This window comes from Danio rerio, chromosome 5, assembly GCF_052040795.2.
Source record: "Danio rerio strain M-AB ecotype USA chromosome 5, GRCz13ab, whole genome shotgun sequence".
Lineage (NCBI taxonomy): Eukaryota > Metazoa > Chordata > Actinopteri > Cypriniformes > Danionidae > Danio > Danio rerio.
The window spans coordinates 18,576,215-18,648,303 of NC_141025.1; the positions used below are offsets into that span (position 1 = coordinate 18,576,215).

General features: G+C 35.4%; 3 protein-coding genes across 59 annotated transcripts in view; 2 read left to right on the forward strand and 1 right to left on the reverse strand.

The window, feature by feature from the left end:
- Window positions 1-6,446, forward strand: part of fbrsl1 (fibrosin-like 1) — a 571,252-nt gene extending 564,806 nt beyond the window's left edge. For 15 of the 50 annotated variants that reach the window (NM_001443006.1, XM_087252049.1, NM_001443002.1 and 12 more), the window contains 4 exon segments: window positions 858-941; window positions 3,016-3,099; window positions 3,658-3,919; window positions 4,004-6,446. In NM_001443006.1, the coding sequence (NP_001429935.1) occupies window positions 858-941; window positions 3,016-3,099; window positions 3,658-3,919; window positions 4,004-5,297 (1,724 nt within the window). In that variant the 3' untranslated portion in view covers window positions 5,298-6,446. 50 annotated transcript variants of the gene reach the window in all.
- Window positions 6,447-32,520: 26,074 nt separating this feature from the next.
- On the forward strand, window positions 32,521-58,627 carry chfr (checkpoint with forkhead and ring finger domains, E3 ubiquitin protein ligase). 8 transcript variants are annotated; one of them, XM_087252413.1, is made up of 19 exons: window positions 32,568-32,646; window positions 34,275-34,407; window positions 38,129-38,228; window positions 40,770-40,879; window positions 40,976-41,035; window positions 42,261-42,428; window positions 43,092-43,250; window positions 46,026-46,182; window positions 46,315-46,469; window positions 48,207-48,369; window positions 49,640-49,782; window positions 50,250-50,369; window positions 50,449-50,532; window positions 53,750-53,820; window positions 54,586-54,673; window positions 55,124-55,231; window positions 55,775-55,847; window positions 57,901-57,978; window positions 58,514-58,627. In XM_087252413.1, exons 2-18 carry the CDS (start codon window positions 34,296-34,298, stop codon window positions 57,941-57,943), a joined length of 1,914 nt encoding a protein of 637 aa, XP_087108539.1. In that variant the 5' UTR covers window positions 32,568-32,646; window positions 34,275-34,295; the 3' UTR covers window positions 57,944-57,978; window positions 58,514-58,627.
- Window positions 58,628-65,904: 7,277 nt separating this feature from the next.
- Window positions 65,905-72,089, reverse strand: part of si:dkey-112e17.1 — a 68,680-nt gene continuing 62,495 nt past the window's right edge. The window contains exons 6-7 of the mRNA XM_087253358.1: window positions 69,132-69,371; window positions 65,905-67,305 (exon numbers count right to left, since the gene is read on the reverse strand). Coding sequence (XP_087109484.1) covers window positions 66,769-67,305; window positions 69,132-69,371 — 777 coding nt within the window. The 3' untranslated portion in view covers window positions 65,905-66,768. The remainder of the gene's footprint in view (window positions 67,306-69,131; window positions 69,372-72,089) is intronic.

Below are 72,089 nucleotides of genomic sequence, written 5' to 3' on the forward strand. Positions count from 1 at the left end.
AATCAGATCACTCTCTTTTACTGACAGCCTGATTTTACATGCTGAAAAATAAAAACTCCCTTCAACATTAGCCCGATGATAGATGATGTGTAGAAACCACCAAACAAACTAGCCTGATCGATTCTCACTGATAACTAGGCCCACGCGGAATCTGCACTCGCAGAATTCAGCAGATTTTCTGCAGATTTTCCACAGATTTCCTCAGATTTTTAGCCCCTCGTTAATTCTGTTTATTTACTTGAGTAAATGTGTGTAAATCTATATTCAGTATTTTTTATTAATTACAGTAATATTGTTGATTAATATGAAAATGTTCATCTGATTTTTGACTTGCTTTGTTTACCAAATAAAGTGAATCTAATTGGATTCGCATTTTAACCATCAAATAAAAGTTAAAAAGGCATTACTTTTTATTTCACATATTATAACTTTAGTTATGATACTCCCAAAATAATTTTTACTAAAATTCTTCTCAGAAATAGCAAAAAACCTTCGCAGATTCCGTCTGGCCCTACTGATAACCCAACACTACCGAATGCCTGACCGTTGGCTTGGTGTGTCCCAGCCTCAAGCAAACTGATTAAAGCCAGTTTCAACCACCTGTAAAAGTGGTTAAATACATTTCAGACTTGGATACCAATGGATAGACTTGGATAGACTTGGACTTATACCTATATCTGCCACCCTCCAGGTGCATCTTAATAGCTGCTGTAAATAGGGCCTCACAGCCAAACTGATCACCCCAAAACTTCTGCATGTACAGTAGGCCTATATAGAGGCGTCTAGTGGTTTGGTTATGATTTAAAACTTTGTCTACAATCACTTTAACTATATGATGATTTTGTCATTTTTAATAGGATCAGGACATCCAGCTGCTTCACCCTACGGACCATCTCCTCACCATGCTGGCTTCCTGCCTCCTAGCCATTTGGCAGGTAAGTGTAAGTAAAGCACCATTTTAAATAGTTCTTGTGTATGTCTGTTTGTACTTTAAGTTTAGTATACATCTAGTTTTTATTTGAGGCACAGAATGGCACAAATATGATGTTCCTTAGTTGGTAGTTCTGCACACCTACGTGGCACTTCTTTCCACATTTCAAAGTAATTAATATTAGACAACCTAGTTTGGAAATTAAGTTGACAAATGGAAAATACTGCACTTCTATCTCTTGTAAAATAAAATTCTGTTCTTGTCGAATATATCTTATTTATGTTAAATCAGTTATTAGTCAGCTCAAAAGTGTCTCCCAAGTGTCTCACATTTTAAGCTTTTCAACCTGTATTCCAGAAAATAATAATGATTAAATTTGCTTGAAAAACATTAAATGGTTTTGTCTATTTTAAACTAGTATGTTTTGTTATTTTTTAATTCAAATAATTTAAAAGCTTAGAACTAGATTTAACATAATTAACAAGGACACTTTTTATTATTATTATTATTATTATTATCATCATTCAACAATATACATTGAAATATTAGCCCCTCTGTTTATTTTTATCTGTTTGAGGGAGAGATTTATTCAACACATTTCTAAACATAATAGTTTTAATAACTCAATTCTAATAACGGATTTATTTTATCTTCGCCATGATTACAATAAATAATATTTGACTAGTTTTTTTTTTCAAGACACTTCTATTAAGCTTAAAGTGACATTTGAAGGCTTACCTAGGTTAATTAGGTAAACTAGGCAGGTTAGGGTAAGTTACAAGTTATTGTATAATGATGGTTTGTTTTGGAGACTATCGAAAAAAAAAATTAGCTTAAAGGCGCTAATACTTTTGACCTTTAAAAGGTTTTTAAAAAAATAAAAACTGCTTTTATTCTTGCTGAAATATAACAAAAAATACTTTCTCCAGAAGAAAAAAAATTATCAGACATGCTGTGAAAATTTCCTTGCACTGTTAAACATCATTTGGGAAATATTTAAAAAAGAAAAAAATATATGTATATAATTTATTATTTATTATTATGTATTATTAAATAGCTAAATATTTCCCTTCATTTTTGGGTGAGACCATTCTGGCCAAAATTTAATCTTTGTTTCCAACAAGAAAACACAATAAAACTATATTTTACTGTCAGTTCCTTTCTACTGAGCTCTGCCTCATTCAGATAGTTCCCCCACAGTTTCTATCAGATATGTTATTTGAGTTCAATGCTGAATGGTGATTTCACACAGTGAGCTTTCAAGTCAATCCAATTTGAGTTCATAAACACCTGGGGCCCGAAGGAAATGGAAAGAAAATGGGTAAAATGCTGAATTGGGTGCGGTGTTGCGAAGTGGTTAAAGCTCAGGTCTCAGGTTATCTTGTTTCTAAGTCAAGAACTTATCGCTACTGTGCCTGTGAGCAAAGCACTTAACTCCGGGTGGCTCCAAGGGGGGATTGCTCATGTAAATTAGTAAATTGTAAATGTCTGTGGATAAAAGCATTTGCTTAATGCTTGCTTGCTTAAGTACACTGTGGATTAGTCATAAACCCATTTCCAGAGTTCAGGAATGTAAATTCATGTTCCACATTGAAAACAAAGATTTTTTCGTGGGCCACATGTTGTTTGTATTGTATTTAATTTAATTAAAAATATACATAAATGCATGAATTATTTAGGCTCCTTCAGTCCCTAGCACGGTAAGTTAAGACGTAGCATATTTCCAGGGGTGAGAAGATCGAAGATTTTTAGTAGACTGACAGAAATTGCTAGAAGAAATGGGAGACACATGAGTTGTTCTAGCTTTCTTTTAATCACTTTCCACAATGGACATTTCAAAAATGTCCCTAGCAATCATACTTCAATCAGGTAGTTCTCTTTATGCCAGCACCTCTCGAAGCCTAATCCACAGCCAGTGAACACTCTCCAACAGTCTTACAGGGAGAAATAAACAACCCTTAGGGAGTTAGAATAGCAGCAGTAACAGTGACGCAAAAACAAAGCTGGCTTGTAAGAGAAAAGCCGGTTGGAATGGTCGGGCACCTCCGGCCCCGCGTCGCTAATCCCTGTTTGGCATTTTGCAGATCCATTCAGTCGCTCCAGTACCTTTGGCGGCCTCAGCAACCTTTCAAGCAGTGCCTTCGGTGGATTAGGCAACCCAGCCCTCGGTAAGCCCTGGCCCCCGGCCTCTAGCTCGACTCAGTGCAGCACAGCTTAGCTCTAGACCACAGAGAGTGCAGAGGGAATAAAAAGAAGGTGGGAACGAAAGAAAGGCACTTAGCTTTGCAGCAAATGCCAAAAGAGAGTTTAGGGAAACAGGAGGAGGCAGGCACTACCACAGACAAGCTTTGCCAAATTTACACCCCAAATTAAACTCACATCCCAACTGGTTTTACATTGTTCTTGCAATCATTAGTTGTTTGCAAAGTAGGATGGAGGGCTCGCCATATCACATTTCCTCCCCCTTCTTCCTTCACTGGCTGAACGGGACGTCTTTTAGTCAAGTTGATTGGACTAAAATAGAATTTTCTCTATGGAACACTTTCCTTTTCATAGCTCTCTACCTAACTGGGTAATTGGTTTGTTCTCTGTTGAGAAGTCTTCAAAAGAAGTTTACTTGTAGAAGAAATGAGTACACCCCATTAACCTTTCAATTTATGTGTACAAAACCCAATAGAACTGGACTGTGATCTGATAAACTGATGTTATGTTTCTTGATATTTCAGGGGCCAACAGTGTGTTTGGACCAAAAGAGGGTCCAGGACTGCCGGGACTCAGCAGTCCTCATCATGACACCTGGAATCGGCTGCACCGGACACCACCATCCTTCCCGACCCCTCCACAGTGGCCCAAATCTGTAGATGCAGAGAGAAGCAGCTCAGCAAACAGCCACGACAGAGAGAGGGACCGGGAGCGGGAGAAAGAAAAAGAACGGGAGAGAGAAAAAAGGGACTCTTCAGTTGGGAAAGAAGAGAAGGATAAAGACAGGTTTGTTTTGCTAGATCCATCATCTTTTTTTTTTTTTTTTTCAAGCATTCTAATAAACTAATAATGGGTTCTTTTCTGTTGCAGAGACTCTTTAGATCGTAATAGGCATTCAAACCGCTCCTCTCCTGCTTCTGCTCCGGTTAGCTACCAGATCAGCAGCCTGATCCGCTCAAACAGCCAGAACTCAACAGACTCCGGGAGACATCGCAGTGGCAGTGCTGACCGCAACCGCGAACCTGAAAAAGAACTGTTGGATCGCCAGCGAGATGCAGTCATTTTAGGAGATGTTAAAGTGAAGGAAAGTCGTTCTCCAGGGAAAGAGATAACAGACAGACGTTCCTCAGATGACTCTCTCAAATCCATTCACAGGTCTCCCTCTCCGTACTCGAAAAACATCCTTAGCGATACAGGAATCAAGATGGGTATTCCACAACCGCTACCGATTAAAGAAAATGAGAGAGATAGGAAGGAAACCAGCTCAGGAGATCTGCTTCACAAGGTGAAGAATGACATGAAGATCAAGGAGGAACACAAGGAAGACCAGGATGTTATGGTGGTTGGATCCGAAGCTGCCCCTAAGCCTCAAATCTCTCTACCTTCTCATCAAACCACCCCGATTGTTCATCCCCATCCTGCACTATCCCATCAGCCTCCTCCACCATCTCCTCGCTGCAGTGACCCTCCGTCAATTCATGGAGTCCCCATGCCCCACTCTCTGCCGCTCACACTGAGTGCCATGCATCAAATGGGAAGTCTGAATGCACTTGAACGCACCCGCATGGCACCTTTCATGGGAGTCAGTCCTCTTGCAGCAGGTCGAGACCGCCTTCCTCACCCAGCATTCTCCTGGGATCCTCTTCGGGAAGCTTACAGAAACCTTGACCTGCAGAGGCGCATGGACTTCCAGCTTCGCTCTGAGCCTGGACATCGCTTTCCTGGTGTCTATGATCCAGAACGGCCCTATCGGGATCGAGAGCCACATGAGTACTCTCACCACGAACATCTGCTGGAAGTTCGACGAGAACAAGAAAGACTGAGGCAACAAGCTGAAGAAAGGGAACGGTTGCATTTACGAGAAGAACTTGATCGGGCCAGGCTTCACCAACTTCATCAATCACCCATCGAAGGACACTTACCCCACATGCCACCATTTATGTCACACCTCGGTGGGATGCCTTACCCAAGGCTTAGCCCTTCAACAGGACATAATGGACTTCTTAACCGAACACCACCAACAGCAGCACTAAGTGCCCCTCCACCTCTGGTACCCTCTGGTGCTGCCAGACCGGCATCTCCAAGACGGACTACGCCAATCACCACCCAGGACCCTCGGGAATACTCACCATCACGCAACCCCAAGGAAGTGGAGGCACGGTAACACACTAGGAAGGAAAATGCCTCACTTAAGTTGGACACAGGCAACATGCACTTATTTTCACACAAAGTAGAGTAAATGATATGTCATGTGTAATTTGTACAAAGATTTGTACCTTGAAACAAGCACATCAACTGGCTTTTTTAATTGATTGGATTAGGAGCAAAAAGGAGTTGGTAGCTTCAGCTCTTGCTAGCTCCAAACATAAAACAAAATACCAACCAGAAATTTGATATTAATATATTAATCTAATGCCTTTTCAGTTTTTCATGTGAAAAGACATTCAAAAATTTGTTTGTACATTTCCTATCCTTCATGTACAGACATGTTTTTTTTATGTATTTGCGTTAAGTTTCATTCGTTCCTTGCCTTGTATTTATCCTAGTGAGCTGCTGGATATGGATGTCTACAGTACATATCTGAATTGGTATGATCTCACTGTTTGACAGCTGATTTGCTCTATGGTACCTGGAAATATTCAGTGCTGACCATGTACAAAGTTACATTTTGAGTTTTTTTTTTTTTTTTTGCTTGATTTATTTTGAGATATGCAGACAAATATGTATTACAATGTTCTTGTTTGTTTTATGTAAAGTTTAAAGATATTGTAAATATCTTGTTGATATTACTTGGAGCGAAATGACATTGTACATTTGTTAGGCTTTTTAAATGTTTCTAAAAAACATTGAAATGAAACAGAACCACTTCCAGGTTGAAAACCATGGTGACGGAACTGTCCAATCAGAGGAGAAGACTCAGTTGGGGGTGTGGTCATGGTGATGCAATCTATGCAAAGAGGATTAAGAGAGTTCTGAATGGATGGTTATCAAAATGGAGTTCTAAAAGGAGAACCTGGATAACTGTTATTCATTTGTCCAATGAAGAGCCAATGAAACAAACCGCTATTAACTTCGGGGTCATAAAGGAACTGCTTTAGCAGTAAACAGTTCTCCAGCCACAAAAACCTGGACATCTGACAAACGTATTGGAATGGTTTGGGTGGCAATAGACTCTTTCTGTCGACCTTGTGGTGTTGTGCAGTTGTTTTTCTTAGACTCTTGTATACAAAACGAGTAGAGCTTTAGGCGTGAAAAAAATGAACATTCATGGTTTAAAAAATGTATGGAATAAAGGTTGGACCTTATATCTGCATACCTGTTTGCTGCTTAATTCTGGTCTACAGTATTGACTTACTGAACAGTGTAAGAATGGGTGATTCTCACCAAGAAATGTGAGCGAAAAAGAAACAAATATTGCATACATTTTTGTAACATGATGGCACATTGTTGGAAAATAATTTTTATTCTCATTACTAGAAAACAGTAACAGATATAATGCTGTCTGGACACAATGAATTATTTTTAAATAAATTCTATTATTCATTTTATTGTTAACTAATACTTGGGAGGCACATCAGATCTCGTGCTACGAGATCTCGCCACACGAGATTTGACTGGTCCTGTGAGAACGCCATAGTCTCTGGCGATAACCTCGACATTAGTACCAAATCGGTTATTTTCTTTTGACACCCAAATCACTGGCTTTGAACCAGGAAAAGTGTTTCTTAAGTAGCAGCAAAACATTGCTGGGTTAGAACTGCTTGTGTCAAGGGCTGAGGGCAGGGTTACCTTGTCCAACAAGATGAGCAGAAGCTATTTTGAGTGTCATTTTTGAGATAGCATCAGAACATAATGCTGTGCGAACATTTCCCTTATATTCCCCTTTTTATAAAATGTACAGTGCTCTGCATGAATATATTATTAATTCATATTAATGATAAATATTATTAGTGAGAAAAGGGGTTTTATTGCCCATTTCCACTGAGTGGTACGCTACGCTTTTATGGTCGTTTCCACTGTCAAAAGGTACATAAAAGCGAGCTGCACTGTACCCTTTCTAAATGATAACAAATGGCGGAGCCAGATGTGCAGCTGAACACGATTGGTTTACAGAGATGAGTCACTTGCTCATGCAAAAGAAAGTAGAATAAAAACAAAGGAATCGCTATTTTTAAAGACACAGCCGAGACATTACACTGTAATAATATATACATATAAAAATGAGCCTTGGATGACCCGAGCTTAAACAAACCTTGTTGTCATCTTGATAAACAGGAACAAAGCCAAGGAGAACAGCAGAATCTACCTTGTGCCCCAAAGTTGTTAACAAGGCCGTTTAATGCGTGAGCAGTTTCACTTTTTCAAGAGAGCTCTTGTGCGCGTCTATATTTGAAATAACAAACATCTTGAGCTGATAACGTGCGCATGATTATGGAAGTGCTTCTGACATTCGATCCTTTCAGAAACAGACGAAAGCAAGAGTGACAGGTAAAAAAATCACATTTTGGACTATTATAAACTCTGAATGAGAGAATTACTTTCTAATAAGAGGTTACTTGTGCTTGTAAAGATTAAAGATGCAGATGAGGAGTTTGCACTGACTATAGGCTATATGCTGTGTGTTGTTTTTCAACTCAAATAAGGACTAATCTATGCTGTGTGCAGTTTTTGTAGTATGGAGCTAACTTGTTAAACAAAGTTCGACAGCGGAACCACACCTCACTTTGTCTTCTTAACCAATCACCTACTACCTGAATAATTATTTAAGGCAGACCAGCCTTCTAGCACTTTTCTTCTCTTTCTCTCAAACCCACCCTCCCTCCCTCTATTTCCTTGCTTCCCATTAACAATCCTATAACCCTCTCTTTACTCCAAGGTTGATTAGGGGGGGTCAAACACTCTACCAAAATATTACAGAGATGGTACCCCCACTGTGAGTCTCTGGGCAACATCGTAATATGCCCGATCAACATACCTACCTGCTCACTGTTCATCCTCTTACTTCCCTTCCCCTTCATCCCACTGTTCCCTTACCATCCCTTTCATCCCTAAAGCAGGTCGCACACCAGAAGCGGCGCTCGGCGCCGCGACACGGCGCGTACATGACAGATTAAAGTATCGCACACCAGACGCACACATTCGTATGATATTTAACATTAAACTAATCAGATGGCGCTCTGTGGCGCGGCTGAAAAATGAACTGCGTCCTGAGCCGTCGCCGACAGCCGCCGACTTACGGCGCCGGTGTGTGTATCCTTATAGAAACCTATGTTTAGAATTCTAAAATACATGGCGCTGCGCTGCGCGCGGCCGAGCGGTGCTTCTGGTGTGCGACCTGCTTAAGTCTCTAAAACAGTCAAGCACACAAGTCTAGCTCAAAGTGTGGCATGGTCCATGCTGGTAGCGCATATATATATATATATATATATATATATATATATATATATATATATATATATATATATATATATATATATATATATATATATTTATACAACAGTTCGGTCTGGTTCTCAAATCTGATTGGCTGATAGCCGTGCGATATTCTGCAATATCAGAACTCCTACAGCCTCTTTAACCTTTGTGTATTACTCCGCCCACCTACAGCCAGCAAAAAGCAGACACTACAGATCTAAATTTTAAAAGATGCTTGCTCAACTGTTTAACTGCCGGCTTATGATTTGAATCCGGAAGAAAGTAGTTCCTCGTACAAAAGGGTTTTTGAGACTCTCCATGTTTGATTTTGATTTATATACACAATTATGGCGTCAAACTGTTGTATAAACACAATATCACACTCGTAGCAGTGCAATATGGCTGTTTATCGGCACTGGTGGGGGCACTAACGCACGCCTCCCACCAGTGCCGATATACAGCCATATCGCACTGTTACTCGTGTGATATTGCTCATATATATATATATATATATATTATTGCAGACGTTACAGTAGGCTATTTTGCACATTCATTGATCTGCAGTTATAATCAAATCATGATCATAGAAAGGTTAGTAATAAACATTTATACGCAATTATTTATGTGTATAAAGCATCTGTTTTGTGAGAAGGGCTTCTCATATGACATGCGAATGACCCAAACAGCTTTACATTGACATGTTCTCGATCAAGAATGAAAATGACAGAAACTTTCTGTCGGGTTGCGTATCAAACTTAAGCCTGATAAAGGTGGCTCGGACCGACCCGTACCGTACCATACTGTACCACTCAGTGGACTCTTTAAGTTAAAAGTCCCAAATTGCTTTTTACAACAACCTAAAAAGAAAGTAAATAATTAATTATTGGGAGTTGATTTGTTGTCAACCGATGGAGACAAGATAGGACATGCAAATGATGTTGTCACTGCATTAACAGGCTGAACTCATTCTCCACAGCCACTATTTCCGATATTTTCACATTAGAGAATGTTTATGTCAGCTGTGCTGTACAGAGTAGGCTGAGAGCGGTGATGGGACAAGTCTGCAACACTGTATTGATTTTCTGCAAGTGCAGCTTTTGAGTGTTTGTGTTGCAGGTAACTGGTATTGACTCTGAGGCTAGTGCCGTATTGACCTGCGGTCTGGACTCATTAATGGGAGTGACGCCTGCTAATGAGGCATGGATCAAGAAGGCAAGGAAGAAGTAAACGAAAGTGAAAAAGCGGAGACCACAGGTTGTCTGTCCAGCAAATAAGATGACCTGAGCTTTACTGTCCCTCTAGTATTGACCAAGTCCCTCTATCTGTGTCTGTCTTTGTGACTTGTGATTTCATTCTCCTGCTCTCTCTGTCTTTCTTCTCCCCAACTGACAAACAATTCATCCTCATAACCATCCTTAACTGGCTCCATCTGGCATGCCACGCTCGGCCTGCCCTCGGTCCCAGCCCTCACCTCAAGTAATGGCAGCGTGCGTCAGGCAGTGTGCAGTCATTAGTGATGTTATTGAGAATCGATGGTCTCCCCGCTGCGTCTGGCAGCCTATCTGGACATGCTGCTTCAGAGAGCTCCGTCGCTGGAGAGAGAGAGAGAGATAGACGGACTGGGAAAGCTGCCGTGAGGTGTATTGGAAAGAGAGTTAAATCGGGATCCGTTTCAATTTGGCCATGCTGTAATTGAGAGGGTTATTCCATAGACACTGAGCATCTGTGCCTCCCTGGCCCTCTGCTGTCTCCCTCTAATCAGCTAGTTAGCACTAACCAGACCCAGACCTTACACAGAAACTACATGTCAAATCTTCACGTCTACATTTTACTACCAATTTTTTTTCCTGTCTTTTCAATTTGTGTCTGTCTATCTATCTATCTATCTATCTATCTATCTATCTATCTATCTATCTATCTATCTATCTGTCTGTCTGTCTGTCTGTCTGTCTGTCTGTCTGTCTGTCTGTCTGTCTGTCTGTCTATTAGTCTACCTATCTATATATCTATCAATCTGTCTGTCTATCTATTTGTCCATCCGTCTTTGTCCATCTATCAGTCTGTATACCTATCAGTCTGCCTATCTATCGGTTGGTCTGTCTGTCTGTCTATCTATTAGTCTACCTACAATATCTATATATTTATCAATCTGTCTGTCTATCTATCTGTCCATCCATCCATCCGTCTTTGTCCATCTATCAGTCTTTATACCTATCAGTCTGCCTATCTGTCTGTCTGTCTGTCAGTCAGTCAGTCAGTCAGTCAGTCAGTCAGTCAGTCAGTCTGTCTGTCTATCTATCTGTCTGTCTGTATATCTATCTATCTATTAGTCTACCTATCTATATATCTATCAATCTGTCTGTCTATCTATCTATCTACCTTCCTATCTATCTGTCTGTCCATCCGTCTGTCTTTGTCCAACTATCAGTCTGTATACCTATCAGTCTGCCTGTCTATCTATCTATCTATCTATCTATCTATCTATCTATCTATCTATCTATCTATCTATCTGTCTGTCTGTCTGTCTGTCTGTCTGTCTGTCTGTCTGTCTGTCTGTCTGTCTGTCTGTCTGTCTGTCTGTCTGTCTGTATATCTATCTATCTATTAGTCTACCTATCTATATATCTATCAATCTGTCTGTCTATCTATCTGCCTACCTATCTATCTGTCCGTCCATCCGTCCGTCTTTGTCCATCTATCAGTCTGTATACCTATCAGTCTGCCTATCTATATATCTATCTGTCTATCTATCTATCAGTCTGCCTATCTGTCTATCTGTCTGTCTATCCATCCATCCGTCTATCCGTCTGTCTGGCAACTGGTCATCTGGCTGTAAAGCAGCCTGATTTTAAAAATAGCTCCTTATTCAAACATTATTCGTTAGCACCATTGCGGAGTTAATGGTCAGTTCTCTCCATGAATGTTTTTATTTGGAAAGTAGTCATTATTTTGGCAGCCTGTGTAGTGGAGCAGAAATTACACACTTGACTTATCTTTCATACCGGCATGGTGGCCAATTATCTGAGTATAAAATAAAGCAGGCCGCATTTAACATTTAACATTCTCAGCCTATAATTTTCAAATATTATCATGTCATGCAGCCCTTTTTATTAATTATTTCTAATCTAAAAATATATGAAATTATATTATATTATTCGCTGTTCTTACAGTTGGCGATTTCTTGTACATATATAATTTTGTTCCCCCTAAGTAGTTATTTTTTAAGATTAAGAAATGCAGCCCAAATACAGGTTTGGCAAAATTAATTACTTAAATAAATGATGTGACTCTGGATGGCAAAAAACGTCATACACTTACCGGCCACTTTATTACGTACACCTGTCCAACTGCTCGTTAGCACAATCTTTTTAATTAGCCAATCACATGGCAGCAACTCAATGCATTAAGGTATGTAGACATGGTCAAGACGATCTGCTGCAGTTCAAACCGAGCATCAGAATGGAGAAGAAAGCTGATGGTGAGTGGTTGTTGGTGCCAGACGGGCTGGTCTGAGTATTTCAGAAACTGCTGATCTGCTGGAGTTTTTATGCACAATCATCTCTAAGGTTTACAGAGAATGGTCTGAAAAAGAGAAAATATCCAGTGTGCGACAGTTCTGTGCGCACAAATGCCTTACTGATGCCAGAGGTCAAAGGAAAATGGCCAGACTGGTTCGAGCTGATAGAAAGGCAACAGTAAGTCAAGTAATTACTCATTCCAACTGAGGTATGCAGAAGAGAATCTCTGAATGTACAATACTGCAAACCTTGAGGCAGATGAGCTACAGCAGCAGAAGACCACACCGGGCGCCACTCCTGTCAGCTAAGAACAGGAAACTGAGGCTACAATTTGCACAGGCTCACCAAAATTGGACAATAGAACATTAGAAAAGCATTGCCTGGACTGAGGAGTCACAATTTCTGCTACAATATTCGGATGTTAGGGTCAGAATCTGACAACCATCCTGTCTTGTGTCAACAGTTCAGGCTGGTGATGGTGGTGTAATGGCGTAGGAGATATTTTCTTGGCACACTTTGTCCCTATTAGTACCAATTGAGCATTGTGTCAATGCCACAGCCTACCTGAGTATTGTTGCTGACCATGTCCATCCCTTTATGATCACAGTGTACCCTTCTTCTGATGGATACTTCCAGCAGACTAACCCAGCATGTCAAAAAGCGTGAATCACCTCAGACTGGTTTCTTGAACATGAAAATGAGTTCAATGCACTTACATGGCCTCCACAGTCACCGGAACTCAACCCAATACAGCACCTTTGGGATGTGGTGAAAAAGGAGATGTGCAGCCCACAAATCTACAGCAATGGCACAAGGCAATCATGTCAATATGGACCAATATCTCTGAGGAATATTTCCAGGACCTTGTTGAATGCCACAAAGGATGAAGGCAGTTCTGAGAGCAAAGGAGGGTCCAACTCAGTACTAGTAAGTGTGCCTAATAAAGTGGCCGGTGAGTCTACATTTTAATTATTTGAAAATTGACAGTTATACATCTATCCGAATAACAATTTATACAAGTTTTATACAATCAAATATGAATAAATAACTTTGCATTGATGCATTGACACACACACACAAATATATATATATATATATATATATATATATATATATATATATATATATATATATATATATATATATATATATATATATATATATATATATATATATATATATATATATATATAAACTGTGCACAGTCAAGCCCGAAGTCAAGCACAGTGGTATGAATAATTTTGGTCTTGGCTATATTCATCTACACCTTAAAACATTCCCATATATTAGTATTACTAGATGATAATATTATTGTAGCAAGACAATATATATAATTTACTCACAACCACACTACTGTATATTGACTAAACCCATTCCAGACCATATAAAATAGTGAAGCCCTGACCTCAGACCAAGTAAATTTCAGACTGAAGTGACAGAATAACATCTAAGTCTCTCCACACCTCCACAGCTTCTGCACTCCAGAAATGCCGTCTGAGAGCTGCTGGAAAGAGCGCATCCACTGCAAACAAGAACATACGCAATGGAAACAAATAATCGCTCATTCTAAAAACAAGCAAGCTGCTGAGATATGATGACACGGAAGGATAAAATGAGAAATAGTGGGTGTAAAGATGTAAAGTAGACTGAGAATAGAGAAAAGCGGAGAGAGAGAGAGAGAGCGAAGGAGAATTCCAGACAGACCAACTGAGCCCCAGCAGCCAAAATCATTTTTCCACTTTCATTCATTTTTGAAACGATTTTTTTTTTCCTCTTTCTTCATGCCTCAGTGAAAGCTCGCTGCCTGACTCCTCACACTCCCATACACAGGCATCATTGTGTATACAAACCGTAAAAGCCTATGAGAATTTATGCAGCTGGGTTCATCTGGCAGAGATGGAGGTTATAGTGGAGAGAAGCTGGCATGATATTCAGACGACCTGCAATCTGCGCTGCCAGTGCAGGGTGGAGGCAAAGACTAGATTGGTGGAGACAGATGCAAGGCTCAATAGAGGCTTTTTCATACACTGACATTACTATTTGTTCAGATGTAATGTCAGGCTTTTTAAAAATGTGTCTGCTCTGTGGGGGTAAAGGTTTGACTATTTAGCACGCCCCTGTTAGCCCCTGTTGGTAGATGATGTAACTCCACGCTCCGTAGATCAAACTCATCTTTCTCTATTGAATGTGTTTATCATTCATTTCACTCATTTTCCTTCGGCTTAGTCTCTATTTCAGAGGTCACCACAGCAGAATGAACCGCCAACTATTCCGGCATGTTTTACACCCTTCCAGCTGTAACCCAGTACATGTAAACTCCACACAGAAATGCCAACTTGCCCAGCCTGGACTTGAACCAGTGATCTTCTTGCTGAGAGGCGACAGTGCTAACCACTGAAGCTTAATTTTTACACTTCCGCTGACTGCGCGCACACCTCACGAAATGGACGAGGTTTCTATATTTGCCGCGTTCAAGGTTGTGATATTCTTTAGAACAACAGGGGGCAGTCAAAAGAAACTGACCTTAAAGTCAGACAGATATACAGAGAAGTAGAAAGTTTCCGGAACTACATAATATCATTATTATCATTTAAGATTTCTAAACTAATTATTTTTTATAAATTATTTTAATGATTATAAAGACTTTTATAACCGTTCAAGATTTTTTTTTAATCAAACTTTGATGCATCACTTGCATATGTTCATACTTGGACAGTTTTACCTTTTAAAGTTTATAAAAATTATAATGACAACAGAACATAAAGATTTTTTATAATTATGGCAAGAATAAAAGCAAAAAAAAAAAAAATAACTTACTAAAAAAAATAAAGATTTTATTTTATTTTGTTTTTAGATTTAGCCCGCTCTACAATTTACACATACAGTCTGGATAGTTTCTGTCCTATACTTCAACATTCCTGACCATAATCACAAATAAAGCCTAGAGAAACTGGGCATCAGTATACTGTAAACCAATAGGTTCAAATATTCCTTTTAAGTTATCAAAGAAATTATTTGTTCCTTAATTACAGTTTTGTAACTTTTTTTAAATTAATAATTGTAACATATACATCAGTGTAAATATCTATGAAACAAAAAACATTTTCAGTAATTGTGTACCTGGGTCTCCACTTTTGCCATGGCCTCTTTTGGCGTTAACAAACTTATCCCTTAGGTTTTTCCAAGCTTTTTAACAAAAACTTTCCTCCTGTTGCAATTTCTAGCCAGAAATTATCGATAATCTGGTTATCTCTATGATCACGGATCATAAAGGTGTCTGTACAGTGGTACTGTTTTTCATACAAAATCTCTTCAAAGTGTTTCATATTCAACTCAAATCAAACACACCACCATGCGGACTATTCAAAAAAATCATGCACTCCGCCAGCCGAAATCATGTCGCACGCACTCAAAGTGAACCTCCGCAAACACATCGATGATGTCACATTCACCACGCACTTAAACGAACTAGCAGACACGTTGAGTATAAACCAGGCTTGAGCCACCGTGCTGCCTTGAATGTGTTTTTATGCTAAGAAAAATGTTGGATTTCACACAATTCCTTCAAGTTGTCTCAACACAAATAGATTAAGTTAATTTAATAGTTTTACAAATTTAAGTGAATTGAACGTAAAACAAATAAGTTGTTTCAAAACAAACTCCAGAATCATGTTGCTTCAGTCTCTTTTAAATAAGAAGTTTAAAGCAGCAGCAATAATTTCTTTTAGTGTATAAGTAGCTGTGCATTCGGATAAACTGCACTGCAAATAAGGGAAAATTAAATACTTCAAGTTCCTACAACTAAAGCCCAGTTCAGATTGCACGATTTTTATTGGTCAGCTACGGCAGTCGCTGTGTCAGATTTTGTGATTTTTGTGGTCTAGATACAATCTTGATGTATCGTGGCTATGAAATAGCCCAAACTACACTTTGCGATCAGTCATAACTTGACATCTACGACGTGTGTTCTGTCATCAAGAAGCAGCACACAGTAAAACCTAACAGTGAAAATCACTAAATAAAAAAGTTTAACTTACAATTTAAACAAAGTTACTTTAACGTAATAAAACAAGAGTTTTTGTGACTCATAAACTAATTATATTAGGCAGAACTCAAACCTCATGAGTTATGTATGAAATTATAATATTTTTTTGTGTTAACTCTAATGCTATTACCAAACTATTTGAGTAGCTATATAGTTTTTTGGACTGAGCGCTAAAAACTGAACCTAAAATTTTTAAGTTACTAATACTCTAAATGTCTGACGATATCAACACAAATAATATATGTATGAATATATACACTTACTGGCCACTATAATAGTTAAAACTATACTAGTTGTGTTCACTCTATTGAACACAAAAGAAGATACTTTGAAGAATGTTTAAAACTGGTAAATAATGATGTCCCTAATATTTTGTTTTCCTACTATGGCAGTAAATGGGTTCTAGCAACCAGAAGTCTTCAAAATATCTATTACAGAAGAAAGAAATTCATAAAGGTTTAAAACCAGAAGAGGGAGTATAACTTATCTTCTTGTTTTTTGGCTGAACTATCCTTTGAATTCTTTGAGGTGTGACAAGTTTTGTTTTTTAAAAAAGGCTGATCCAATGGTTCCTATAAATGGTTGAAGATTGTTTGGCCTCTCCATTGAGGAGCGTGACTTCTCACATCAAACAGTGAAACTTTGATTTATTCCTTCAAGCAGCATGTGAAAGCCATAAACACTGACCTGTTTGAACAAATATATGGATGTCTGCTTGGCCATGGCATATTAGACGGCCTTCACATGGATTGGGTCATTCTAGGTCAGCAGTCACATTCCGTGAATTATAATAATTCTATGATCCAAAGAAAGAAATCTCAAGCTCTAGATCATCATTAACATGCTCAGGATCCTTTGTAAAGCTGTAGATTAAAGTTAACTGTTTTTTCTACTATGGAAATCAATGTTTACAGGCTTTTAGCTCGCTTCAAAATATCTTCTTTTGTGTTCTACAGAAAAAAGAAATGCATACAGGTTTTGAAACACTTGAAGGGGAGTAAATAGAGAGTCCATTTTCATTTCTTTGTGAAGTATTCCTTTAATAATGTTTGGTTTCATGCAGAATGATTGTTTGGCTTCATGAAACCTCCATGTATTGTCAGGAGCCAAAGCCACAGATATTAGTATTGTTATGCATCTACGCTCACCCGTCACTTTTTTAGGTACACATGTCCAACTGCTTGTCAATGTAAATTTCTAATCAGCCAATCACATAGCAGCAACATGCATTTGGGCATGTAGACATGGTCAAACAATCTGCTGCAATATGGGGAAGAAAGGTAATTTAAGTGACTTAAGTGACATGGTTGTTGGTGCCAGGTGGGCTGGTCTGAGCGTTTCAGAAACCGCTGGTCTACTGGGATTTTCACGCACAACAATCTCTAGGGTTTACAGAGAATGTTCTGAAAAAGAGAAAATATCCAGTGAGCAGCAGTTTTGTGGGCGCAAATGCCTTGTTGATGCCTGAGGTCAGAGGAGAATGGCTAGACTGGTTCGAGCTGATAAAAAGTAACTGAAATAACCACGTGTTACAACAGAGGTGTGCAGAATAGCATCTCTAAACTAATAATTGGGCATTAGTACCAATTGAGTATCGTGTCAATGCCACAGCCTACCTGACTATTGTTGCTGACCATGTCCATCCCTTTGTGACCATTGTGTACTCTGTGTACACCGTGGCTACTTCGAGCTGGATAGCACGCCATGTCATAAAGCTCAGATCATCTCAGACTGGTTCCTTGAACATGACAATGAGTTCACTGTACTCAAATGGCCTCCACAGTCACCAGATCACAATCCAATAGAGCACCTTTGGGATGTGGTGGACAGGAGATTTGCATCATGGAAGTGCCACCGACAAAGAAAGATGTTCCTAGTAAAGTGGCTGGTGAGTGTGTATGCATGTGGTTGGTTGGTTTTGTTTTGGGTTGAGCTTTTTTTTTTCTTTTTTTTTCTTTTTTTGTGCTAGACTTTCATTTTTAGAAATACAGTTTGTTAAATTAATTTCATGCATTACTCCACGGTATTAAAAAAACACTTGAATACTGTCATTAAGAAACTTAATAAATTGCTAAATACTATACTTTACAAATAGCCTACAACATACACTGAAAAAGATGGTCCATTCCAAATTGTTACAAAAAAAATTATATAAGTTGATTTTAAACAAACAAATTAAGTTGAACATTACTTTATTTAATTTGTTTTAATTCAGCCCATATAAATTGTTTGCAACCACATGGCTTAAAAATTTTTAGAAATCCAATATTTATTTTTTTTAGAGTATTTGGAAAGTTATTGCATATCATATTAACAAACCATTTACTAAAGATTTTGACATTTTGCTCACAGAGCTGATAATTGATTATTAATCAGATGATGAATTATTATTGCTTTACAATAGAGAAATATCTTAATATATTCATTATTTATTATTTGTTTTCTTAAAGTCCCCATGAAGTGAAAGCTGTTTTTGTGTTGTTTGTTTTTTAGTATTGTGAGGACCTAGAGAAACGGAATATCAAATGAGAAAACAGTGGGCGTGGCTTTGTTTTTTTCTACTGTGAGTTGATTGGATGTAGTAATCTAGGCATTGCATTTAGAAAGATCAGGAAAAGTGTTTTTGTAAAGTTATTACAACCTAACAGACACCTCCTCCTCACCATTTCTGTTTGTTGTCATAGCGGTATCAAAACTGACAGTTTGATGAGCTGTTGTCCAGTGTCTGCAGGAGGGTTGCCCCTCAACACAGGCCTACATCATAATCAGGCCCCTACAAGAGCAGGCTCCTGATTGGTTAACGCGGCGTGATTGTATGCTGAAGCGATTCGCACATTAAGTGCATCAAATGTGCAAAATGCTCAACTCGCAACACTTTATTCTTGTGAATCGCGCCACAAGATGTTTATTCGTATCTTTGAATTGACATAATAAGTAAATCGCTCACGCTTGCCACTTCATCCGCACCTTCATCCGCATCTAGTGTTATAGTGTAAAAATCCAAGCTATACATATGCTATTTTTAACACACGTAGGTTAAATTGTGACCTTAACAATGTAAATTTCTGGCATTGCCTTCACATACTCCACTTCAGTGTTAATTGTAACAACAAACAAGAAGTGGGTTTTCAAATTTCAATTTAAAATCTGAAAACATGTTTATTTTCTTCTTCTTCTTAATCACATGCACAGATGAATTGTTCACTACAAAACTAGCGATTTGAGCTAACCAAATCAACATGGTTAGTTTTGATTTCATGTCTATTTTAATTTTTTTATTATTTTTGTATGTGACCCCAGTATTTTGAATGGTACAGTAGTGTACTGTACACTATTTTTAAATGCATTTTTACTAAATTTTGGGTAAAAAATATCAAACTCAAAAAGTTAAATTCTGGGTTAAAAAATACATTTTAAAATTAAAACCAAAATCGTGGTTCTTAATTTACTCAAATTTAGGCTGAAACAAAGTATTACATTTATGATAAGGCTGAGCGATTAATTGAAAAGTAATCGAAATTGACATTCATAACTTATAATCGATCTAATTTTTGCAGGTCAATTGTTTTAATTATTTTCCCTACCGCGTGTGGAGTCACATGACCCCACTTTGCTAAGGCTGATTTATACTTCTGCATTAGACGCATGGGTATGGTCCGGTGCAGCCATTTCGCCATATAATGAAGATGATTGGAAGCTGTGCCTTGAGACGGCATATTTTCTACTACAATAAAATTAGAATTTACATGAAAATTATTGTTTACAGAAGATATTAAAGAATTATTAAAATATGTATTTAGAAGAGATACATACTTTAATATGAAAAACTTAAATAAGTGATTTATTTTGACTTTTTTAAAAGAAAAAAAGTGACTGTTGGCAATGTGTGTTTTATTTTCAGTTGGTCAACGTTGATGTTCAATTAAATATTATAGATAGTGTATGTTTCCTTAAATTATTCTAAAATCATGTAATGCACCCTTCATTAAACAATCTCTCACTTGAAATATGTTAGCATATTCACTGTTCGAAACGTATCAGTGAACTATGAGGGCAACAAAATAAAATAAATAAATGAAATAATCGTTCATTAACCGTAATCAAGTTAAAATGTTCAATTAATTGAAATTTTGATTTTAGGCCACATCGCTCATCCCTAATTTATAATGGTAGTTGTCCTAGCCTTGCACTATAGCAGTGTATTTTATTCCAATGCTAGTAACCACATATTCTCCACATTGTTTTCCTACTCTTCTGACACTTATTTGGTTATATGTAGGGTGCATGTGGTCATGGCCCGAGATGCAAATGTGTGCTTTTAGATGTCCATGAAAAAAAGAAAAATCTCTTAATCTGTGGGCTTTCACTTCTGACATATGACTAACAACAAACATCTGACAACTGCCCTGCACTTGACCCTGTGTTTTTTAAGCTGGCTTTGTACAGTATTCAGAGCAATATGATTGCCGGAGGGGGGAGATGGGAGGGCGCTGTATGCACACCCTTGGCTAAATGATTGCAGATGCCTGGCTCCAGCTCAAAAGCTCCGCATTCCTCCCCTGTCGAAAAGACATTAGACCAGCTCTGCTCTTGCCTATACTGTCTGGCAGGCTGCTTTGAAAAAAAAAAAAAAAATCCCTCACTTATCTGTTATCACCACACGAACACATAACAATCCCCATATCTTATCTCTCCCTGTTCGCTAATGTCATATAGCTTAAGGGCAGGTTCTGTAGTGGTTGCAGGGCTACAACCGACATAAGCCTTTGTACAGTGCAAACGCCTGGCTAGTCAGCAAAGTGCATTGACCGGAGCATGTTTATAATTTCAAATATTTGAATTTCCATAGAACTGCATTTCACATGAAAAGACGGCATATCTCTCTCTGGCACCAGACCATCAAAGCTTGCTCTCAGAGTGTGCATATGCATGTAAAAAGAAGCCAAAACAGCCCCCTTTAGATACGCTGGCTAACCACCCCTGGCTGTAGACATCCGACTATCAGCCTGAACCCGCCATTACACAGTGGCTCAACCATCAGCGCTCTGCTTCTGTTGACAACCGGCTATTTAACACATCAAAACAACAAGTGCTGCTATCAAGGCCAGCCTCTCCAGGACGGGTTACTGTGTCGCCCAAGAATGCTTCTTATCTTTCTGCTTTCGGCTTGGTTTTAGTCACACGGCATGTGCTGCTGACACTCCCTTTCTTTTTCCCGAGGCTCATTGTAGCCACCGTGGAAAGGTCAAAGGAGAAGTTGGCCAACTTATAAACAAATAGCGATGGGTTTATGCAAAAAAAAGTTGGTTTCCATTGAAGCGATTTTATGGAAATTTGTACCTATGGAAATATATACTTTCAACAATGCAAACACACACACACAGACACACAAGCTGACAAATGACTTATCGCCTGTCCAAGTCAGCAAATAATAACTTAACTTCTAGTTGATAATTTAGTATCAACTCTATATGAAAGGCAAAGGCCTCTAGATTATCATTATTTGAATAAAATTTGATCATGTCTTGATTTTTAATTATTTAATTAGGACAGTAAGGTCTGACTTTGCTTAGACATAAGTCTTGTCACTTAGAAATAATGTACAGTATAGAATATAAAGTCATGGTGCTGTGGAAAAATAATTTATATTTTGTATGACTATCATTAGCTAGGATGACTGCATCCATACATCTCTGCAATGACTCAAATAACATTAATAAAGTCATCTGGAATGGCAAAGTAGGCATTCTTGCAGGACTCCCAGAGTTCATCAAGATTCTTTGGATTCATATTCAATGCCTCATTCATCTTACCTCAGACATGCTCAATAATGTTCATTTCTGGTGACTGGTCTGGCCAATCTTGGAGCACCTCGACCTTCTTTGCCTTCAGGAGCTTTGATGTGAAGGCTGAAGTATGAGGAGGAGCGCTATCCTGCTGAATTTGCCCTCTTCTGTGGTTTGCAATGTTATGTCTTGATACCTCAGGCTGTTGATGTTGCCATCCACTCTGCAGATCTCTTGCATGCCCCCATACTGAATGTAACCCCAAACCATGATTTTTTCTTCACCAAACTTGACTGATTTCTATGAAAAACGTGGGTCCATGTGAGTTCCAGTAGGTCTTTTGCTGTATTTCTGATGATTGGGATGCAGTTCAACAGATGATTCATCTGAAAAATCTACTTTCTGCCACTTTTCCAAATGATCAACTAGAAGTCTAGTTATTATTTGTTGCTCTTACAACTAGGATCTACGACAAGACTTTTTTTCAGGTAGTGTACATAGTACACATACATACATACATATTATATACATATATAAATACATATTTTTCTTGATTATATTGGCTATTATTTTTAAGAAGTCCTAAAATATGTTAATAGAAAAACAATACTGCCAATGGGATATTAAATAAATATGTTAATCAAATGTATGCCTTATAATTTAGTTTTGCACTGAATGTACAGTGTTGTTGCTGTTTATTTATTTATTTATTCTTTTTTTAATTGTGTTAATTTTTTTATTTTTTATTATTAATCAGTAGAACATTCTTGGTTAACCAACTTTTTTGCTAATTATCACCAACACAAGGATAATAAAAAATAAGCTTACAGTGGTCCAATGGTAATTAGGCATTGGACAATAACCGTTTTTAACGTATACTGCGGTTTGGAAAAAACAAGGTTTTAAAACCATCAACATTATCTGCTATACAGTTCCTAATGTATGAGTAAGATTTTTTTATTTACATTTTTTAAAGGTTTTTTTTTTTTTAGGACAACAGTATCTACAGCAGAGAAGATATTTAAATATGCCATTTTAAGTAAATCTGTGTTTTTGAAAAAATGAAGATAGCAGGAGTCAATAATTGATTCAATTTATTTAGCCTGACATGTTTACTGTTCCAAAATATATGAAATGTTTCCCTAACTAAAATATATTATGTACAAAGGGGGAAAAGTTTTTGTTTTTTACCCTGACATTTTAAAAGAATATATTTTGGAGCAGTAATCACAAAACCGTGAAACCGTGATGTTTATATCCAAGATTATACCGTAACAATCTTTTACTGGCCCATGCCTAATGGTAATTTACCAAAATTATGTTTTAAAGAGAGCTCAGGGTATCCTATGTACCCCGTACTCTGTGTTTCAACTGCTGCCATAAGGACGTCACTTTAGAGTTCCTATTTGCAGGACTAATAGAACTAAAATATTATTTTATAATGGTGGCCATTAGGTCATTATGTGTCCAGAGGGGAGGGAGATGCACCTATAAAATGATGTATTGTATGTTGTGTGTTAATATTTTGTTAATATATACATGGAACTTAGCCTGTCTTATAGCACCTTGCTGCAATTTTAATTTCCATAAACGGGATGATAAAGTTGAGTCTGAGTCTGTCTGTCTTATGGCAGTATGTCAACTGTCACTTTCTTTGGTCTGCTCAGACATGCTGATGGTGGTCGAAGTACTGAACCCGAGGCTCTGAAATTATAAATATTTTAAAATAGGCACTATCCTTATAAATAAACTGCATAGTTGCAGTCTAAACAATTACATTTTCGACTGAAAGACTCAAAAGTACATCTTGTTTACCAACAGCAGCAATATTTGTCAAACTTTAAAGTGTCCCCTGCATGTGGGTGTAGTAATACACAAGGGTGAGGAGACTGGACGAGTGCTGTTATTTGCAGAATAGCGCACGGCTATCAGCCAATCAGATTCCTCAACCAGACAGAATTGTAGTGTATATATATGTGTGTATATTTCTTATATTACATTTCATTTTTAGGTATGTAATGTATGTAATCCAATTAGTTTAATTTACAATACATTCTTGGTTGACCAATTTTTCCAGTTTTGCTATTGAATCACCAAAGCAAGACTAATGAGGTAAAGACACCGCATGCAAAAATACAAATCATACCTCCATTATCTTCTGCGTCCAGAATTTTGATACATCTCTGAATTTTTCACAGGAAATGGCCATAATAATCAAACACGGATTACAATTTGACACATGCAGGCATAAATCTCTTCTCTCCGAGGCTGTTTGTTAGAGATAAAATGTCCATCATGCATAAAAATGCCATGCGCTCTGTGCCCTGTTCCCGTTGTGTTCTTCTGCTTGTGCGCCGAATCTCCCATTAATTAACGCTGCTCTTTCACCTGATATCAGTTTCTCGTCCTTCTGTGCTTTATTCGGGTAGCTCATTATTTTCTTTCCCAGAGAAGTATGTCTAATACCTACAAGCTGTGCGCCATCACAAATGCCGCACGCCCTGGCATAATGTCCTTTGTTGTTGCCAAATGGTTTTTTAATGAAAAGTTTAAGAGGGGCATAATTACATATCTGAGGCTATTATGAAATCCAATATTACAATTAAAGTAATTTTATTTGCTTGTAATCTCCCTTCACCAAGTCTAATAAGGCTTTTGAAAGAAGGGCAAGCGGGCTTTGAATGGTGACTCGTTTCTAAATGAAACTGGTCTCGGTTCTCCATGTCTTTGATTTGCAGTGGTGTGGTGAGACTGTTGGAGAAGCATGAGGGATTTGTTAGCCTTTCACTGGCTCTCTGGCAAGTCAAAAATAATGACATTTCATACTGTAATGGAAGATACTACAATGCATTTGGTTTAAATCCAACCCGGGGACTTAAAATAATTTCTATACAGTATGAATATGTGTGCTGAATGAATGAAATGCAGTGCCAGCGTAATGGCAATGTCGTGCAGCATATGGATCATATCACATATCCTATATGGGCTATTTATTGGATCATTTTCCATTATTTGGCCAAAATTCTTTTCTGAGAAATGTCTAAATTCTCTAAATTGAAAATATCTCAATCGAGCCATATAGACCATTTCAATGAGGTGATGTCATTTGGACATGAACATTTCCTGTTTGAGTAATTCAATCATACAAGAGGCAATTCAATCTTAACTGAATGTTTAAACAGCAATCATAACATTATTTATTAATATGTGGCTCTTTTTGGACTCTCGGAAGCTATAGAAATTAAAAATGTAAAACAGGAAATACGTTGGAACCGTTGTTTTTATTTACATCCTTCAAAATGGTCTATACCTACAGAAAAAATATATCTGAATCTTTTTTTATTCTTTAACTTACCCACTAAGAAAAAACCTCTGGATTGCATTTCCTAACTCCTAATATAGCTAGTTAACACTCAATGCATTTTTTCAACACATCCCATAATTTCTAAATTATCAACCTCTACCAAATGGTAGATATGCCAATTTATGGTAAAAGTACCCGAATTAATACATATTATGGTTTCTGCTACATTCATTCTTTTGACTGTCTGACAGATGCGTTATTCGTGAGGCTAGTGTAACCCCGCCAGTACAACGCCACCCGACCCGCTCCGAGCTGGTTTCGAACCAGCAACCTTCCGCTTGGGAGTCGGTTGCTCTAACAAGGAGGCTAAAGAACATGGCCTCTAGCATTTGTCGCTAGAGCACCTTTAGAGGTCAGAGGAGTGAGGATTACCTGCACAGCACACACTAGCTGGCCTCCGTTACACTAGCAAACATGACGCAGCTTTCAGTTAAGATTAACAGTTTCCATAATTATACTTTATAGATAAAGGTCCATGGTTCTGCATACAATGACTTTATCTTGCTGGAGTTTATAGCTGTTGCACTTTACTGTAGGATGCATCAATGCTGTTTTGTTGGTCTATTGGAGACATTCATAAATATTCCTAGCAAATCTAATATACGTAGGAGACATACTTGTTACAAAAACACACTAAATCGTACTTCAGCAGTGTTTATTTGAGAGCACACAAGAAAATCTGTGCTTGAGCAACATAAATTAGAGGACGTGCAAGAAGTTTTGTGCACGAACAGAGGAAATCGGCACTCAAGCAAAAAGATTTAAATGCTTACATTGGATTTTACATAAATCCAATCTCCACTTGAAATACTACGCTCATGACATTTGTCGTTGAAATAACGCCATAGTTGGTAGATCTGTGTAAAAGGCCTGCCGTCACAGCTGGAAAAAAGCTTTGAGGAAACTGCGTATACTATGAAAAATGTAAAAATATGAAGTGTAATTCAAATAAAACCTTTTTGAACACTAAATCACCTTAATTTTTTTTAATATGCCATAAAAATATTTCAGATTCTCATTTAACATGCATTGTTTTGTGTTTTTACAAAAAAAAACTATTTTAAGTGTCGAAATGCAAAAGAGTTATGTAAATAAGTTTTTTTGGAAACCAACAATACTGTATGTGTAAACCATCATTTAAAACAGTCATTCTTTAAATGACTTTAACAGTCATTATTTGGTAGAGCGGGCAGTAAAAGGGTTATCCATCCACCATTTTATTTTAAGGTTGTAATAGCCTGTTTTGTTTTTGTTTTTTACTCGGATTTTGAAATATAGTTTGGTAAGCCTATATTGAGTTTGAAAATCAATGTGTTTTTGAATTAAAATTGTTTTATTGTCCTTTAAAGTTTCAACCCTATTCTGACGCAGAGTAAAACCAAGAAAACTGACTAACAACATGCTGAAGGAAGGAAGGCCTGCCCCTGCAGCAAGATGATTATTTAGAAAAAGAGCTAGCTTTTATATAAGGCATGCAGTACCAAACCTTCACTAACAAGCATAAACCATGCTGGGAACTCATTCTGGTCTAACCTGGTCTGTCCAGCGGGTCCTTTCACCAATTCAGTTACTTCTGCTGAGAGTGAAGATGAACTGAACAAGATGAAATTCTGAGCGAGGTCGATTCTGCCACCACGCATGCGCAAAGCCCACCGAGCGCACCAATTTACAAACAAATGCCAATGAGATTATGCAAAAAACTGTTTTCCATAGAAACGACCTGTGGAGAAGCAGGCGGGAGGGAAATATCTCCTGTAATATAATATAAAACTCTGCTTCTGCAAAATATCTATATACAACAAACACGTGAGAATGTAATTTTGACCTGACATTTGTGCCTCATGCCTGCATTCTTCGCACGCGCCTTCAGCGAATACAAATCATGTTTAATAGTGGGAACGCATGAGTTTATGAATAATGTGGTAATCGGTTTTGTGACAAATGACATGGAATGTTTTATTGTTAAAAATTACTGGGAAATAAGTGAATATGCGTAAATGTACAAAAAAAAATGTTCAGGAACTGTACCCTGAAGGACAGGGCGCTAGAATTATTATTTTCTGATAGACCAACAGCTACCCCTGCTGGAGGACTTGTACACTACAGATGCATCCAATGCTTGCAAATTTTCGAATATTCAAGTGTTTATTGTCATATGCACAGTAAGGAACAGGATCAATGAAACCATTCCTTTGCTGTCCACACTGAATGCCAATAAGGTTTAATGTATATTAGAAAATACATATAAAATACATATTAACAAAATAGGCATGCAAATTAAACATCCAGTGGTCAACATATATGAGAACACCCTCCACAAATCTCTCATTTAAATATTTTTTTTTCTATAGGATTCTTTACAATATTTTTGCATATACATTAGTTTAGTCAGTACTAAAGTCAAATTTTTTTAATTAGTCTAAACCAAAATCCCAAAAAATTATTAACCTAACTGTATATGTTTGGGATACATAATAAATAAAATCTTCAAAAATGACAAAAACCAAGAGAAACAAAAAATATATATAATTTTTGCAGTAATTTTTGTGTAATATTTTGCATGAATTTAAATGTATTATCTTTCCAGTTCGATGTCCTGTGACTAAAATATTATTTTAATAGATCTCTTTAAAAAAATCAGTTTTGCTCTAATGTACATATATATATATATATATATATATATATATATATATATATATATATATATATATATATATATATATATATATAGGTACGGCTAGAATATATATAGGTATACGGCTAGAATAAAAGTTTTTTTTTTTTTAAACACTATTTTAGGGACAAAATTATTAGCCCCTTTAAGCTATATTTTTTCTTGATAGTCTACAGAACAAACCATCATTATACAATAACTTGCCTAATTACCCTAACCTGCCTAGTTAACCTAATTAACCTAGTTATGCCTTTAAATGTCACTTTAAGCTGTTTAGAAGTGTCTTTAAAAATATCTAGTGAAATACTATTTACTGTCATCATGGCAAAGATAAAATAAATCAGTTATTAGAAATGAGTTATTAAAACTATTATGTTTAGAAGTATGTTTAAAAAAATCTTCTCTCCGTTAAACAGAAATTGGGGAAAAAATAAACAAGCGGTCGAATAATTCAGGGGGGGCTAATAATTCTGACTTTAATTGTTTATATAATACTATAATATTATACTACATTAAAAAGTTAGTTTAAAAATGTATACACAACACAAAAATTCTTCAGTGAAATTGAATTAAAGGGAATTTTAGGGAAAAAAAAACACAATTTGAAAATCGTTTAAATATGAAGGTCACAATAAAATTCTAAAGTTTCTTTTACCAAGCCACATTTTTTGCTATGAGCATGTACTTAATATATTTTAAATGTGTAGACATTTGATTGCTTCACCTTGTCTTACGTAACTATGATTTTTTATTTTTTTTAATATTATTAATGTAATTTCCTCCGCACTAACTTTTCATTACTAGATATCATTATGATATAATTAGAATTTATGTATCTTTAAAAAAAATGATGTCTACTGTTATATATTTTAGTAGATTAAAAAAAATACAATACATACAGTTGAAGTCAGAATTGTTGAAGTCAGAATTGTTGAAGTCAGAATTATTAGCCCCATTAAGATCTTTTTTTGATAGTCTACAGAACAAACCATCATTATATAATAACTTGCCTAATTACCCTAACCTGCTTAGTTAACCTAATTAGCCTGGTTAAGCCTTTAAATGTCTGTCTTAAAGCTGAATAGAAGTGTCTTGAAAAATATTTTGTAAAATATTTTTTACTGTCATCATGGCAAGATAAAATAAATTAGTTAATAGAGATGGGTTATTAAAATTATTGTGTTTAGAAATGTGTTGAAAAAATATTTCTGTAAAAAGAAATTGGGGAGCAAAATAAACAGAGGGCTAATCATTCAGGGTGTTTAACAATTCTGATTTCAACTGTATATTAATCTTTTAAAATTATCTACTGTTGTATATTTTAGTAGATTAAAAAAATACTACATAAACTTATATGTAAACTTATTAAATAATGCATGTGTTCATATTTGCTTTAATGCTAAGACATTTTAAATTCATCATACCAGCCATGTGAACAATGCATTTTAAAAGTATAGATGTTCAAATGTTCCTAACATGATTTCAGAAAGCGTGCATACATTCATGATCATTTAAAAAGTTTAGATAAAGGTTTAAATGAAACATAAAATAACATTAGTGGCATATACCCGCAAATTATATTGATTTCAGACCATATAGCATAATGAATTTGTATATAAATAACTGACAGTCTAATAAAAGACCAAAGCGAGCAAAACAGCAATCATAGTCAGCTTTATTAACAGTTCATAAGATAATAAATGATTTATCAAGCTGAATCTGCTTGAGATGAGTGAACCTGTCAGGTTGAACTTTTCCTATCCAGACAGTGTAATAAACTGCAGGGCTTGAAGAGTTGGCACAGATTGAATGTGAACCGACAGGCTCTGACATAAAACTGCCTGACTGCTTATCAGAGCCAGACTGCACAGACACCTTTCAAGCCCTCCGAGACACTCTATTCAATCTAAGAGAGGCTATGAGAAGCTAAGTGAAAGCTGGCCAAAGAACTGCTGCCAAAGCAAATGACCACAGTCTTGCACCTTGCACACACTGTGACAGTTTCTCACAGCCACAGAGCATGTTATCAGCAATCTCTCTCTCTCTCCCTCTCTCATTTTCACATTTCACATTTTAGGTGCTTTATTGGCATGACAAATAACTGTACATTCGTATTGCCAAAGCAGTGCAGCGTCGCTGCGTACAGACAAAACAAAAAGGGCAGTAGTGCAAACAAATATGAACATAAAATATAATATAGGAATAAAGAAAAAAAATGTAAAAAATAAAAATAGATTAATAAAAATAACAATATATCAGTAAAACTAAAAAGATTTATAAAAATAAAAATAGATTAATGGTAATTTGTGAAACAGGATAAAAGTGATGACACTAATATCAACAGTAAGTCCACAAGTTAAGAGTTCCAGTTGTGTGTTGGAGACAGTGGAGCGGATCATTGTGGATTCCTCAGACGGCAGGAGTGCACAAACTGAGCTGCTAACACTCTCTATCTCTCTCTTTCTCGCTCTTTCACTCTTCAAAGACCCTGCCTGAATGTCTGCGTCCCCCTCTGTTACAAATTCTTATAGGACCCTGTCTTTGAGGAGATCTGAATACATTTGTTAGTGCTGTACTCGTGCTTCACTCACACAATTAGTGAATTCATATCATTAGGTAAATGTATTGAGGTCATCATTATTTAGACTGTTTCTCAAACTCTGGACTGAGAGAAAACTGAAAATTGAGAGAGTACAGTCTTTTATTCAGTTCGAGTGCACTTTGAGTGTTTGTTTGGGGGGTTCGCTTGCCTGGTGTGTGTTTGTTATAGCAATTATCATTCAGACATCTGGTTTTGGTGGTTTTTGATGCATCCAAAAATGATCTTTTTATATTTAAAACAAGTACACTCTTAGAAAAAAGTTTCCACTATGAGTCAAATTATACAATGTTAAAATGGAAAAACACACAAAAACAGTTAATAGTTCTGTATCTTATGCTAATTACATTTATATTACTTCCATTTTGCCCATATAAAAAAAAGTAATAAATGTATGATTATTATTTCATAAATAATTATATTTTCATTACACTTAATATTAATTACATTAATTTATTCATTTTATTTTCGGCTTAGTCTCTTTATTAATCAGGGGTCACCACACCGGAATGAACTGCCAACTTATCCAGCATATGTTCTACGCAGCATGTTCTACACTTTCATTCACAAACATACACTACGGACAATTTAGCCTACCCAATTCATTTACAGTTCATGTCTTTGGACTTGTGGGGGAAACCGGAGCACTCAGAGGAAACCCACGCCAACATGGTGAGAACATGCAAACTCCACACAGAAATACCAATAGCTAAGGCTAGCATCAGCGACCTTTTTGCTGTGAGGCGACAGCGCTACCCACTGTTTCTTTATACAGTACATATTAAATGCATGCAAAGTTTGTAAATTCAAATATCTTTTCTAAAAATACAATGTCAATATGAGTGAAATAATGTTTCATCATCCTTCAGCCAAACAGAGGCCCCTAGACAGCCTATTGAAAGGGGTGGTTTCTTTTTCTCAAAAAGTGGATATTTTTGGCAGTAATTCACCTCATTTTCTATAAAATTATGAGGTTTAAATGCTGCACTTTAGTGATATTTTAAGCACTAAGCTTTGCTGGATTAGCTTGTCGGAAGGTGATCAGTGGTGTCGGAAGGTGATAAGTACACTTTGTGATATAAAAAAAAATATTTCCTGCAATTTTTTATGAAATAAATTTTTATGAAATTTGAATTTAAAAAAAAATTCAGAAATCTGAAAAAAACAAACATATTTTTAAATACAAATTCATTATCATACATCGTTTAAAAAATAGAATCTATTAAAATTTGCTTTAAAATAAAAAAACTACCTGAACCCCCCTAGCTACAGGCCTGTTACAGGACATTTTTATTATTATTATTCATTCATTCATTCATTTCCTTTTCAGCTTACAGTGCCTTTATTAATCAGGGGTCGCCATAGCGGAATGAACCGCCAACTTATCCAGGATATGCCACAACCCAGCACCCACACACTCTTGCACACATCTTCTTTTATTATTATTATTTTTTTTTTATTGGTTTCAATATCAGTTAATATTAGATAGCAGAAACTTGGAACAATAGAAGAAAAATTAGATGTTGTTACATTCTGCATAATACAATTTAACCACACACCTTCTTGCTGTGAGGCGATTGTACCCACTGCGCCACCATGCTGCCCCATTATTATTATTATTATTATTTTTTTTTTTTTTTTTTTTTTTTTTGTTGTTGTTTTGTTGTGAACTGGAAAAACAGATTAACAGTAATGAACTGTAGTACTTTTAAACAATCAACAACAACACACACACACAAACATACTTAATTCTTTATTTCTAAATAATCATGATTACCTGGGTATGTATAATCTAAAAAATCACTCATTCAATGTTTCGTCAAAATTGGTTTTTATCAATATATGCAACCAACTCTCGTCTAGACATCCTTCCAGACAGGTTTTTGTTCAGGGCTTTTCACATGGACAGACAGAAGCATGGAGACCCCCTGCTAACTTCATTCCCATAGCCTCTCTCTCCCCCTCTCTCACTTTCCCTCCTCCTCCACTATCAGCTGATGCCTGAAAATGCCACTGCTGGCCAGGAAGTGCTCAAGAAAATAAAAACGAAACCACACTGAGGATCTAAGTCAACATGCTGTATTGCTCCCGACGTTCACGGACGCTGGTTTGGTCAGTACACTCAACACTTACATATTGATTTCACAGATTAATTCTGTTATTTTTAAACTGTGTCAGATGTGACTGTGCGCTAGCGAATAGTTAGTTAGCAACCCTTCGTGTAAACAGTGCGTTTCGTCACGTTGTTGTCGTTTAGCTTCCCAAAAACAAAACTCCGCTTGAAAATAGTCTAACCATATTAAAGCGTGTACATTTTCAAGCAGTATAATTTAATGTACCGGTCGTTTTGGGTTTATATAGAACTTGGCAGCTTCAGTTAGCTCATTAGCACACCGCCTTTTGCGTTACGACCAAACAACTGAAGATAATGTTTTTAGCTAAGTTAGAATTCTGTTTTTAAAGCCAGTAACGTTAATATTTAACTTGTAACTAATACGTTCATCTCAAACATTCATTTAATGTTTATACATGTATTAAAGTAGTAAAACGTACAGTTTTTAAAGTGTTACACTACTTCAGCATATCTACTGCAACAGTAATAGAAATGGAATGAAGGGAGTAACGTTATACACAACTTTATTCATCAGAACTTCCTAGAAAAGTAACGTGTCAATTTTAATGTAAGTTACAGTTCATAAAGAAGCTATTTTGATTTTGAAGGTAAAGTTAGTTTTATATTTGCACATTCATTCATTGACAACTTGTGGCAAGGTCTGAAATCAGTCTGAAACTGCATGTTAGCATGACTTCAAAACAACATTAGCACTATTTAATCGACTGTGAACAGTGTTGTATTTTGATAGTCACTGCTGCTAAAATTACTTCAGTATTTAGAATCCGCAAAGAAAACTTTTCTTATAATATAATTAAGAATAGAATATAAAGATATACTTTATATCATAGAATATAAAACCAACTTTACCTCAATTGTTTTATAACCTAGTAAAGGTGGTGCTAGTGCACCATGATAGTGATTGTGATTTCACATTGTTGCTCTTTTCTAATTGGTTGAACTCTTGGTTCAAATAAAATCATATCATATTACTGTATGGACCTGTATAAGATTCTGATGGTATGATAACCCTGGAAAAAAAAATCGGGGTTCCACAGTATTGTGATTACTGCTTTGAAATATGTTATTTTTTAATATCCGGGTAAAAAAAACAACAACTTTCCTTCCCCTTTAAACACAATATATTTTATTTTGAGAAACATTTTTAAGTGTTTTGGAGCAGTAAACATGTCAGGCTAAATAATTCAAATGAATCATTGGCTTCTGCTGTCTTCATTTATTTCAAAAACACAGATCTCTTTACAATTTAAAACAGCCTCTTTGGATACCATTTCTGCTGGAGATGCTGTTGTTCAAAAAAAAAAAAAAAATCGTACACTTATCTTAGGAACGGTATAGCAGAAAATTCTAACGGCTTTAAAACTTTGACTTTTCCAAACCGTGGTGTACCTTGAAAACAGCTAACGTCCCATGCCTAATTACCACACTTCCTAAACTCCTTCTGCACTGTTTACCTTACCAGTAATGGCAAATGTAGTCATTAGCACTAGGTTTTTCAACTCTTATTGCACAATTATCAGCATTGTGTGTGTATTCCTTTGTATTTATTTGCCTTTATGATGTATTTGTTATCTTTGCTTCATTTGTATGTGATGTGATTTGGCAGGTGAAATAAGGACGAGGAGAAATGACAAATCAGGACAGCGATCAAGCCTGGGGGAAACTGGTGAAAGTGGACGCATCTCCAGGTTCGGAGATAGTGCTTATAAATAGTGAATGCACCGTTGGGAGAAAGAAAGGTATGCTTAAAAAGAGTTTGTTTGCGTTAATTGCTTTGTCTTATGTGCAATATTGTTTCTTTTTAGTAGGGTATTCACTTTTATTCCCTCAGAAAACTTTCTTTTTTTTTTTTTTTTTTCCCAGATTTACTTATGACTTCAAATTTTACTTCTTGAATGTCATTGCTTATTACTCTTCCCCCCTCAAAATAATCAGTCTGAAGCAGTGTCTGCATGTATTCAGTGAACCCATGCCTTTCACAATACTCTCTTTAGTTTGGCAAACGAACCCCCACCCCAATAATGACAAAGGCGTCTATTGAGGACATGCTCTTGGAATATTAAGTAGTTTTTTTGTGTGTGTTGTGATGGTGTGCAGGGAAAGGTTGTATCCCTTTGACTCTGTCTGTGTCTGTCTGGTTTTGAAGACTGTCTGTTTTCCCGCTTTAATTAATATTAATCCATGCGTCTGTTTGCTTCTGCGTGCTTCCCAGTAACATCAGACACGGCTTATTATCAGAACCGATACGCTTCATTACTGTAATGGTGTCATTTTTAACCTTGCATCACATCACGCCACACTATACCTCATTTAAGATTGCATGTCTAATTTGTCTGGGAGAGAAAGTAATGGGCTGGGTCAGGATGAGAAAAGGTGCTTGATGAAAAGAAGAACATGCTTTATTGAAGCTGACGTAAATGTGTTCACAACCTGCTTTACTTCAGCAGTCACATTACTGAGGCAAGCAGGGTGTTAAATAAAATAATAGTGTCCAATTTGTTATTATGATTTCACCTCTGTGTGCTCATAAATTTACTAACAAAAATGCTAAATGTATCATTTTATGCATTCCCTGAAAATCAATTGTATGACCACGATATTGCTGTCAACTTACAATACTGTAATATAGGGTTGCACGTTTTACCAGTACTATGGTAGTGGTACGATACTGTGGCTCCAAAATAATGGTGGTGCTGCTGTAGTTTGTAAATGCTAGTATCGTCATTAAAGTTCCATCTACAATAGAAAATGTTGCATGTGGAAAAGTCACAAAAATGCTCAGACGTTTGTGCAACAATAAGCCATTTTGTTTTAATAGTCTGTGGAGCCCTTTAAGGTTGCAAGCTTTCTGACGAATCGATTCATTTCTGCTCTTGTCAATATGATTTAGTAGCTACAACAACCGCGACAATCTCTTAAAAAGAACGACTCGCAAAAAGAAATTTTGAATTACTTTCGATTGTTACTAGGGCTGCAATGGTTCAATCTACTCACAGTTCGGTATGTATCACGATTTTAGGGTCACAGTTTGGGTGCGGTACGGTATGTACTATGTTTATAAAAAAATGGCTACAGAAAAATTCAAAGAACAATATACATATTTATAAGGGGAACAAACACACGGCAATGCAATAGGATTCACTCATATGACTGTAGATTTGCATGTTCTCTCGTTAATTAAATACATGAAGGGAATTTTAAAAATTGTATGCTCAATTAAAATGCTTTAGAAAAATAAAGAGAAAAAGCTTAAATTTCCCCCTTTTTTACCTACTGACACGACAAATAAAATAAATTTATTGTCTGTTTTTTTGTTTTGTCTCTGTAATTCTATTGCAATGTAAAAGATCTGTCACAAACATAAATTCCTTGTATGTGTGAAAATACCTGGCAATAAAGCTCTGTTTACATTATGCTTGCATTACCAAGGCAACAATGCATTTTTATTACCAATTATTTCAGGGAGCTCCGTTATCATTTATAGCAACATAAATTAAACTTAAGCAAAGAGAGAGCATTCGACTCTTCCCTGTCGTCTTAATTCAGCGGGTACAGTCAGTCGAGAAGTAAACTTTTCTTAGTAGACAGCAGGTAAACAGAGTGAAAAAATAGTGAGAGCGATCGGGTGCAGAAGAACACCTGCATGAGCGAGACTGCCGTTCTGAGAACCTCCACACTCACCGACACATGAGGAAACGATGTCAACAACAAATTTACAAACTAATAGGTGATTGGACAGGTCTTCACATGTGCAATGCATGTGAAAGGTATTCAGAAGCCCAAAGGTGGAACTTTTTAGTTTTGTTGCAGTTGTTTTTATCACCAATCCAATGTCAATAATGTATATTCTGAACCATGGATCAAAGGACGCACCGAACTGTGCTATAGCTGTTATTGTTAATAACTATTGCATTTGTATATTTAATAGTGATGCATCGAAAAACTTTCAGCCCATACCTATATTAGCCAATTGCATATAGTATTATACTAGCTATTTTTTTTAACTTAATTTTAATGAACAAGGATCCATTTAATATTCAAATGTCCAATTTTCTATAGTTCTATAGTTAAGGGGAAAAAAAAGTACTATATATATATATATATATATATATATATATATATATATATATATATATATATATATATATATATATAATTTTTTTTTTTTTAAGGTGATTTTTGCCATTTCAATGTTTCTATTAACTACAGTAACATTTATTTGGCATAGAATATACCATAATAATGTTATTAATATGGACTCTGAAGTGCAGTTAGTTTTTGTTGTTCTCCAAGATGTTTTAATCCAAACTAATCATTTTAAATCAATGGTTTTTATTATTTATTTTTAATGAAGCTTAATCAATGGTTTTATGGCTAGGCTAGAGCATGGTGCAAACCAGTGTACATGTTAGATGCAGGTCTAATATTGTGTACATGCAGGCATGCGTACATGCATGCATGGTAGGGCTGCACAATATATAGTTTTAGCATCAATATTGTAATGCGTGCAACCGCAATAATCACATCGCAAGAAATGTAAAGTTGATTCTGAATCATAATTGTCCAAGAGCAACATGACACATGTGATTTGTAACCGTAACAGTTTAACCTTAACAAAGTAAAAGTAAAAGTGTATTATTTGCATGTGTTTTTAAGGCCTGTGACTAAGCATTTCAGGAGAGTTTAAAACATTTGGGCACAAAAAATTATAAAGTTTGAAGGTGAAACAAAGATTCCTTGTATTTAAATACTTAAACAATTTATGCAAGACAAATTGTTAGAATTTGTTTAATTTCTGAGCAAAAATAAGATTTTATTTACCCCATTGGCAAATCATTTCCAAGAAAAACTCTTCATTTCTTCTGAAGGTGAAAACAGTACTTTACTTGATCTAAGAAGTTTTAGATATTTGGACTAGAAACAAGACAAAATAAAGAAAGCAAAAGCATTTTTGCATTGTGATTATTCAATTTCTGTATCTGAATACTGTTAGATAGACCTATTCAAACCATCTTCAAAAACCGTAATAATATCGCATTATTTATTGAAGATAGTATCGCAAAATCCTATATTTTCCAATATTATGCACCCTTAATACATTTATTTATTTATTCCCCAATATTTAATGATTTTTTCTCTGAGAAAAACTCTAAACTATTGGTATTGTTCTTTCTCAAATTATTGCAGATATATAAATTAGCAAGTTTATAAATATTGGCATCTGATACATCTGTGCATCACGCTTTATTTTCTTCATGCAAAATCAAATAATTGTCAGTTTTCGGAGCTTTTATTTGACCTCTAGCTTGCATTTTCACTGATTTAATTGAATCCAATTTATTTTTGGGACTTTGTTTTGAATGTAATATACTGTTAAAGAAATAATAGAATGGAAATATTTATTGTTGTACTGTCTTTTTTTTTTATTATCAAAACCTAACAATCGTATTTTGTTTGTAGATTGTGACCTCTCATTCCCAGCTAATAAACTGGTCTCAGGAAATCATTGCAAAATCACTCATGATCAAATCTCAGGACAGGTGTGGCTGGAAGACATGAGGTGAGAATGTTTTTATATATATATAAAGGGAGATCATTTTGTATAGATTTTGAAGAAGGATTACAGAAAATACAGAATGGAGTATTGAGTAGATTTACCAAAGTAATCTTGTCAATTGACATCGATTACTAGTTAAAACTTAAAATCTGTGAAAAATCTAAATTTGCATTGTTTATTTTTCTAGCTCACGTTTTTATTCTTTAGGTGAACAATTAATCCAGGGTAATTCACTGATATAAAATTGTTTCTTTTGTAATCTTCAATCAAATCAGTTTGACTGATTCAGCCATAATAATCATATTTTTTTACCATTAGTTTGTTATTAGAAAATGATGCCCAACAAGAAAGCCCTGCCCCTACTTAATATCTCATTTCAGTTGAAAGTACATCAGCATACTAAAATAAAAGTCTAAGCAACTTCTGGTTCACGCAGACTTTAAGTAGCAGCAGTTGCCATTCATTTTTTTTAGTTCTATTAAGTTTTTGCAAATTATGCTGAGTGACTTCTAATTACATTATGAGTGAATTCAATTAATGACATGCTTGGCCCTGCAGCACATATATACTGTATCCAATTCCCTCGTGACATTTAATCTTCATTTTGGTGAATAATTAATTGTAATTTGGTTAATAATCAGTGGATGGAGATACTCTAGTTAATCTCATGTATGAGAATGTATGTTAGCTCAACGCTGCTGCTGCTGTACATTTCCATCCAGCTAATTAAGTGAGCGTGTCTGCTAGACAGTCGAAATGCTCTATGTTTTATACGTCGCTTAGTCAGCGTGTTCTGAATGGCAAGCTTTCTTCGCTACCTTGTTATCCTATGTTTTTGTACAAGTTTCTCTTTGCCATTTTTAACAAGGCTTTAACTGAGCACTTTAGTCTAGCTTTATTTATTTTTCTGAAAGAAAGAGTTAATATTTAGGTGGATAAGGTCTAACTGGGCCTATCAGGCATTTTATTTTTGCCTGGATAAATTGATAAATGGGTAATTTGTCTTCTGAGAGATGCTCTCTTCTAACATATAGGTCTGTGTGAATTTCTTCGATGTTTTCTTAAATTTTAGTTGTGCTCCAAATATATCTGGTACACATTGTACAGCAGAAATGTGGCCTTGTTTTTAAGAAAACACTCCACTTTTTTGGAAATAGGCTCATTTTACAAGTGACTTTAAGTTAAACAGTTGAGTTTTACAATTTTTAAATAAATTTTAGCTGATCTCCAGCAAAAATAGTCTCCAGCTAGCTGACAGCACTGCATAATATCAGTGCTCCTGCTTTAGCCATGGTATGGCAGCAAAGTTCCTTTGAGCGAGAAGCTAATGGTCTATTCCAATTAATAATGTATGTTAAGCTAAGCTAAAAGTGCTTCTGCCAAACCCAGAGATCGTCAGAATGGATTAAAGATGGTAAAGCTTAACTTTTTAACTCTAGGTGACTTATTTCCAAAATTATAGTGTTCATTTAAGTGCACATGCTATAACATGTCACTCAGGCATCAGTCAAATTAAAATTCATCCAAAGTTCATCCTCTAAACTGAAACAAACAAACGAAAAGACCATAGGCTCCCTTAATTTGGTAACATTTCACATTTAGGTTCCATTGGTTCACTGTTCTTAGCTCCACCACGTACCTGGAGGACCACCAGCTCTGCATATTTTCCATGACATGTTAACTAAACACACCTGATTAAGATCATCAGCTCATTAGCAGTTACTGAAAGACCTGTAATGGGTGTGGCAGAGAAAGGAGACATCCAAAACATGCAGTGTTGATGGGCTTCCAGGAACGTGGTAGAGAAACACTGCATTAGTTAATTTTAGGTCATTTGTTTTCTAACAATCGATAAACAATGAACAATACATTTAATAAAATATTTATTATATACTTTATTATATTGTGTATATATAAAGTATTTATTTAATTTAGTTAATGTTAGTTAATAAAAATGCAGTTGTTTATTGCTAATGATTTTAACTCAAGGTGGATTAATGCTAACAAATTGAAATTTATCCATGCATTAGTAAATGTTGAGTTATGATTGGGGGCAAACAGAATCAGTGGATTTAATTATTTTATTTTTTTTGCTATTTCTGTGCAGAATTTTGTAAAAATGCAGAATGATTTTGGCAGTATCATAACTAATGACTATACATGAAATAAAAATAATACCTTTATTTAATGTTTAAAATGCAAATCTAGTTAAATCCACTTAATTGGTAAACAAAGCAAGTCTCTCGTATAATAGATCTACTAAAAGACAGAAAACAAGCTGAATTGCAAATAAATCATATGAACATTTTTATAGTTGTCAATAATATTACTGAAAATATTTTTAAAATAATATAAATTTACACAAGTAAGCAAATAGACTCGATGGGCTAAATATGTGCGGAAATCTGCAGATTTCTGTGCACGCAGATTTCATGTGGGCCGAGCTATGATTAATAAATGCTGTAGAAGTATTGTTTTTTCCTACATGATAGTAATAAACCCTTTAATTAGTAACTTTCTGCTCTGACTGTTTGTTTGCATCAGCACCAACGGAACTGTGATCAACATGTCCAAAGTAGTGAAGAAACAGACGCACTTACTGCAGAACGGTGATGTCATTTACTTTGTGTACAGGAAGAACGAGCCAGAGCAAAGTGAGTGTTCACATTCATTAAGCATTTTCTGTTTTGGTAGCACAGATGCTTCCAAGCAGATGAGCCATGTTGTTCATTTATGTTTCTGTTTTGCAGACATTGCTTATGTTTATCAGTCCATCACGCCACAGGAAAGTGCCTCACATGATGTTGAAGGTAAAAAGATATTAATTATGATGTTTGTATACATGTGTTTTGTACATATGTCAGCTTTGCTGTTTCATGTGCAGGATAAGTGAGATCAGCAGAAATGGTTATATGAGAGGAACGGCACGTTGCTACTTTTAGAATAGAGATTATTAAAAGTGCATGATTGTGTTTTTTAGAAGTTATTTTAACTGGAATTCCCCAAAATCGAGTGTTTATATCAATATACATTTGAGTGTTATTAAATGTCTTTTTGCTATTTTAGTTTTAGTTTTTATGACCAAAATTAGTAAACGCAAGTAAACGCATCATGCCATTTTTAAATGAAGGTTTTCACACAGGGAAATTTTGTATTTTCTTTTCTCTTAATAATAAAAACATTAATTTCAAAATGGCATTGTGTGTTTACTTGTGTCTTTGGTTTGATGATCTGTGACAAACATGCCAAATAAAAATTCACACTACTTTATATATGTATATTCCATTTAATGTAGTTTCCATTTTCACTCTAAATGACCAATTTAAGAAATTCTCAAGCAATTTATATCGATTTTTCTTCTTTTTTTGTTTTGAATAAACCGTTAGGCCTGTCACAATAATCAATATATCAGCTTATCGCACAACACATGGACATGACCTCAATCATTTTTGCTGATGCAATATATATCGCAAATATCAAAATAACAATAATAATAATAATAGAATAAAACTGCAAAATTTTATAAAATAAAAGTAAGAATAAAAAAATAAATAGACAACTATAATGGGTGATGCAATCAGGAATAATGCTGTGCTATCTTACAATGGTAGGCTAACATTAACTAAGCATGAGGGTCTGGACAGAGAAAGAAAAGAGAGGAGGATTACAGAAAAAAAAATAAAAAATACAGTTACACACAAGACAATCACATTAGTCCCCAGGAAGTACCTTTATCAGCCTCTGTTACTTTTTACCTCAATTTTTTTTTTTTGTTAAAAGTTGTTAAAAATGACTATAAATAAATTAAATATACTTAAGAATCAAATATGATGTGTTCTTTGTTAGAATGTACTTGCATTGTTTGTGATGATATTATATTGTCATTCTGGCATTATATAATGAGTGGCATAAATAGGTCTTAAAATTACAATAATATTTTTACTGCAATATGTTTTGGTGCTATTTATCGTACAACAAAAAATAGATATCGTGACCGGCCTATAACCATTGAAGCCCTCTCTTTGCTCTCTACAGATGCAGGGAGAGAAGAGGATTCTGATCTGACAGAAACGGAGAGTGAACCTGCACCAGTAGAGCCTGTTATCGTGAAGCCTTTACCTCAGTCTGGACATGAGGATCCTCAGCCATCTACCTCCAGCTCTTCCTTACACTTCTACAACATGCCATTGTCTACCTGCTCTGGTAATTACCACGCTGCTTTAATAAGTTAAATGACTTCATTGACCCCTTAATCAGAACTTGGATGTAAGAAATACTGGTTAGCTTTTTTTATGCATGCATGTACAGTTGAAGTAAATGTTTTTTGTTTTGTTTTTTTTTTACTATTTTCCAAATGATGTTTAACAGAGAAAGAATTTTTTTTATAGTAATTCCTATAATTGTTTTCTTTTGAAGAAAGTCTTATTTTTTAAATTTTGCCTAGAATAAATTTTTAACCATTTTTTTTTTTTACCATTTTCAGGTCAATTTTATTAACCCCCTTAAGCGACTTTATATATATTTTTTAGATTGTCTAAAGAATAAACCATCTTTATACAACAATTTGCCTAATTAACCTTGCCTAATTAAGCCTTTAAGTTGATCTTTAATCTTAAAAAAATATCTATTAAAATATTATTTACTGTCATCATAGCAAAGATGAAATAAATCTGTATTTAGAAATTAGTTATTAAAATATTATGTTTAGAAATGTGTTAAAATCTTTCTGTTAAACAAATTAGGTGGGATATACAGGGGGGCTAATAATTCAGGAGGGCTAATAATTCTGACTTCAACTGTATATGTATATTTATTGATTTAGTATATTTATTTGATTTTAAAAAGTTTGTTTCATTAATTTATCAGATGTGTCTGCAAGAAAGAATCCAGTCAGTTCTTCAGCTGTTTGTAAAAGAGACTCTACTCCATCAGGAAGTCCTGCTCAAACCCGGCTGAAGTGGACCTGCTGGACTGATGGAGAGCCGGAGGAGGAAATGCAGAGGAAAAGAAGAAAAACTGACAGAGGTGCAGGAATACACAGTTTTAGTAAAAAAATGATAGATGGCACTTCATAAATAATGCATGATTTCAGTCTATTTTCAGCATCTGTGTTCCAACATGTCAGTGAAACGCAGATAATAGTTGTTAACTTGACAACTTTTTCAGAACTACTTTGAAAGTGTTGAGGAATAAATCGGAGATTAAATTTAGAAATGGGAAAGACTGTCATAAAGTACACTACTGAATGAGCTCAGGGGACAATATGACAGTTTTGTCATGATACAAGACATTTACTTCACAATAACACATAAGCACAGTTTGCCATTAAGGGTGTACTCACGCTATCCACAGTTGCCTTGAACCGGGCCAAAGCACGCTTGTCCCCCCAATGCCCCGCACTCACATTACATTCGGGTGTGGGCATGCTTACATCATCGATGCTGCGCTGTTTAGTAGAGAAGTGCTCTCGCTCAGCACAGAGGAGATTTCTCTAGTTATATTGTTTAAGTCGTTTGATTTGCAGTGACACACAGTCAAATATTTCGCCGAACAGATCTGCCACTTTTGACGCTCATAAACAATCATAAAGCCCTCGTGCTGCAGGAATTATGAGGTTTGCTGAAGGTGCAGCTGTCCTGGAGTGAGGGGTTTGTGTCTTTAATAAACTACGACAGTTTGCGTTCATTGAACAGTAAGAATGATGAATAAATCCATTTGAAACAGTCCCTTAAAAGTCACGTCTTGCTTTCAGTTTCGGGCTTAGGCGCGTTTTGCACTCACACACAAGCATATCTAGCCAAAGCCCAAGTGAACCACGCTCAGGCACACCTCTTTCAACCTGGCCAAGGCTGGCCAAGTGAACCGGCCCTGCTATTTAAAAGTTTGGATTGTGATGAGATTTTTAAACTAAGTACATTATGCTCACCAATACCTAATAACTGATTTAATCAAAAACACCAATGTTTTGAAAATTCTAGGAATTTCTATGGATTCACTGAAATGAAATTTTTTTGCTGAAACCAAAAAAAAAAGGAAACAAAAACAACCGGAAACTGAAACACTGAAATAAATCATAACGATTATTAGTGCCATTGCATTTATGGCTATGACTCAAGAATCAAGGCATTGAAGTTTCAAAGAATAAATCAATTACAAATTACTGTATGAAAATATTTATTTAGCACATTGCAACAATGGGTTATCACTTCTGGGGATGGGGACTTCAGGCAGATAACCATCTAGCTTTTGGGTGGTTGAGCTTGTCGTCTGACTGACATTTGAGAAGGATTTGAGAGAGTATGTAAATAGGGCCAGTGAATGAATTAACATTTTTGTCAAATTAAAAAAAAATATCTGTCAGAAATATGGCTACAATCTGATCATCACATATATAGTAGCCTAATGCCGAGTTCAGACTGGATGATTTTCAAAGTAGTCGTGTCACAGATGTTTTCACACTGCATGACTATCTGGGCTAGCGTTTTGTCGCTGCTTTGTTTACACTGCAAGATGGATCGTGACGAGAGCTTTCACATTGCATGACTTTACAATAGGAAGAATCGCCAACAGCTTCGTCCAAACTACATCTCACAGCCAAAAACACGTAGTATATATTTTTTTATCAACTTCATAACAAGAAAGAAGCCTTTAATGGGGTAGAAAATGTACATATTTGCTCACCTGGGTTTGAAGGGAATTAGCCATTTCTCCTCAACTTTCTTTTTTAACTTCCTGATTGAAATGTCAAACAGACACGGGGGCTCCGGTCAAACCTCCACTAGTTTCCTCCATTTCTTGGGTCCAAATAAACTGAAAATGAACACTTTTGACTTCTCCCCCAACCTCCGCTGGCCAGCAGGTACACACACGCACAAGTGAATGCTGCTCTCTCATTGGCTGTAGGCGATCGTCGATGTTATTTTCAGTCAAAACTCATTTCACATGACTTAATTTGAATTGCCGACAGCTCCAAATATTTAGCACACCAAATATCTCACAGGCATCGGCGACTCATCTGTGATTCTCTGAGATCGCATTTTTGATAGTTCATACTGTGTGATTGTCACTCACATGCACGAGCACCGATTTGCCTGAGATTTCAGACATTTGTCTGCGATTTCTCAAAACCTGTCGGCGAGTCAAAATCGGGGCTCAAATCATGCAGTCTGAACTAGGCATAAGTCAGATCAGAATAGCCTCCCTATTATTATTTAAGGCACATATTTGCAGGATTTCACTGAACGTATCAGACAATGAGGTTGCATGCACCTTTTTAGTGCACAGAGATGCGTTTTTTTTTCTGTTTGTGTCATCACAACATACTGTTTTGGTGCTAAAAATCTTTGTTCAAAACCAAAAATGCCATTTTTGGCCAAAATATTTTAGTGGCCGAATATTCTGTGCATCCCTAATCATTTCAGTTTAAAATGACTAAATATGAATGTAAAATGAAATGTAATTTTGTCGTGGCAAAACTAATTTTTCAGCATCATTACTCCACTCTCATGAGGAATTTTTGGTGCTCGATAAGCATTTAAATATATATTATCAGTGTTGAACTGTTGCTTTTTTCTTATGTCAAGATTTTTATAATACAATGTTGAATTTTTTGGGGTTATCAATATGTTTATGTAGTATGTAATATGTTTACCCGTTCCTTTTAATACATTTAATGCGTCCTTGCTGAACAAATGTATTCAGTTTTCTTTTATGGTAGTAGTGTATATCTGGTTTGAGCATGCACTTCAGGAATTTTCTTGAGCAGCGTTTCTGTAACTGTGTCTGTCTGACTGTCTGCAGATGATCCAGGGTTTGGATCTGCTCACAGTGATGCTTCTGCTGACATTCCCCTTAGAGGAGCAAGTGGAAAAGAAAAAACTGAAGGAGCCACAACAGACAAGATGGAGGAATCCCTCACATGCATCATCTGTCAGGACCTGCTATATGACTGCATCAGGTCAGTTCAGCGTGCACCAAGCAAGGCCTGAATTGACACGTTGACTGAACATTAATCTCTGTTTGCTTTATGTAAAAAAATGTTGAAATGGTGTCTGATCTTGAGCTGGTTAATGTGTGTGTTTGTGCACAGTGTTCAGCCTTGCATGCATACGTTTTGTGCGGCCTGTTATTCTGGCTGGATGGAGCGTTCCTCTTTCTGTCCCACCTGTCGATGTCCTGTGGAGAGGATCCGCAAAAACCACATCCTCAACAACCTGGTGGAGGCTTACCTTCTCCAGCACCCGGGTACTGTAACACAACTTCATTCTCACTACCGTTAAGATAAGTAAATCACTTCCAAATATTTACTTTAATATTATTATTTTACTATAATATTTATTTATTTTATGGGTGACACTTTATTTTAAGATATAATTATCATTATTAAAAACACATTAACTATGACAGTTTTTCTCAGTAAACTATTGGACTGCAACAACTAATTGATCAAATTGATAATCATCGATTATTAAGTTTGTTGTCAGTGATGCGTTATTGATTATTTGGGCTGTTCATGTTACGTCACATTATGGCTGGCTTATACTCCACAAGTTCGATTGGGTGCATGCGCCGAAATGATTGATAATAATTGATAATGACTGTTTAGTTGACTTAATATATAACTTTTTGTATTGTTCTGGTTTTTGAATGTGTCCAAATGAATGTGTGTTCGAATGAACTCCAGACGCATTTGAATATTGTCACCCTGTTGAAAGCAAGTTTTGCTGAAAATGCGTAGGTGCGATGCACAATAGAGCTATTTTTGTTTTGTTTTTTAACAACAGCATAGTCGATAAAGGCTTTCTCACCTACTTTTTGAGGGCCTTGGACTTATGATTTTTCTTTTTTTTGTGTGTGTAAAATTTAGATTTCTTTTAAGGTTTAAAATATATAATACAAGGGAAGTTTATTCATAAACTAATTTCGAGAGGATCACATGCTTATGATTTACCACAGCCAGTCTTGCATTAGCTAATCATGATCTCCCACTCATATGATTCCTACGTTACTATAAATAACCACAGTCTTCAGTCCACATTTATATTCGTCTGGAAGAAACCCCCTCTTCCTCCCCATTGTCCTTGTTTTTTCATAGATTTGGTGGCACGGCGGCCCAGTGCTTAGCACTGTTAGCCCCACAGCAAAAACACTGCCCTGGTCCTCGCCAGGCTGGTGGGTGTTTCTGTGCGAAGTTTGTATATTCTCCCCATGTCCACATGGGTTTCCCCAGGTTCTCCGGTTTCCTCCCACCATCCATTTCTCACTTTTGAAAAATGTGCATAATATTTTTGCATAGTATAATTTAATTAATTAAATATTTAATTAATTTTCTAGCTTTTATTAATAAAAAAATTGGTAATAGTTTAGATGAAGGAACTTTATAAGCTCTTAGTTATTGCTTGTATATTGTGAGTAATCTAATTGTTGTACACTTAAATTTAGTAAATCCAATTAATAAATTTTTTTAAAGTAAGCGGTCGCAAACAATTTATATGGGCTGAATTTAAATAAACAAATCAAGTTGAACAAATTTAATTTGTTTGTTTAAATTCAGTTCATATAAATTGTTTGCAACCGCTTACCTTAATGTAGTAAATCCAATAAATCCTTTTTTCAGTACTCTATATAGGTGTGTTTATGTATGAGAATCTAATTTATGCATGAGAATATATAGTTTAAAAATAGTAATAAGCAAAGTACGGAAGTAATATGGATGCTAGTAATCAACTACAGTAGTCAACGTTCGAAGTGAATCAGAAATGTTTTTTTTTTTTTTTTTTTTAATTGTCCTAGCACAAGAATGGGTGTTGTTGAATAGTTTTAGGACAACTTTGATGAAAGGTGATGATCCACTTCAAATCTTGACTACTGTAGGTGAGGGTACATGTGTTCCCTCATCTAAACTGTTGCCAAAGTACTTACTGACCACAGACTTTAGAAGGCATTTTGATCTGTTGTGGCTCTTCTTTTGGTGTGTTTCAGAGAAGTGTCGGACTGAAGATGATTTGCGCAGTATGGATGCCAGAAACAAGATCACACAGGACATGCTGCAGCCGAAGGTCGAGCGATCGTTCTCAGACGAGGAGGCCAGTTCAGACTATCTGTTTGAACTCTCAGACAATGACAGCGACATTTCTGACATGAGGTCAGCAACTTTTAGTCATATACTTTTGTCATATTCTGTCAGTGGCGTATTATTTTACTTTGACTTGAACTTTTTTTTTTTTTTAAAGTGACTTAATTTTTCAGAATGTCACTTTCTTTGTTTGTTTGTTTTTGGCTTTGACAAACTTAAAGTAAAATGTTTTGAAAGCAGTCTCTTCTACTTCCCAAGGCTGCGTTTATTTGGTTAAAAGTACAATATAAACCGGTAAAGCTTTTAATTTAATATATTTTTTTAACATATATTTGTGTATATATTTTATATAAATATATATTTTTAAATATATATTTTTAAATATTAATATATAATATTTAACAATATGCAGATACAGTTTAAAATGTCATTTATTCCTGTGATTCAAATCTGAATATTTGCCATTATTACCGCACTATTTACTCTCACATATGATCCTTCAGAAGTTTTTTTAATATGCTGATTTGCTGCTCTGGAAACCTTTCCCCCACAACTTTTGAATGTTACTGAATGCAGTTGATTGGCTCTTTTAGATTATAAGATTCTCTCTGCATTCTGCTTGATTTTACTGGATTAATCTTTAAAGTTTTGTATTCCATATAGCAGAAATGACATGGATCAAGTTTTCTAAATGAAAAGCTCCAAAATGTACTACAAATGTACCCCAAAATCTCCAGTGTGGGGTTAAATTGTTTTGTTTGGGCTTGACTGTTAATAGTGAATGACATCTGTTTATTGAGCTAAACATCTGCTTATTTTATTCTTGTGTTTTTTTTTTCTCAATACTGTCAAAATTGTAGGATTTATGTTAAATTGGGTTGAACTAAAATCCCATTTTTATAATGTTTAGTTTTATTTAGGGTTACTGGCTATCTATTTTGTATAACATGTCTTTAATTCTTTAATTCTACTTTAATAAAGGTTAAAGTTTTGCAATAAATCAAATCCCAATACCCAAAACTTACCTCAGACAGGTTTTAGGGAAAAAATAATCATAAAAAAACTGTAAATAAAAATAAAAAAGAAATCTAATCAAATACAATTTTACATTCCACAATTTTAGACTTCCAAAGCTTCTTCAATATCTCCATCATAAGTCTCAGTGTGTGACTTATTTTTCTGTAAAACACGTTATTTTGTTTCACATTTTGAATAGCTAATTAAATCTAAAATACTGTAGATCCACCCTCCTGATTTTCTTCGCTTTATCTTGGTATATATCTATTTAAGTATTTAAATGATTCTTGAAACTCATCCTGACCTACATGTTCATTCACAGCCAACCCTACATGATGTGTCGTCAGTGTCCGGGTTATCGAAAGGAACTCAGCTCGGCCCTGTGGATCTGCGAGTCGGCACAATCAGAGAGTCTGGCTAAAACTGCTGGAGACGGTCCCTCTACATCCTCTGATTCCACCACAGGTAAATCATGCTCACAGCATGCACTCACAAACCAACACACAGTGGATTCCATAATGGACTTTTTTCACATTTCCCGGTTTATCAATAGCAGAAGTCTTTAAAGTTGGGTAAACTTAGAGCGCAGTAAACACTTAATTAAGACTTAATTTAATTAAGTCTTAATTAACTTAATTAAGACTTAATTAATAAAAGACTTAATTATTCAAATCATTAAACTATAACAATTTAAAAAAAAAAGGATGTATAATGTTTTCTTTAAATATTTTGCCAGTATTACCAATGAAGAAAAATATTAATTCATTGTTAATATTGCATATATTAAATAATAATATTACTTATTTCCCCCCCCTGAATATATCCATTTGATAAAATCTGAAAGAAATAATAACTTTGGACACCAGATGTCAGAGTGACGCAGACACAAGCACATTTTTCCACATGTCTTTGCCTCCTCTGTGTTCCTCCAGCAGCTCCTCAGGAGTTCAGATGTCCTCCTCAGGCCAGTCACCTGATCTGCACCTGCTGTCTGCAGCCCATGCCGGACCGCCGCTTCGAGCACCTTCCCCCTCAGGTGTCCCCGCAGCACTGTGAGTGACCCTGACGCTCGTCCATCACTGATCTCAGGCCTCCTGCAGCTGTATCACCATTTCTTGTTTCTTTGAGCAGGTTTGGTGTGCCAGAAACCGTTCTGTCACGTGTACTGGGGCTGCCCGCGCATCGGCTGTCATGGCTGTTTAGCACGTTTCAGCGGTACGTTTCTGACTGTTTAAATGCAGTGACCTTCACTAACATTGGCACCCTTGAAAAATATGAGCACAGAAAGCTTTTTGCAAAAGAATAAAAACAAAACCCGAGTTTTTCTGGATGAGAATATAGGCATATTTATTGATAGTTTTCAGACGCTAAACGTACTGTACTGTGTCGTCAAACAAACATGGGTGCGGACCAAAAGTGCTTGTGTGAAAGCCCCCCAAGACGTCGATCTGCTCCAAATTCACACACACATTCTGAATTTTATTTATAACTGCAAACTTGACATCACAGGCAGATCATCTTTAAAATCAAAATGCAAAAACATGTGCTTTATAGGAATTTGAAAGTAAAAGTGAAAGTGAGCTCTCATTCAAAGCAGGCACCTTCGATGTTCATCGTGCTCGAGAATGAGCATTATAACTGTAGCATGTAACTGCTTCATTCAGGAGGGTTTGAAAAAAGCAGCATACTAATTAATTTCTTCTTTTTTTTATTCAAAAATAATAATAATTTGCTAATTGTTGTGCAATAAGGTTTAGCGTTTACTAACCAATGAGAAGACACACCTGAGATGTGCTTCTACAGAATTCCTTCAGAGATAACACAGCCAAATGGTAGAATCATTGGCCCAAACAGTACATGGTAGTACCTGCTGTATAACTGTCAGTGCATTTGTTGCTTTTTATACAGTTTCTATTCTAATTTGCAGATGAAATGCAATTAAAATATAAATTACAATGTATGTCATTTTAAATGAAGTCAAAGTATGAATAGCAAATGTGAACAAATAGATTTTCCCTACCAGCAAAAATCAATCCAAGTAAAAGAAACCGACATCCAATCTAAAAGCTGGCAGTTATACTCTATTTCACCTTCACTAATGATTTAATCGCTGAAGAATATCCAAAAGATAATGTTAGAAATAAGAATTGGAGCTCTGACAGGGACATGACGGTTTTAAAAGCAGTTGTGATTATTGGAGATTTTCTGGCCACTTAAGCCGTTTTTCTAACAGTGTAATGGGAAACATAGACACACATCCTCTTCCACTGATTTAGAACATCTCTAGATTAGTGAAATTTTCACATTTTGTGAAGCTCAACAAAGCTTTGCTGCAAATCACAGCTGTGTTTTTTGGTCTTACTCATTCTGATGATTCTATGGCCTGTGTGTTGTGGCATGTTTATATAGCCCTATGAAACAGGAGCACATGCATGGTTGAACAATTTCCTGTTCCTAGTATATTATATTAGTATATTATATATAAAAAGTATATTATTATTGATTTTGATTGTGCAGCTTTTGTAAATCTGCTTTGGAATGAAAATTATAGTGAAAAGCACTATACAAAAAAATATGTATATTAATATGTATATGTACTATACAAAAATATGTATATATTAATGGTCCCACTTTATAATAAGTTTCTTTAGTTAATGTTTGTTAATGTATTTACTAACATGAACAATGCCAGGGTATCCGCAGGGTCTTAAAGAGTCTGAATGTCTTAAATTTCAAAAACAAAATTTTAGGCAATATTGAAATATTGTGTTGTAGGTCTTAAATAATTTTAAATGGCTTTTAATTTTCCTGTGTCCATGTAAAGCTACCCAATCTGGCTAACACCCATCCAACCGCCAACATTCCATCTAAATAAAAGTTTTAACAAAAGTTAATTTATTAACTCTATTTGCCAATATGATTTAATTATCTTTCTTACGAACTAATTTGTTTTAAAAAAAACTAAATAAATTATGTTTAACTGGGCCATTAGAAAAAATCCTTAGCGTTTAGCCTTGTCTAAGTCTGAAATTTCATTCATAGTGGTCTTAAAATGGTCTTAAAGTCTTAAATTTGACTTGATGAAACCCATAAAAACCCTTTATACTAATTATAATAAACAATACTTGTACAGCATTTGTTAATGATAGTTCAACATTTACTAATGCATCATCATTGACATCCACATTATGTTTGTTTACATTAGTTTATGCACCGTGAGTTAACATGAGCTATCCATGAACAACTGTATTTTCATTAACTAATGTTAACTAACATGAACAAATACTGCAATAAATGCATTGTTTGTTCATGTTAGTAAATGCAAAAGCTAACATTAACTAATACAACCTTATTGTAAAGTCTTACCATATTTATTTTTTACATTAAACATTAAAACGAAACAAAAATTCACATTTATTTTCCCCCTCCCATTTACCAACGGTGCCAAAATTTGGCATATGGCACTGATTTGTATGTGTATAATGTGGTATATGTTTAATATTTAACTATAATGGGCCATGTTCACACCTGAAATTAAAACATGTTTTTGTCAATCCAATCACAAGTGGATAATTCTAAAAACAAGCTTAAGCAGGCTCTGATTTGTTTTGAGCTTGTCCGCTTTCAAGCACTTCAAGAGGCAGTTGAAAACGCATTTGATCTGATTGCTTTCGTAGTGTTTTCTTGGTATGAAAGAACTCTCCACATTTTGACCTCTTTAGTACATGTTTGATTCATTTGTGATATTTATGTATATTTATATTTTATTTGTTTATTTGTTGCATGATTGGTTAAAATGAATAATATTATGCAGTATTATTCTGTGTTACGGATTAAGCGGTTCAGTGATATGAATTGGCTCCACCTACATGTCACTTCAGTTCACCTGCTTACGTAAGGGCACACAGGTGATGGGTGATCAGCTGGCAGGAGTGGCGGGGAAACAGTTTTTTGTCCATGTTTTGTTTGTAGCATTTGTAAGACAAATAAAATAAATCTTGAGATATAAATGCTTGGACACGTCGTAAACATCACTGCTCCTGTCAAAACGGCTTAATAACCAGATGATGCCGGAGACCGTAATAGTACATGTGGAGAGAAAGTGACTGAAGCAAGGTGTTAATATTTCACCACATTGCTTGCAAACAAATCAATTCCTGTCAAAATCATAATTAAGCCCTGATCCTTTTCATTTAGTTCTTTATTCAGTTACTTGTAAGCCCTGCGACATGGGTTCAAGAAATGGTCATTCATTCAATAAAGAAAGTGATGTAGAGCAAAAAAAAGGGTCTCCATCAAATCAGTTGATCAGATAAAAAAAAAACATGTTAATATCAGCTGGAATGGGACAGCATTTCTATATTGTTATGTTTCTAATTTCCAGTGGTATTATGCAGTATTATAATATGGATATATATTTTCCTCTTTACAGAACTTAACCTCAACGATAAATGTCTGGATGGAGTTTTTAATGGCAATCAATACGAGTCGGAGGTCCTTCAGGTTTGTACAGTGTCCTCAAACTTGGGATCAACATTATTTAAACAGGACAAGAATTAACTAAGACGTGAAATAATAATGAACTGTGTTAATCTCAAGCTACAGTTAAAAATAATGCATTGTGTAAAATCACTTTTATTAATGCAACAGAATATGTGGAATTTATTACTATATAACTGTGTAAAAAATTGGTTATGAATAAAATAACTATACAGTTTTTATGAGTGTATTTTGGATGTCTGATTGTAATTTTCTTATTTAAAGTCATAGTTCACCCCAAAATGACACTTGTTTCAAACTTTTATGCGTTGCTTTTTTCCGTTGAACACAAAAAAGATGTTTAGAAGAAAGCACAAAACCTGTAACCATTGACTTCCATAGTGTTTATTTTTCCTACTATGGAAGTCAGTGGTTACAAGTTTCATGCTTTCTTAATAATTTCTTATGTTGCGTTTATCAGAAAAATGAAATGCATAAATGTTTAAAAGGATTAAAGGGTGAGTAAACGATGACAGATTTTTCATCTTTTGGGCTAACTATCCCTTTAAATAGAATTTATTTTAAATAAGCTCCCTTTTTTGTTGTCCCACCAAGCCTTTACAAGGACTTTTCAACATTTTTACCTTTTTTTTTCTTCTATCAGAACTGTCAGTAATTTCCAGAGGGAGGACATTCTCCTCAACACAAGTTTTAAATTCCAGTGTTTGTTATGATTTGATTCCTAAAGCTCTCTGTGTTGATCTGTCTCCTCGTGTTTGTGTGTGTCAGAATTATCTGAGCTGTCGAGGGATGAGCTGGAGGCATTTGCTGCAGGACTCGCTGCAGGCTCTACAGCAGGGGCTCTACCATCTCTCTGGTAAATAAACATCCTTTCAGATATTCAGGATCAGACACAGGCTCAGGGAAGGCCCAGTGATATAAGGATTAAAATCATCTCATAATATATATTTAAGGTGCACTTTAAGCTGAATGTGAGCATCTTGAAAAATATCTAGTCAAATATTATTTACTGTCATCATGGCAAAGATAAAATAAATCAGTTATTAGAGATGAGTTATTAAAATTATTATGTTTAGAAATGTGTTAATCTTCTCTTCATTGCACAGAAATTGTGGAAAAATGTACAGGAAGGCTAATAATTCTGACTTTAACTCTGTATGTATATATTATATCAGATTACAGATTGGTTTGTCATTTCACTCATTCCTATGTTCAAGAAAATTGAGCGTCTAATACGGTTTGACTGAAAGAGACTGCATCTCCGGGAAAAGTAATCCACAGTTGTTTGTGTTTGCATGTATTTCAGATTATAGAATCACTGCCAACTCTTTTCTGTGCTACTGCTGTGGACTTCGCACTTTTCGAGAGCTCGCATACAAATACAGAGAGCGTATTCCTCCATCAGAGCTTCCAGGTGAGACCCGGGGGCCTAAAATCAACAACTTTTTATTTGTATTATTATAATGTCATTTAAAAGTATTATTGGACACTTTTGAACAAGGGTCCGTTAATTAATATATCCTCTAACATTAAGTATGAATAATCTTGTGAAGCATTTATTAATCATAGTTTAACATTTACTAATGCATTATTAAAATCCAAATGTTGTGCATGTTAACAGTAGTTAATGCAAAGTAAGCTAACAATATTTAACTTGATTTATGTTAACAAAGAGGAATAAATAACAGAATTTATTACTAATTGTTGTTCAAGTTAATAACTACATTAACTAAAAGACAGTTTACAACTTTACAGTTCAATATCATATTTTATTATAATGATACAACTAGTATTACCAGTAATTATATTAATAGTTTTTATGTTATAATATCTTCTTGATTCAATCTTAAAGTGTTTATAATTGATATCCCTCTGCTGTAGACATTAAGCTACATCTAAGGAACTACTAACATAATGGGAAATGAGGGAAAATTGTTGTGTTTTTATCCCCCCACAGATGCTGTGACCAACAGACCGAACTGTTACTGGGGACGCAACTGTCGAACTCAAGTGAAAGCACATCATGCACTGTAAGTGTACAAGAAGTATGCAATTTCAATAATAAAAGCTGTAACAACAGCAACAGCAAAGAGCAATTTTAATGCTAAACACTCACTTATGTTAGTTTCCTATATTATTGCAAACCAATGTGCAGTATTACTGTGAATTTAATACAATATCTATTATGAATTTACATTTAGATTTTCATCAGTGAGTATGTTTACATGCACACCAATAATCTGATTATAATGCGATGAAAACAATACTCTGATTAGGAGTCCTCCATGTAAAAAGTGATTTAAATTTTTTTTAATAAAATTATTATGTTTTTATTAATTTAATCTGGTTAAGGTCATTATTGAACTAAGCAGAAATGGAATTAGACATGTGGAGTGTGCCGATTTTAGTTGGATTATTGAAGTGAATTATCATCGTGTAGGACTTTTCATCTTTTTTTGCGACAGGATAGTCTTTACACACACAGCTGTTTGACACTATTCTCTGCACCTACCGTGTCAGTAAAGAATCATACACCACAAAATGTGGAGTTCTTTCTCCCATATAGTGTGCGATATCAAATTCCATTAAAACTACACTCTTCCAGCATTTCATAGCCTCTTCCAATATCTCATTTGTCAAAGGGGGCATGCATGAAATGTTCCCAAATAAAAGTGAAAGTACCAAACTGCAGTTAAAGTCGACAAATCAAGAATGAAACGGCTGAAATTACAAGAAACTCCCAAGGAAATGTGGATCGCGTGGTGACGTAAAGCTGTTAATCAAATTATGTGTTTTAACATGGAAAACATGAAAAGAAGATTAAAAAAGCAAATCATGTTAATGCCTTGATCATATTATTGTCTTATTCAGATTAAAGCGCACAAAATGATTACTGATGTCCGTGTAAATGTAGCCAGTGACTCTGATAATGCATTAGGAAAGTAGATGAGTAAAATAAATCACAAGTTTGGGATAACTTTTTACTTTTTTCTTTTTTTATTCCAATCTGGGCTTATCATGAAAGTGCAATAATACAATTTTTTAAACGACATCAAATATGATCAGAAATCACAGTTATAGTTTAGTGAAAAATGACTATTATTACTATTACAAATGAACACTAATGAAACCACAGTTTATCAATGAATAAATAAAACAATAATAAAAACCCTTTTTTTTGTCTGTCTGTCTGATGCTTTTTTAATATTTAAAGATATAATAAAACCTTGCATTAATGTAGAGTATGTTTTTGTATAAAATGGTAAAGGATTTGACCATGATCAATTACAAACGAGGTGTAAATCAGCGTATCTGTTGAGCAGTTTGCAAATATCTGCTTGTATTTATTCATTCATTCATTTTCCTTCGGCTTAGTCCCTTTATTCTAAAGGGGTCGCCACAGCGGAAGGAACTGCCAACTTTTCCGGCATATGTTTTACACAGCAGATGCCCTTCCAGCTGCAACCCAACTGGCAAACACCCATACACACTCATTCACACACATGCGCTACAGACAATTTAGTTTACTCAATTTACCTATAGTGCATGTCTTTAAACTGTGGGGGAAACCAGAGCACCTGGAGGAAACCCACGCCAACACAGGGAGAACATGCAAACTCAACACAGAAATACCAACTGGCCCCTGCTTTATCTATCTATCTATCTATCTATCTATCTATCTATCTATCTATCTATCTATCTATCTATCTATCTATCTATCTATCTATCTATCTATCTATCTATCTATCTATCTATCTATCTATCTATCTATCTGTATGTGGAGGATATATATATATATATATATATATATATATATATGTATGTGTGTGTATATGTGTGTGTGTTTATGTGTGTATATGTATATTCTCTCGTCCATCTTCTGAATTGCTGCAATACTTAAATGCGCCAGTAGAGGCCAGCAAATGAACAATGCCAATGTCTGTCTTCAGTATAAGAAAAAAATACCTTTTTTTAGGACATTAAGTCTTCTAAAAATTTGCAAAAAAACAAAAAACTGATCATAATCATTAATAACATTCACTCTTAATCCGACATTTTGTTTGTTTACTTTTTGTCTTCCAGGAAGTTCAACCACATATGTGAGCAGACCCGTTTTAAGAACTGAGGCTGACGGAGTGGCTCATTGTTTAAACAGCACAGGTTTGGGATGGTTGTTCATCTCAGTAGCTTCATTATCCGGTTGCTTATAAGTAACTACGACTGGTGGTAAACCTCCCATTACACATGCAAAGTCAATCAGATGATCATAAAGCAATCATCCATCAGCTTACGGAAACATTTGATCTGCATCTACACTTATATGGACATATTTTCCCTTCATTTCACTGCTTTGTCCATTTGCTTTGCATCTCTGCTTGTAATTGTAAAACAAAATAATGCTGGCAATCACTTTTAAAAATATATATGTATACAAAATACACAATAACTAACCTTTAGTGCCTAAAAGGATGCATTTTCTGTGCAAATGTCACTTAGTTCTTCCTTTTCAATGTAACGGTATCGTTATTCCATGCTACTGAGAACATCAAAAATTGATGTATGATATATAAAAGAAAAAAGGGATCTTGTTGTAGAGGTGATTTACGATCAAGTGCACTAAACTCTCACACTAGCAACGGTAGCTGAAACATGTGCTTTTTAGGCCAGTAATGTATGAATGTGTTCTGATTTGCAGGGCAGACGTACAGTGTGAGAGATGCTTTTGTAAGAGGAGACTGAGGGTTTTATCGCACTGCAGGGGATAATCAAGTCAAATCTGATGTTTAATAAAGATTTCGATGCTTTCGCATGTATGGTTCTGATTAATGGCGTTTTTGCTGTTGGCTTGAGGGCTGAGTTTTTGCTAAACAGTGTATGATACTTTTCGCTGTCTTTTCTTGCATAGTTAAGACGGTTTAGTTTAGTTTGGTGGGATTATAGATAGATGATACAGAAGGTTGTTGACTACACTAAAGCTGTTTTTCTGGACTAGTAAGTATAGTTTTTTTGGTCCATTTGTTGAATTTAAGTTACATTGCATCTGCAGGTCAACCAATTCTCATTAGAATATAGACTGTTAGGTTGGGGTTAGGGTTAGTGTAAGTTGACATGTACTTGCAAAGTTTATTATAGTCAGTTAAATGTCTGTTGAAGGAGCAGTATCAACAGATATTAAGCAGACAGTCTACAATATTCAAATGGACCATCAAAATAGTGTTACCATTTTTTTTTTTTTCTTGTCAGCCTCAAGAAGTTGGATTTCATTTGGATTTTTAACACTTGGCTTGATTGTTGTTAAACTCCGTAAACCACATTGGTTTTAGCCATAGACTTATAGAATAGTAGACTTATCATAGACTTTGCAAATGTTTTTCAAATATATATATATATTTCTTTTTTGTTTAATTAAAAGTTTCTGTATTGAAGAAGTCTTTGTGAACCAGACATTGCTTTGGACTTTTAGTTCAGTATGTTAATGTATTTTCCACTAAAATGGAATATTAAGTAGGGGGCGGGGTTTATTTTTGCGCTCCTTGTCTTTTACTAGCAGCAAACTAATGGTTAGAGGGGTGTGGCTAAGCATATTTCACCCAAGCCATCACTTGATATCATCAGATATTTTCAATTAAATTAAATATTGCCAAAAGCAAATGTTTTTCAGTCGATTAAGTTAAGACTAACATTAGCTATGTTTCCATCCAACCAGTCAAAGAGAACAAAATCGTCTTTTCTTCATTTAATAAATGATTTGCGCTTCAGAAGGTGTTTAAGGCGTTTTAGAATGGCCAAAACAACATTTGAGATGTTTTACAGTGTGCTCAGCCTGCTGGTTTGTCCATTCATACACATTTTCATCTCTAAATGATCTCTTATAACAAAATCTCTTTTTGTGCATACTTCAATTCGTTCGGTAAAAGTGTTTCCATCGTAGTTTATGCGCATCTTTTCTTATTGAATAAAAAGTTTATCCTCAGTTATGCGCATGTGTTTTTTATGTGCGTTTTCAAAATTGATGCGCATCTTGGTGTTTCCATCAACCGGTTTTTATGCGCATATCCAAAATGTGCATAAAAATAGGTGGATGGAAATATAGCTAATGTGAGCTAGTTAATGCTAATGTCAGCGTCAACGCTTCCCATTCACTTTGAATGGGTGACGTCAGGCGTTGCGGAACGGCATTGTGGATCTGCCAGGGCGCTTCAGAGGTGTTGCACGCTGCAGAAGTTGGTACTAGCTCAACTTCTTAAGCGCCGACGGAAGCGTCAGCCGATCAGATCGCTGTATGCAAATACTCCTGCTAGACAGTGGCCTATTGCTGACTGAATTTCATTGGCTGACGCTGCTATGATGATCACATTAGCCCCAACTTCAGTCAAGCATTGACGCTGAAGCCCCATGTGAATGGGCCGTTAAAATTCATACATTCATTCAATAAAATACTAAATTATTTATGCCTTGTATTGCACATTAAAAGTCTAACCACAGTTACATTAAAAGTCTAAACATAGTGATTCTATCTGTTCATTCTTAGGTCTTCAAAATGTATAATGCAATAAATCATAAATAAATTGACATGTACACCATGTCTCTAAAAAAATCCAAGCAAAATTATTCTGACAGAATTTCGTCACAATACCTCCAACATTAATCTATCTTGTAATCAGATGGCAAATAGATGAAATTATATGAGATGTATACATTTTCCACCTCACCTGATTTATACCACCTTGTAAAACAACAATAACCCAAATATCAACAGAACGCTTTAAATTTATTACTTGTAAACTAAATTAGCACGCACCGAAAAAAGCAATGTTTACATATCAGAGTCATTGTCTGACAGATTGCAGAGGAGTCTGACAATTAGTGCAATGGGTATGTAGTGTTTTTTATTGGTTTTATTGTTTTGTTTTTTGGTCTTGGTTCCATAACATGCTATGACAGTGGTGATATTTTCAACAGCATGTGCAGTGCGTGGATGGCTACTCCCCGCCACTCGACATAAGCTGCCTTTCCACTGCACAACACATTTGACATGACTGCCCTCTTGTGGCAGTCGCACAGAATTTTCAGTTTTGTCGTCCACCATAGGAGAGAATGAAGGAGTGCAAAAGCAAGCGCCTTTATTCTCTGTGCGTTCACCATGGTTTAATGAACGAATACTAGAAACTCATAGACTGCTAAAAATTGTGGAGAGAATGTATATTTGTTTATTACTCATTTATGAATAGAAATGTTTTTTTTTAATATAGACCTTTTCTGATTCCAAAAATACTGAAAAAAAAATTCTATTTCTCATTTTGTGCGCACGGACCTGCTTGTACAACACTGGAATACATCACATCCGGTCAACCGGTCGCATACGGTGTAGCTGCAGGAGTTTTAAGCTCTGATATTTTAAGCTCAAATTGAATCTGAATTTTTCGCATACGGAGATGATCGAAACTATTACCAGATTTTCTTTCTTTTTTTTGCTCATGAAAAAATGTTGGCTAAAAAATGGGGTTAGAGTAACCAACTACGCTCAATTAGTTACATGAATTTCTTTTTCAAAATGGAATATTAGTGTGTTTTTTGTTTTTTTACTGGCCTTGTACTCTTACTCAAGTAATTGTTTCATATAACTATTTTGACTTTTTCATGCAGTGCTTGTGTGCTCAAGCCGATGAAGTGGATTAGATGCTATTTTGGTCAAAAACACTTTAGAAGTTTTCATGAAGCAACACACACAAGCACTTTTCATATGGGTGCTGTAGTTGATTTATAAGAAGCTGCACACGAACATCTGCAAGACGTATTTTAAAGAGAGTTTGAATCAAAGATCTTAGCTAAATGCCCAAAGACCTGTCAGAATATTATACAGATTACACAACTTTATTGTGGATTGGCAAATGCTCTAAAAACAACAAAATCAAGAAAGAAAACCTCTTCCAGATGTAAATGCACACATCAAATAGACGTTTCAGTAGTGTGTACTTGTGCTATCATAGAATAAATGCCCCGGTATACTTCAAATGAAGATCTTTCTTGAGGATTCTGGATTTTTTTTTTTTTTTTTAACTAACCTGTTTCCTGCCTAGACTTAATGGATATGTTGTTACTCTTATTTGCAAATCTCTGCTTATATACCTTTTGTTAATGTATATGTAACTTTTCATTTAAAAAAAAAAAAAGACTTGACTCTCTCTCTCTTTCCCTCGTTATGGATACGTTATTACTCTCAATCAAGTAATTCTTAATAAAAAAAATATATATTTTTATAACTTTTCTGTAAAGTAAGTACATTCATCACATGGTTTCTGCACTCTTTGTTTGCAGGGAGCATTTAGCCTCAGATTGGTCATCGAATAATGTCAGGAAAGCAGTGTAACGGCCGTTTGATTTGTTGTTTTTTGCATGTTTTGGGTGTTGTTGCAAACACTCAGCATTCTTCACAGGCTCAGATTAACTTCCTACAACTCTCAGGTCAATCCTGCTCAGTTCCTCAAGCTCACACACACATACGCGCACACTTCTGCTGGAGCATATTTGTAGCAGGACAACTGCATCATCCTATATTATTATTTTGTGTTTTGCAGTGAAGGTTAGCTCATTGCTAGCAACACAATATTCTATTATGCAATTGGTAGATGCTTTCATAGATGCTTTGAATATGATTTTCTTTATTTATGTTTTTTATTTTTATAGATTACCGGTCAAAAATTAGATGAATTTTTCTGAAAAGACTCTTCTATTCACCAAACCTGCATTTATTTGTTCATAGGCAGGTTAAGGTAATTAGGCAAGTCATTGTATAATGATGGTTTGTTCTGTAGACTATCTAAAAAGATCTAAAAAAAAAATTAAAAACTGCTTTAATTCTTGCCAAAATAAAACAAATAAGACTTTCTCCAGAAGAAAAGCTATCATCAGACATACTGTGAAGATTTGGCGAATATTTGAAAAAGAAAAAAATCAAAGGGGGTTTAATAACTCTAATTATTATTGTAAGTCAAAGACCAAAATAACAAACAAAATAGAGCTTGAAGATAACCTGTTCCAAATCTGAAAAAAAAACTAAATGCATTACCATAACTCCCTTTACTGGCATAAACAGCAGAAAAGTAGCAGTTCAAATCAAAATGGCACCCACTTTCCAACCTAACCCTCAAAAGAAACAATATGAATATAGATCCTCAAATCAACCAAACTCGTTTCTTAAAAATTATTTTGTCAGCATTTTTTCTTTATTAATGGAATTAATAATTAAATATTATACATGTCTTTATTGTCACTTTTGATCATTTTAAAGCACTCTTAAATAAAAGTATTAATTTCAATCAAATGTTGTGTAGAATATTAAGATATTTTATTTGAGGAAACATTCAGAAAAATAATACTTTTAAAAAAATGATAATGATGATGATGTTTTTTTTGAAGAGCAAATCAGAATATTAGGATGATATCTGAATAATACCATGACTGGAGTAATGGTGCTAAAACTCAATTTTGAAATTACAGGACTAAATAACATTTTAAAATATATTTAAATAGAAAGCAATAGTATTAAAGTAAAAATAGTCAGGAGTGTAGACTTATTTTAACAACACTTCTAAATCTTCTGACCGATTATGTATTGATATTATTTTATTAACTGGTATGCAAAATGCTCCTTTTTTATCAAATTAGTCTTAAATCACAGTATGTGGGACGAAAGGGGGTTTACTAATTTATACAAATATTTGTGGAAAAAATTGAAAAACTGCAATAACCCTTTAACTGAAAGAAGAAAAAAAACTTTACATAGTAAAAAACAATTTTAAATTTTTTTAAGTTGGATTTCTTAAGTCCTAATGTCGCTATTTAACACACTCGATGTTTTTTTTTTTTTACACATCTCATAATTTCTAAAATAACAACCTCTACCAAACAGTTGATACGTCGGTTTATGGTAAAAGTACCATCATTAATACATATACTGTTAAAATCAGAAGATATATAGCATAACATTTATTTTAAAACACTAAATCATCTTTATTTTTGAAGTATGCCATACAATATTTCAGGTTCTCATTTATCATGATTTCTTGTTTCTTTGTTTTTTTACAATAAAACCATATTCAAGTGTAGTAGTGCAACAGGATTATGTTTGTTGGATTTTTTTTTTCTTGTAAACCAACAATGCTGTGTGTGTAAATCATTCTTTATAACAGTCATTCTTTAAAAGTCATTGTTTAAAACAGTCAAAATATGATCAACCATTTGGTAGAGCTGGCAGTTAAAGGGATAAACAAGGTTACGTTCCATCATACCTTAGTGTAGCAGGTTATGCAAAACTAAACAACATATTCATTATGACCTGTACTCGACAAAATATCTAAAGTGATCATTCTAAATATAAATGATTGAACCATTTTGCTGACAAATGGATTAAACTTGTTTTGAAGGATAGTGGCAAAACGTAAAGATTTAAATAATCAGTATTTTGAAACTGCAGTATTTTAATGTCAACAAATGAATTACTTTGACCTGTGCCTGACATCTTGTCTTAACAACATGTGACGCATCTCCACCACACCCGATAAAAGCTATCCTTCCATGTTAAAAATCATTTTTGTCCTAGCCATCTGCAGCGTGCGAAATATCTGTCTGGACAGAACAACAGCAAATAGGCCTACAACTATGACAAAGATCACCTCATGTAAAGATTATGCGCTTTATTCAGTGTTAAGTGCTCTCTATGTGAGTTTTAGGCGGTTATGAATAAATAAAAAAAACATGCTTGATTGATGTAAAAATTCAAAATAATGACTAAAGAATATTAATTTGTGGATTACTTCCGGGTGCAGTGATCCCGCCGTTGGAGATGGTGTATTCTGGGAAATTTTCTTACCCCTTGGTTTCGAGTGTGGTCCCGAAAAATCTCCGTTCAAATGGGTATCTAGCCCCTTTCCCTTAGCCCTACGCCTTTAAGCTAAAGAGAATCGCTACCCCTTCAAGGGACCGCCCAAACAAGGAGTAGGGATAAAGGAAAGGGCTAAGGGGTGGAATTAGGATTGGGCCTTAATATCATTTCATGTGACATTTCCTGTCAGACCCTACTATTAAATACAGCAAAAGATTTACCTCTAGTTGAAGTTTACCTCAGATCTTGAAAATAACTAGCAGAGGGTTTGAAAATGAAAGTCATAACTGTGATACAGCGCAAACTCACAACATCAGCCACGCAGCAGCCTATTAATAATGTTAAAGAGGATTCATATGTAGTTATTAGATTAAAAGCCTTTACCTTTTGGTTGGAAGTGGTGTCTGGCAGACAGCCAAATTGCTTGTTGCTAGAATCTTGTCGCGGTGTGTTGTTGGACATGGGGTGACGAGATGTTTTTTTTTTGATTGTTTTTGGTTACAAAATAAACACACTGTATGGTATTTTACTGCCTTCTGTAAATTGTGCTTATGTTTAGTTTTTTGCTCAAAAAAGCAAAGAAATGTAAAGTTATGCCACAGTAGATTTGATGCTTAGAAACTATTATTCCACATATTTTATTAAATATTTTTATCAGATTTATTAATTATTATAATTTACTTATATGCACGTTTGTTTTTAATGCCTTTTGCTATAAAATATCCAACAAGAGTCTCCTTTTAAGCTCTAGAATACATCTGCAAGGTGATTTTAGGTTAGCTGAATGGCGTTATTATGATATAAGCTCTATAAAGCGAGTCTCATACTAGCAACTCAAATCTGCAGGAAGGGTTGAGGGATTTATTTGGGAATGGACTCGAGTGAGAAGCTTTGGAGGCTGCTTTGCATTTGCTGAAAGGGAATTTACAGCAAATATTTACTTGCTTGAGATTTTTTTTTAAGGGGGTGTTTAATTCTACCTCATCAAGTTTAATCTGCAGCTACAAATGGGGAAGAAAGACATTTAGTGTTCATCAGGCTAAGAGTAAAGCACTGTTAATGTTGTACTGGTGGGGAAAAAAAAGCTTGCTGTGCTTCATGTTTGGAATAAATCATTGTCTAATTTACTGCACTAATAAAAGACTACATTATATTTGACTCGGTCATTTGTGCGCTTGTACAAACTCTCACACACACACACCTTTACTATACAATGGTTTATTTATACATGAAATGTTAGTTACTGCATTTGAAATGTCTGTACAGTGATCAGTTCCCTTTTAAAATCCATCAAAATCAGTACAGTCGACAGTATAACGAAAACAGTTGCAGCATGTATGGAATTGAACGCGTTATAAAAATATGATGGTATACACCATTTCAGGTATCGCATCAGTGCATATTTAGCAGCATAAATGATCGCCACAGACGGCACAGAGGAAGTGATAACAGTAACTTTATTGAAATTATTTGTAGAACAGAGTCTAAATGAACTGAAGTACCATGAGAAATAAAAGTATTTACAATTTTTTTTTACTTTTTTTTTTTCTGATAAAACCTTGTGTATTGGACCCATGGTGAAAAACAAAACAAAACACGTGTGGAAGTCAAGAGATGCCAAGCAGCTTTCATCCGGATCCACTAATTGGTCTTCTACGTGTTGTGAACGGATTAGGAACAAGCGCTGTTTTTCATAGAGCCGACATATGGAATTTCATAATGAACGCAACAATGCAGGGAGTCTACAACTCTAAACTCTCAGTAGTGAGTGGAAACATTAAGTGAGCAGTTAAAAGTGTATCATATACAAACAGGAGTACTTATAAAACATACTGTTAGAAGACTTTATACTTAGCAAGTTAACTGTGCGGATACAATAACACGAAGAAAAGGAAGTGCTTTCGTTTCTCATTCATGCCAATATTCCAAAACAAACCCCTTTGAAATTCCAAGCTACATCGTCATGCGTTTTGTTCAATCTAAAACACCAGGAACTCACTTTGTGCATTTCCCCATCATCTATTGGCTGAATCGGTCACATGACCTTCACGCTCAAACCTTGTGAGTCACTGTGAGCAAGAGAGAGCTGAAGGATCCTCTGATAAGCTCACTAAAGATGTGGGCTGGATGCTGGGAGCGTGGCTTTTTGAAAGCAGTGGCATTTTTGGGCCTTCAAACATCTGTCCGTTGATCCTCAAGGGCTTCTCGGGATGTTCTGGCGACACCAGAGGCTGCCGGTCCTCCTCTTCTGAGATTGCGAACACTGGGGGTTCTTCAGAGTTTAATGCTTCGTCTGGGAGCTGCTGCTGGCTGGATGGAGCGCCGCTGGTGTCGGGGAGCATGTTTGTCGGTGGGATTCCATTGGCTTGTGGTTTTGAGGTCTCGGAGGTGCCAGAGAGCAGGCCGAAGCATGGTGTGTTGAAGCGAGTGCGGCGGAGGTTGCTGGTGGAGTTGAGGCGTCGCTGGCGCTGGCCAGGCTGAGTTAGAGGGTATGAGGCATTGCTCATGAAGGAGTCAGAGTGGCAGCTGTTGGTGGGACTACAAAGAGAAGCATCAGGGAGGGTCTTTCCCCTTCTGGATTCTGGAGCTGTGCTCGAGAGTCCCTGAGTGGGTGATGGAAAAAAAAAAAAAGAACAAACTTTGAAAAAGCTTCCATTAGTGTTTCCAAAAATTGTTTTATGGCTGAAAATCCAAGAAGATCTGAATACCCGAACATCTCTATGCGTTACAGAGAAAGTCAATTGTACAGCTTTGTTTTGATGTTCCTATTTAACAGTTTAAATAAAGCCCATTCATGTGGGTTCTGGTGTTCCACAAGGCTTGGTTTTAGGACCTCTTCCATTTTTTTTTTACCTATTGGCTATAGTTTTAGGAAATTTGGTTTTGACTTTCATTGTTATGCTGAAAACACCCAACTTTATCTGTTTTCTAAACCTTCTTCAAATGTTCCCTCCTATCCACAATAGCAAAGTCAAAACCTGCATCAAGGATGAAAACAAGACAGCCAGTCCATGCTTTAACCCAATATATATATATATATATATATATATATATATATATATATATATATATATATATATATATAGTTAAAACCCAATGTTGGGTCAAATAATGACAAACCCAATTGTTTGGTTAAAAAGTGTGAATTTAACTGGAAAAATGATCCTAATGTTGGGTTTGTCCTAATGTTGGGTTTTCTCTAAAGCAATGTACTAAGCTTAAGTCCTCCTAAAGTATTTTTGGTATGATACTTTTAAATAGTGCTGTACTCAATATGTTTTATAATTAAAGTTTCCATTTAAGCATGAAAAAAAACACTTGAATAAAGCCTTTTTATGCTCTTTGCATATATATATATATATATATATATATATATATATATATATATATATAGTAGAATAGTTCACTCAATAATTAGAATGGTTATCATTTACTCACCCTTTTCTTTTTTCAAAACCTATTTGAGTTTCTCTCTTCTGTTGAACACAAAAGGAAAATGCTGATAGCCGGCACCAATCAACTTCCAAACTAATATCTTCCTTTGTTCAACAGAAAAAAGAAACTCCAAGCTTTCTGGTGTTTCGCAGGGCTCAGTTTTGGGACCTCTACTGTTTTTTTTACCTATTGGCTGTAGTTTTAGGAAATTTGGTTTTGACTTTTATTATGTTGATAACACCCAACATTATCTATTTTTTAAACCTTCTTCAAGGTTTCCTCCTACTCTCCTTGAATGCTTTGTACTTGATTTTCAATTTACTTTTTCTCAATTCAGTAGTTATAAAACAAATTTGTCTCACTGGCTCAAAAACACAATAGCAAAGTCAAAACCTGCATCAAGGATGAAAACAAGACACCCCACACTATAAAAAAAAGGTATGGTTGTTGTAACCCAATGTTGGGTAAAATATTAACAAACCTAACTGTTGGGTTAAAATGTGTGAATTTATTTGACCAAAATGATCCTAATGTTGGGTTTGTCCATATTTGACTCAATGTTGGGTTACAACAACCCAGCATTTTTTATGTGTGTGTGTGTATGTATATATATATATTTTTTTTCTTTTTTTGTCTCATCAATGCAAAAAACAAAAAAAACAAAAAAAAAACCTTGGTATAAATGAATTGCATGATCTTTACATATCTTTTTAAAGGAATAGTTCACCCTGAAATCATTTACTCACCCTTTACTTGTTTATAGCCTTTTTGAGTTTCGTACTTCTGTTAAACATCAAAGGAAAAAAAATTACTAGGGAGGTCGATGGGTGCCAGCTACCAGCCTTCTTCAAATTATCTTCTTTCGTGTTTACCAATAGAAAGAAACTCAAAGATTCTAAACCCCATGAGGGGGAATAAATGATGAGCTAATATTCTTTTATGTGGGTGATTTTAAATTTTATTTTTTATAAATGGCTTTATGTGTAATACTCACAGTGTCCACCAGTTTGGTGAATGGGCTGGTTGAGTTCCAGCTGCACCATTTCTTATGGAGTTGAGGAAGAGGAGGAAGAAGATCCCGGAAGGTTCGGACACTCCATGCTCGTGGTCGTGTGCTGTTTGTTGATCCAGTAAAGTTGCTCTTTGTTGCAGACGGCAGTGCTGGATCGGGAGTGGACCAGTCGAAGGGGTGGCTGGGTCCAGTGTCACTGTGTCTCAGGAAACGATCGCGTTGCTATGAAAGACAGAACATATTTAGATTATCATTTACATTTGATTGTCAATTTCAAAATATTAAAATAAAGTTCTTCAGCACTGCAATAGTTCTGTAGAATAATAAAGACACTAAAGACTGGATTAGGGATTCTGAACATGGGCTCTATGCACAGCTAGAGTTTTAAAGCCAACAATAAACTTCTGTTGAAAGCTTAATGTAGCTATTTTTAATTCCACAAGGTTGTTTTTACAGCCTCGATGTTGCAGTGTAATTACAACACATTCAGTTAAATAGAAATAAGTTGTTCAAGTGTTAGTGTGAGATGAAAGTATCAACAGGCTAACGCAGAAATTCCATTGAAAATACTGGGGTAAAATAAACTGTCATATTTTAAAGACATGGCAGGGGGAAATGGAATTTAATGCAGTGCTTCTCACTCGATCTGAGACCCATTTCATATCATATTTCTAACAAGCAGTGAAGATCGCTCATTTTTAAAGAAATCAGATCTTAAACGTGACAATTTTGTAATGGAAAGACAGTTCACCGGAAGCCCTCGGACTGCCTGGCTAAAAACTAAAAGTCTGTGTGCATATAGACATTCAGTTTACCATCACAGAAATACATTATATTTCACAATGTATTCAAATTGGAAAAATATTTTATTTTAATATTTTTAAAAAGTCTTAAATTCACAGAAATACTGTGTTGTTGGTCTTAAATTTAAGCAGGTCTTCATTTTAAAAGTTGTAGAAGTAAAGTTACCCAATTGGGCCGACACACATCCAATCACCAACAGTCTATCTAAATAATTTGATATATACACAAGTATATATATATGTTTCTTTGTGTTGCAAAGAGATGTTTTGTTTCACAACAGCTGTTTTTTTTAATTAAATTCCCTAATCAGTAAAATAAAACTAAAAACTAAAACTATTTATAAGATTTATAAATAGGCATGAAACTTAAGGTTTTCTAACAGAAACGCATTAGGTTGAATAAGAATTATACTCAATTCATTTGGACCAAATGCAGATAAATATATATCTTTGATTATTCATGTTGTTTTCTTCATAATAAATATACTTTAAACAATGGTAAACTTGTCATTAAAAAAGAAAGATTATTTTAAAAAAGTCTATACAACTAGAGTTTTTTTTGTTTTGACATTAAAATATGTGATTAAGAAATAACTAAATTAGATTTTTCCAATTCCATTGGTCCAACCGGGCCATTACAAAAAATACTTTGTATTTAACCCCATATATGTCTTGGTCCAAACTTTGGAACATTCATTCATTCATTCATTTTCTTGTCGGCTTAGTCCCTTAATAATCCGAGGTCACCACAGCGGAATGAACTGCCAACTTATCCAGCAAGTTTCTTAGCAGCGGATGCCCTTCCAGCTGCAACCCATCTCTGGGAAACATCCACACACACATTCACACACACACACACACACACACACACACACACACACACACACACACACACACACACACACACTTAGGACAATTTAGCCCACCCAGTTCAACTGTACCGCATGTCTTTGGACTGTGGGGGAAACCAGAGCACCCGGAGAAAACCCACGCGAAGGCACACAGAAATGCCAACTGAGCCGAGGTTCGAACCAGCAACCTTCTTGCTGTGAGGCGACAGCACTACCTACTGCGCCACTGCCTCGCCACTTTGGAACATATTATATTATATTGTATTATATTGTATTATATTGCATTATATTGCATTATATTATATTATATTATATTATATTATATTATATTATATTATATTATATTATATTATATTATATTATATTATAATATATTATATACAAAAGTTCTGTCTGTTTCTTGACTCTGATTTACTGATAGCCCTGCAGTATTCTGCAAATAACAGCACTTGTCCAGCCTCTTCACCCTTCACCTTTGTGTATTCCACTCACATACAGCAACAAACCGAGGACACTACAGTTTGACAAATATTGCAGCTGTTGGACAACAATATACTTTTGAGGCTTTTTTGCTGTTGTTGTTGAGATTGTAAGTGTTTAGATTGCAACTATGCAATTTATTTATAAGGATAGTGCTCATTTTAAAAATGATTAATTTCTGAGACAGCGCGTCAGCGGCCATTAGCCTGTCTTTGAGCTAAGATGGTTGAAGTTGTCCAAACCCAAGATGGTGACAGAGACTGCATCATAAGCTCTTAGAAGAGAAATTACAGCTGATCAAATCATTATAAAACAGGTAAGTGATGTTCTAAGGTGATCTCTCTCTTTTGTATATTGTAGTGCTGTATTTATACCATATAACTGTAGTGTATTGAGTGTGAGATGGGACTCCGCTATCAGTAATGTATGTATTTTGCCCCTCTTTATGTAACCTTGAGTTACTTTTTTGGGGGGATATTTATTGTGATCTCCCGATTTTGTCATCACTTTAGTTTAGACATTACGCTAGAGAGTCATTCAAAAACTAGCTCTAAAGTGACATTTGTGAAGTAGCAACGGTTTTTGTTGTTCTGACGTTAGCTGCAGATGTGAATGAATGGTGGAAGAAAGCAGTTCCTTGTACAAAAGGATTTAGAGATTTTCCATGTTTGATTTTCTTTTTTAAATACACAATTATGCTGTCAAACTGTTGTATAAACGCAATATCACACTTGTAGCAGTGCGACGTGGCTGTATATCATCACTGGTGGGACACTAAAGCCTTCCACCAGGCCTATATAGCCACA

Excerpts from the sequence above, each read along its gene's own strand:
- chfr (XM_087252413.1), top strand. The coding sequence starts at position 34,296 with ATGACAAATCAGGACAGCGATCAAGCCTGGGGGAAACTGGTGAAAGTG. Across the intron at positions 38,229-40,769 it reads GTGTGGCTGGAAGACATGAG|CACCAACGGAACTGTGATCA; the intron begins GTGAGAATGTTT and ends TGTTTGCATCAG. Across the intron at positions 42,429-43,091 it reads GCCATTGTCTACCTGCTCTG|ATGTGTCTGCAAGAAAGAAT; the intron begins GTAATTACCACG and ends TTAATTTATCAG.